Raw genomic sequence first — 72089 nt, forward strand, 5'->3', positions numbered from 1 at the left:
TTCAAGCTAGAGGAGAGATCTAATTGAATAATAGCCAAGGTATAATCTTTATACCTTTATGAAGACAACAATGAATCCTTAGCTCTGGATCTCCAACCTTCCTTCAGCAACTCCAAGCTTTTGCTTCCTTCTTCAAGCTTAAGATCACAAAATGGCAAGAACTAGCTCAATACTTCACCAAAACTAAGTAGGGTTTCGAAAATGGGTTGTGGAGGTGATGGAGGCTGGGGTGGAGACCCATAATGTTGCTTAAATAGGGTGCAAACCCTAAGGATTAGGGTTTTCCTCCTGATGGACCTACTCGTCGAGTCTATTCCCGACTCGTCGAGTAGTCCACTTAAACCCCGCGATCAAGCTGGCATCTACTCGACGAGTTATGGCTACCAACTCTTCGAGTAGCTCTTATAAAATGAGCAATTAATGGACTAAATACATACCAGGAACGGGGCGTTACATATCGTTCACAACACCTACAGGTTGCGAGCCTGCTAGTGTTCCATTGGACTGTCTAGAATAGTCTGTGGTCGTCATCTATACTCTGCTAGATGACTGGACCATCGCTTGGGTCAAGGCTTCTCATCATCTTTCGCCTCTCATCATCTATATCATCTTTTATCTCTCATCATTCCTCTCATCTTTCATCCACCCATCTTTACCCAATATACTTATAGGTATAAAACTACATATACAGTTTAAATCAAGTAAAACATGTATAAATCGTTCATCTAGCATAGATATCAGGAACACAGATAATAAGCACATATAGCACGTATTATTATTAAATATTTCATATCTATGTGTAATATAAAAGTAACTATGCACTCACTTGTTAAAGTGATGACTCCAAACTCGGGCAGCGCTTCGCTTCTAACAATTTTATTTTCCTTCGACGAAACCTAGTATTATCATCACTAGATTTTAGTCTAATATTTATTGTGACTAATTAACTCAAGGTCTACGAGCGATATTGTTTTATAAGTGTTAAACAATACTTTTCAACTACTGTGTACAGATAGGGGCCAGACATGAAACATCGGAGGGCGGGACCATTTTGGCATTTAAGCTGTTCTAAAATCCAATAACCTTATGCGGTCCTTCAAACCAGATTTCCCGTACCGTGAGCGGTTAAAAGGTATTATAATTACTCTTTGTATAGTTTATATTTTATTATTCTTAGCACATATATTGCTTATAGGTTCATAATAACGATAATGAACTTAAACACAAGTTATACTTAAAGTAGGGTAAGCATAACTCACTTATAATGGAGTTTAGCTAGGAGCCAGGCTCTACGGGGGCATAACTTCTAAGCCGAAAGCTCTTCTTCTCGGAGCCTTCTGGCGCTCTGGGACTCGTCTCTAGCACATAGGAAGTACTAGGGAATCGGAGGGGATAAGAGGGGTATTTGAGAGAGAAAGAATGGGAAATGTGTGAATTTTTTGGGTGATCCTCACATCTATTTATAGGCTATGAAGTGCGAGTGCGCTGGGCGTAACTTCGGACTACGCTGAGTGTACTCACTATGTGGGGCGTCCGAACCCTTACAATACGCGTACGAGGGGGCAGGTGTCAAGATCCGATGTGAAGCCATGGAGAGAAAGGAATGGCCCTGATTCGACCACGTGTCACCCTCGCATCCTTCGATAATTTAATGAACTTCTAAATTCCGCAACTTTCACATACGAGCTCCGTTTTTGACGTTATTTATATCCACGCGTAGGTAACGACGTGATGTACAACTTTTGTTTGATCTCCGTCAGCTAATTTTGAATTTATTTTTAAACTTATATTTTAACAGGCTGAGACAGATAAAGTCCCTTAGAAATTCATAATTTTGTCATCCGACGTCCGTTTTCGTCTGTCTTTATATCGTTGAGTTCCTATTAACGAGATACTCAATTCTCATTTAGCTTGTGCCGGCTAACAGTTGATTGATCTAAAATTTGATTTCCCGGGTGTATACTACTATGCCAAATCTTAGAAAAATCATAACTTCCTCATACAAAGTCAGATTTGGACGTTCTCTATATGCACGATTTCGGTTTAATGTATACTACAGCTTTTATTTAAATCACTAAGACTAAAAAGTAGTTTATTAAAAATTCACTTTTTGCGACACACAGCGTCGTGTCGGTTTTGTCGCAAAACTTCGACGGGTCATAACTTCTTCGTTATAAGTCGGATTTCAGCGTTATTTATATGCACAAAATCCTTGTGACATATACTATATCTTGGTTAAGATTATTTACTCTAAATAATCTTCTATCAAAAAGTCGTTTTTTGACGCTTATTGTCTCTAAATTTACTAACCCGAATATGCGGGCGTTACACATAGCATTATCCTATATGCCAGGATGCAGATCTAACAGATCACTACAACATACCAATCATGCGATAAACTAGGATAAAAATACAATGGGCCAGCCTTGGTACCTTCGACCCAAAAGTATAGTGAGGAAAACTCACCTCACAAACTGAACAGAAGTAGATGAGGTCTCTACTCCGAATCTCAGCTCTCTAATCGACACATATTCCCGCCAAATGACCAATTTCCATCATAATCCCAAAATACCCAAAATACCCTTAATGTCAAACTTGGTCAAAGTCAACTATCCTCATGCCGTGGCCAGGCATTGGTCACGTCATGACAGCAAACCCGATCCGATTCCCACTCGACTCAACCCAAACTGGACAACTCAGTCAAAAAAACCACCCGAGATGGAATCACGATGTGAGCACCCATTCTCACGTCGTGAGCTCCAAGGGTTCTAATAGAAACGAGACTGCTTCGATTCTCACGTTGTGGGATCTTACACCTCACGTCGTGGGCGTTGTCTGAGGCTAAAGGTCACCCTTTTATGTCCTTAATCCATTAAGTATTCGATTCCACTTCATCCAGAAGCTAAAGGGGACCCCTAAGGTCCATAAAAATGTTTCTTTTATGGCAATTCATGCACCAAACATGATCATCCATTTTCTAGGTCAACAAGGGAAGAAATGAGCTTCAAACTTGCATGCATGCCTCAAATCTATACCAACTTCCAAGTATGAACACTATACTACTCTTGGGACTCTTAGAATCCATAAATTTGCCAACTTTATGGATCTACTCCACTCAATCATGCAATAACATCAATAAAATGGACAAAACTCAAGATCTATCCATGATAAGTAATAAATTTGTAGCCTTTGGTACTTACAAGGGTCCAAAAGCAGGAAAAGATGATGATGATGTTGATTCTTTTCCCACACCAACACTAAAGCACTTCCTCCTTCTTATTTTCTTCTTTCCATAAGCTAAAAATGCACCCAAATGATAAAGGATCTTAAGGAGGAGAGAGATTAGGGTTTCTGGAGGTCTAGAGGGTGATAAAGGTTGAGTATTAGACTGCTCAAGTCGTGAGCCTTAAATACCAAAAACTTAGGATTTTTGGTCACCAGCCGCCATCACGCTGTGAGCATTAGACTGCTCACATCGTGAGCCTTAAAATGATTCAGGAGTCCGGATCACTCTTCACGACGTGAGAAGGCATTCCTCACATCGTGAGAAGGGCAAATAGGGAAATTTTTAACTTTACAATATGGAAGATAATATGTACGTGATCTGGGTGTTACAGTTCTCCCCCACTTGAATCAGACTTCGTCCTCGAAGTCAACTGATGCAAACAACTCTAGGTAATGCTCCTACATCTCAGCCTCCAGTTCCCAGGGCCACTCGGAGCCTTTCCGATGCTGCCACCGCACCTTTACCAAAGTTATCTCCTTGTTGCGCAGGACCTTCATCTTTCTTTCCAAAATAGCCACCGGCCTCTCAACATAATTTAGACGCTCATCTACTTGAATATCGTCCAAGGAAACCACTGCCTCATCATCTAATATGCACTTTCGCAACTGTGAAACATGGAAAGTGTTGTGAATCTGACTAAGCTCCTCAGGTAGATCCACCCTGTGTGCAACCATGCCAACCCTGGGAATCACTCGAAAAGCCCCAATATACGGGGGGACCCAATTTTCCCCTCTTCCTGAAGTGTATCACACCTTTCCAGGTGAGACCTTTAGTAATACCATATCACCGACCTGAAACTCCAACTCGAATCAACGCCAGTCGGCATAGATTTTCTACCGGTTCTGAGTTGTCTGCAATATCTGCTTGATCTGTTGGATAAGCTCTATTGTCTGAAGGACTACTTCAGTCCTTCCCATAACTCGGTGACCAACCTCCCCCCAACAAACCGGGGTCCGACATCTCCGACCATACAAGAGCTCAAAAGGCAGAGCACCAATGCTAGAGTGATAATTGTTGTTGTAGGAGAACTCCACAAGAGGTAGGTAGGAATCTCAACTCCCACCAAAATCAATAATACATGCCTGCAACATATCCTTAAGGGTTTGTATAGTCTGCACACTCTGCCCATTAGTCTGCGGATGATAAGTAGTGCTGAAATGTAACCTCGTGCCCAGTTCCTCATGGAATTTCTGCCAGAAATGGGAGGTGAACCGAACATCACGGTCTGAAACAATGGAGACTGGAACCCCATGACAAGCAACGATCTCCCTAACATACACATCGGCCAACTTTTCGACCGAAGAGCTCTCTCGGATGGGCAAAACGTGGGCACTCTTGGTCAATCGATACACGCTGACCCATATAGCATCAAAAGCCTTCACCGTCTTTGGTAACTTGGTGATAAAATCAATAGAGATCTGCTCCCATTTCCACATGGGAACTTACAGAGGCTGCAGCTAGCCATGCGGCCTCTGATGCTCGGCCTTGACCAATCTGCAGTTCAAGCACCTCTCGACATACCAGGCGATCTCCCTCTTCATAGACGACCACCAATAACTTAATCTCAAATCCCGATACATCTTGGTGGCCCCCAGTTGAATAGAAAAACGAGACTTATGATCCTCCTCCATCACAATCTACCTGATCCCACCCGAAAATGGAAACCAAACCCGACCATACTGGGTCAATAACCTTCGACTATCCGTGACAAACCAGTCGATCTCACTGCTGATACTTTCCTGTTTCCAGTTCTCCATCCGAACTCCCTCGGCCTGAGCCTCCCTAATCAAAATAGAAAGCGGAGAATCAATATATATCCTCATACACATCTCCCTGACCGAAGATCCAGTAGACTAGCGGCTCAAAGCATCCACCACCACATTCACTTTACCCATATGGTAAAAGATCTCGCAATCATAATCCTTGACCATGTCCAACCACCTGCGCTGCCTCATGCTCAGGTTCGGTTGATCCATAAGATGTCTCAAACTCTTGTAATCCATGTAAACCATACAACGGACCCCATATAGATAGTGTCTCTAAATCTTGAGGGCAAAAACTACTGCCCCCAACTCCAGGTCATAAGTGGGATATCGCGTCTCATGCGACTTCAGCTGCCGCAAAGCATAAGCAATCACTCGTCCTCTCTACACGAGGACCTCCCCTAAACCGGTGATGGATGCATCACAAAATATCACTAAATCCTCAACTCCCTCTAGGAGGGTCAGCACCGGGGCCTCACATAACATCTGCCGAAGAGTCTCAAATGTTGGCTGCTGCTGAGGGCCCCATCAGAAATCCACCTCCTTCCTCCTCAGACGAGTGAGGGATACTACAATCTTTTAGAAATCCTGAACGAATCTTCGATAGTACCCCGCCAAAACCAAGAAACTCCTGATCTCTGAGGGAGATTTGGGAACATCCCACTGCATCACAGCCTCGATCTTGGCCGGATCGACCAAAATCTCATCCTGGTTAACAAGGTGCCCAACGAATTGGACCTCTCGTAACGAAAAATCGCACTTCGAGAACTTGGCATAAAGTCGTTCTCGCCTCAAAAACCCCAAAAGCTCTCGAAGGTGCTCCTTATGCTGCTCTCTGGTCTTGGAATACACCAATATATCATTAATAAACACAATGGCGGATCGGCCAAGCATCCGCCTGCATACCCGATTCATCAAATCCATAAACACAGCAGGCCCATTAGTGAGCCCAAATGGCATCACCACGAACTCGGAATGCCCATACCAAGTCCAGAACACGGTCTTCTCCATGTCCTCCTCTCTCACTCTCACCTGATGATAACCAAACCTTAGTTCTATCTTGGAGAACCAAGATGCACCCTGCAACTGATCAAAGAGGTCATCAATTTGTGGAAGAGGATAACGGTTCTTCACCGTTAACTTGTTCAACTCCCGGTAATCAATGAACATTCGATGTGAACCATCCTTCTTCTTGACAAACAGTATCGGCACTCCCCACGGAGAACTGCTCGGTCTGATGAACTGCTTGCCTAGCAGTTCCTGATGCTGAGATGATAACTCCTGCATCTCAGGCGGAGCCAAGCGGTACGACGCCTTGGAAATCGGGGCCGCACCTGGCATAATGTCAATCCTGAACTCGACCTGCCTCTCGGGAGGCACACCAAGTAACTCCTTCGGGAATACATCAACAAACTCCCTGACCACTGGGATCTCTGAAACTGAAATCTGATCCCTAACTCGAGTGTCAACTACATAATCCAAATAACCTGCACACCCGTTCTGAATGTACTAACAAGCTCTAGCTGCCGAACAAAACACTGAATCAACCCGGGTGCGCTCTCTATGGATAACCAGTTCTCCCCTACTTGGGGTTCGAACTACTACTCGTTGGCCCTCACAATCAATAATGGCACACAATCTGCTCAACCATTCCATACCCACTATCACACACATCTCCCATGGGGATGGAGATCAGATCAATCAGATAAGGCACCCCGGAAATCTCTAGAACACAACCCTGATATACTGCAGATGTAGAAACCCAGTGTTCGTTGGTGATAGAAACTCGCAACGGACACTCTAACTCTCCAATAGGCATATCAAACTCCCTACTGAACGATCGAGATACAAAAGACCGACTAGCACCCGAGTCAAACATCACAAGAGCAGGCAAAGAGATCACTAGGAATGTACCTACTAGGATCATATATATATATATATATATATATATATATATATATATATATATATCATATATATATATATATATATATATATATATATATATATATATATATACGCATAACAAAAAACATATCAACATAACAATAAAATAGAAACATACCAGTGACGACACTGGAGCTGCTCTGGCCTCCTTGGCAGTGAGCTAAAAAGCACGACCCCGAACCCTCGGGGGCTCCGCCCTCCCTTGGTGCCCATCGGTGATCCTCAAGGTAGCTAGCGTTGGGGCCTGCGTCGGCTTGGCATCGAGCAATAGACAATTGACCTTCACATGGCCAACCTGATCACAGTGATGGCAAATCCTGGAACTCAGAACTGGGGCCGGCTGAGGACAATCCATCACATAGTGCCCCTCCTTGCCACACTTGTGGCATACACTGCTTGATCGACAAGGCCCCTCCTGAAAATTACCACACTTCCCACAAGTACGACCCCTCTGTCTTCCAGATCTAGTATCAGCGGCCTTGAATTACTTTGGCGCAGGCTGCGACTGCGCCGGGGCCGGTCTCTGCTCCCTCGTATGGAGCTCTATCTCAATCTCACACCGCATGGCGGCCTCCTGCAACTCCAACAAGGAACCATAACACTGAGTGGATACAAATTGCCTAATATCCGTCTTGAGCATGCCCAAGTAACAGGTCATCTGAGCTTGCCCAGAAGCAGCAAACTCAGGACAAAACATGGCCCTCTCGGTGAACATCTTGGTGATCTCTGTCACCGACTCAGTCCCCTGTCTTAAATCCAAGTACTCGTGGGCTAACCTCTCACGCTCCAACAACGACACATATCTAGAACGGAACATCTCCGAGAACTGTTCCCAAGACACAGCAGCTCTTGGGTCAGAAGAATACGAGCTAGTAACAAGTCTTCACCAATCCTTCTCTCTGGACCGCAAAAGGTTCAGAGCGCACTTGACCCTTTGGTCAGTTAGGCAAGAGCAAGTGAAGAAACATCCCTCAATGTCAGACAGCATCCTCATGGCTATGATCGGATGCTGAACTCCATCAAAATTCGGGGGCTTCGTATTGTCGAAGTCTCGATACTGAAAGGCTCTCCCAGAACCAATCCCTACAGCCGCAACGGCTACTGTGGCAGCATCAACAACCTCTGACAAAGCAACATAACGCTCATCAAAATACTCCACCATGGCAGTCTTAATAGACCCAAACATCTCTGGAAACTGTGCTCAAAAGTGAGCAACAGCCTCCTCTTGAAGGATCTCCCTAATCCCGTCCTCGGACACAGCTGGCCCACTCTGGCCACCTGTCCCTGATCCTGATCCGGATCCTGCCTCGAAATGTTGCGTCATCACCATACTGAAAATAAACCAGGGAGATATTAGATAACGCACATATCATATCATGGGAACCAACTCCCAACAAAGCCCTAGGGTTGTGACTTCCCTGCTACGCGTACAGGTCCTGTGCTTTCAGTAGTATGGGCCCATACTACCTTCCACACCTACCCGTATTTGTCTCAATGATCATCACAACAACCCTAACAATACACACTAGAAAACACATACAGTCAATCCTCACTCCCTATAGGAAGGATAAACATCACGAAACTGGCCGGCTGACCCCATATAACTCATCCATGAAACTTCCACCAACCATTCAACACTCGTATATGCTAATTATACATAACACTGGACCCTATAGACAGTCGAATATCTGATCCTACCCTAAGCCCTTCATCAAACAAGAACAAGAAATAAGTCCAAACCTAAAACTCTCGGGTTATAGAATGTTAGTTATGTATAACTATGATGAATACACTAAGCAACTACAGTAATGATGCCAATTTCATATAAGTAAGAACCCTAGGCTATCAGGCATCATATAATCAGACAATTCTATCATGGAATCCTTGAAGATCCCTAGCCTATCACTAGCATGTTGTTCTAACATAACACAATATCAAATAACAGTGTGGTAATTTGGGGTCTACTTACTGGCCCCGGCTGATCGTACCCATTGCATCCTCTTTGATTATTTTGAAAAGAATTTGAAATTAATTTTTTAAAAATCCTTTTCCATTGTTTGAGATTGGATTCAAACGAGGGTTCCTCCAATTCACTCAAACCAAGGCTCTGATACCAACTTGTAACATCCATAAAAATCATGATAAATTTAAACTTTTTAAAACCAACCAATTTCACAAATTGGTTACAAACATAGTTTTTCAAAACATGTTCAACATTAGAGTCTCCCAAAAATCATAAGTCAAAACATGAGGATGTGTACGGTCATGCCTTCGCCTTACCACGATCATCCAAAGTACCTGAAACATAACCCAAAACTGTAAGCCAACGCCTAGTGAGATCCCCAAAAGTACCAACACATAACATAAGAATAATACAGACAACATGCATACAGGGCCTTCAGCGTGACTGGAATGCTGCACCGGACTACAGATTATCTGGACCGCTCACAGAACCTTCAGCATGACTGGACAGCCTCACCAGGCCTTCATCCTATCTGGACCATTCTCTGGGCCTTCGGTCTAACTGTTCTATGGTCCACCCTAGGTCTCTTGGCCTTCAGTCCACATCGGTCCGCCTAAACCCAACCACATATAACATGTCGACATATACATCACATATAAACATACATATAACCAGTCAACAGACAATCAGACAGGTCTTACAAATCACTAAGCATAACATCATCCTATATACCAGGATGCAGATCTAACAAATCACTACAACATACCAATTATGCGATAAACCAGGATAACAATCCAATGGGTCGGCCTTAGTGCCTTCGACCCAAAAGTACAGTGAGGAAAACTCACCTCGCAAACTGAACAAAACTTGATGAGGTCTCGACTCCGACTCTGTGACAACCCGAAAGATTTTCTGTTAACATAACCCATGCCATTAATAAAAATTTATTTTATTTTGGGTTTTCCGTTAACTTTCAAATTAAATAATTCATTTAGAATTATTATTATAATTTCGTATGTGTCAGAAACGAAATATGTATTTGGGTGAAAAACACTCTAAATAATCTTTTGGGAAATTCTAGACTACGACTACTACGGGTGATGGTCATTTACCCGGGTAAAATATTAAACTCCGTTTAATGTCCGTATTGGGTGTATTCCCACCGGGTCACTAACTCTAGTCATACAAAAGGGTGGAGTGACCACCATTTGAGCTTTTCCCACACTTGAACTTTCTCTCTCTACTCTCTCTCTAAAATCGGATTTCTCTCAAGGATCATCACTTTCAAGCTCCAATTTGGTAAGTGATCCTTCCTAACTAGTTGTTTATCCTAACATGCATGCAAATCCATGTCTTAAACTCCCAAATGCATCAAAAACTCGTGTTTACGGTTTGGGGGAGCCTCCTAAAAACCGTAAACTCCTTCAATGGGAGTTTTGAAGCCCCAAAACCCTTCCAAACCTCTTCTAGTGCTTAGATCCTTACATGCATGGAGTTAGAACCACAAGATCATGAGTTTTTGGCCATGAACATGAGTTTACGGTCCTTGAATATTCAAAACCGTAAACACCCTTTCAAGGGGGTTTTGACGCTCCTTAACCCTCCCAATGCATGTCTAATGGCCTTGAAACTTGTTGGAATGATCTTAGAACCTTAAAACGTGTCCAAAGAAGTGTAAACATGAGTTTACGGTTTGGAAACGTCTCCCAAAACCGTAAACACCTTTCCAAGGGTGTTTTAATGCTCCAAACACCTTGCATGGCTTGTATTTGAGTCTAGAACTTGCATGAATGGCCTACAAATCACCAAAGCACATGGAAAACGGACAAACATGGACAAGGGTGGTTTACGGCCGTAAACCCATGAGTTTACGACCGTAAACTCCCCAAGGGTGGTTTACGGCCGTAAACCCATGAGTTTACGACCGTAAACTCCCCAAGGGTGGTCCAAGGACCGTAAACCCAAATCCCTCGGCCATTTCATGTCCCGGTCACTTCCTAAGCCATGGGATCAACCTTAGATCCTTCCTATGTGCAAGATGAGACCTTGGATCGCTCAAACCACCACACCCATGAGTTTACGGCCGTAAACTCATGGGGAATATGGTCTTTAAACCGTAAACTCCCTAAGGGTTTACACTTGAAGAGTAAACACCTTATCTAGGCCCTACACTCCTTAGATGCAACCCGTACCATCCCTAACACTTGAATTGAAGTGTTTTCGTGCCTCGGAGTGTATTATCCTACTATCTTGGTAAATCAAAATCTAATTAGATACAATTATGTATCTCTTCATGTTACATAGGAACCTCACGTGTGTTCAAGCCCTAAACTGATACATAGCATCTAAATCGGCACATTCTCGTCAGGTGAGTTCATACCCCTACACCATTTTCTGTGTTTTTCATGTTTTCAGGGGGGGGGGGGAATACAAGCAAAAGTACAAGGAAACTTGTACTCAAATCTGTTATTTTGTATAACATAACTACATGTTCAAATATGTTTTAAACATTGAAATTCGTATTAACCAACCGTTTAACTCGTGGAGTTAGTTTTCAAAACCAGTTGTGAAACTCATTATAAAATGTTACATTTTTACATTTCACAAGGATTTCATGTCATTTCATAAACCGGGATTTTCAATACTATTACTTGTAAAATTCATTAATCTTATGATTGGAGACACGTCCTCGGTAACACTCCACAACGGATACGAGAGTGGAGGACTACTCCCGTAACCAGAATCTCTTGGAGGGAGAGCGTGACTTGAGTGTATAGATCTATACGGGACTGACTACCCCGCACCCTGCTGCTAGCTACAGTTGGATCGTCAGGTCCATGGGTGACAAAAGTCATAAAACGACGATGGACTTCTTATTGCCATGTCTAGTCTATTGTATGGTTATGGAACTCGCAACTTAGATAATGGAATTTTACTGATAAAGTAATAACGAACCCAGTGAACTAACCTTCTAGTAATAACTGTCTTTGATTACTACCAGTTCACTACTTACTTATTAGTTTTGTGTACGTGTCAAAACTAATATGCTTACTACGGGATACTAGTCATTCAGTATGTTTCACTCAAACGATACAAGTATGGTAGATGCTTGTACACATCATTTCAGAATCGATAACCAACGAATGTTTTACATAAGAAAACATAGGGTTTTCTTGGGATAACGAAACTTTTCATAAACAAGGTTGTACGGTACATCTAACGAGAAATCAAACCATATTCTCATAAGGAAATTTGCAGGATTTTCTTGATTCAAATTGTGTAACAAAAGGGATAACCAAACTACTTTTATAAGAAAATACGGGATTTTCTTGGATATCAACTTTTCATGAAACTAAAGGAAACTGAACCTTTTTTTTAGAAAACAAACCGCTTATGAACTCACCAGCTTTATGCTGATAATTTAAAACTGCTTGTATTCTCAGGGCATCCATAGACAGGTACTCCTACCAACCTCTTTTTGAGAAGACGGAGCTTATAGAAGACTCGTCTTTACTTTTGTTCTAACCAATGTATCTAAGAAAACTTGTAGTACTTTATTTTCAAACAAATGTAAAACTTTCTTATGTAATGTAATGGTTGTGTTTACTATGCTTGCTATGTACATTGGTTGTGATACTCTACATGACGTCACATCCGCCCCGGAACGTTTCCGCCATCGGTTTCGGGGTGTGACAGATTGGTATCAGAGCCCTTGTTTATAGTGAACTAAGTATACCGAACCTTACATGGTATACAACTATAAACACTAAGGGGCCTAAGTGCTCTAAACTAAAAGTATGCTTTTAAAATATGAGTATTTTTATAAAAGTATACAAGTATTCCCGAGTACCGAAATCCGTATCGCGAAGAGAACAAAGCATAAGTAAATTGGGTGTTGTGCGCTGTGGTTAAACCTGGGCAGTTATGTAGTCATGTCTAGGGTCAATATAGCCTGATCAACTATATTCATTCGAGACACGGCCAACATGTGCTTGGGAGTGACTGTGGTGTACAGCAGGCCTATAACTTACCTAACATCCATTCAACATAAAATACTATGGGAGTATTTTAGCCCGAACCAATTACCTCATGGAAATCCGTTCCGAGTGTTACTACTCATTCCTCCCTTAGCGATAGTTTACTTGCTTTAAGTAATTTTCCTGTCCTATCGCGTAGTAGAACACTCTAAGCATTATTATGAGATATATCCTTGCTTCATATCTCTAAATTCCATCCTCCTCTTTCTTGGTCATTTCAGATCAAGATGCCTCCCCGAAGGAGATCTACCAGGAGAAGCAACGACACTCCTCCACCACCGCCTCCTCCCCAATTTGATCCTGTCATGTTTCAGGCAGCTGTTACTGCTGCAGTGGCTGCTGCCATGTCGCAAATAAATTCCGGTGGATCTGTTGGCCAGGGAAGTGGTGTGCATCCTCAATCACAGGAAAGTGGTCAGGGACACCAAAAGGAGTGCTCCTATAAGGACTTCATGAACGCAAAACCCACATCTTTCGACGGCAAAGGAGGTGTTATTGCTCTGACTCAATGGTTTGAAAAGATTGAGTCCATATTCGAGATTTGCGCAGTCTCCGAATCCAACAAAGTGAAGTACGCCGCTTGCACTTTCCTCAACAAAGCATTAACCTGGTGGAATGGCCGGGTCAAGTCCTTAACCCTGCCAGTGGCAAATGCCATGGGTTGGGACAAACTGAAGGAACTCATGATAGCCCAGTATTGCCCACGGGGCGAGATGCAGAAACTTGAACACGAACTCTGGACCCTAAAGATGAAGGGTTCTGACATTGCCTCCTACACTTCTAGGTTCGAGGACCTAGCACTCCTTTGTCCGGGAATGGTATCCCCGGAAAGCAAAAAGATCGAACGATTCATTTGGGGGCTGACCCAGCCAACCAAGGGAAATGTTTTGTCTGCGAACCCGGAAACCTTCGATAGCGCCAAGTGTTTGGCATAAATTCCGATTGATCATAGCGACGATCCCGAGGAGATAGCCACCGCCTCTGATCCGGCTAAAGGGAGCGGTGAAAACAAGAAGAAATCCTGGAACAAACGAAAGGGTCAGGGTTCGCAAGGATCCTCAAAGAAACAGCAAACTGTAGCGGTCCACGCTGCTACTACCCCTGTTGTTACTCCTGCCACTCAGACTCCTACCAGCAGGTACAATGGCACCCTTCCTCGGTGTGAAAAGTGTAACTACCACCATAATCCCGGCCCGTGCCGGGAGATGTCATGCACAAACTGTGGCAAAAAGGGGCACACGATGCGATTTTGTAAAACCCCAGCCCAACCAACAAATCAAGCCTCTGGAGCGGGTGTTGGTCGAGCCTGCTACAGCTGTGGGGAGGTCGGACATTTCAAGAGGGACTGCCCCAAAGCAGCAACAGCCAACAACACCGGAAGAGTTCTAACCATGGGACAAGAAGAGGCAGTCGCTGACCCCACCGTTGTCACGGGTACGTTCCTCCTCGACAACTCTTATGCATGCATTCTTTTCGATTCTGGTGCTGAAAGGAGCTTTGTTAGTCATGCATTCAAACAATTTCTTAAACAAAAATCCCAACCATTAACCGAAAAGTTTACCGTCGAAATGGCTAACGGTGAGAAAGAGAGCACTAACGAGATATACGTAGGGTGTGCCCTATCCTTAAACGACCGTTCATTTCTCATTGACCTTATGCCAGTCTCCATAAAAAGCTTTGATGCCATCATTGGCATGGATTGGTTGAGCCTCAATCGTGCTGATATCCTTTGTTTCGAAAAAGCTATCCGTCTCAATCTTCCTTCGGATGAAATTCTGGTAATCTACGGGGATAAACTCAGTTCAAATCTTCGCATCATTTCGTGCATCAAAGCCCAGAAACTCCTGCGGAAGGAGTGTCATGCATTCTTAGCCCATGTCGTTAACGAAAAGCAGGAAGTTAAAGGCCTCGAGAGCATCCCCGAAGTCTGCAACTTTCCTGATGTCTTCCCAGAGGATCTCCCAGGAATCCCTCCTGAACGCCAAGTAGAGTTTCGTATCGACTTAATCCCCGGAGCTACCCCCGTAGCCAAATCTCCTTATCGATTAGCTCCGGCAGAAATGCAGGAGTTATCTAGTCAACTCAATGAGCTGCTCAGTAAAGGATTCATCAGACCGAGTTCCTCGCCGTGGGGAGCCCCGATCTTATTCGTGAAAAAGAAAGATGGATCTTTTCGAATGTGTATCGATTACCGAGAGCTGGACAAGCTCACGATCAAAAACCGCTATCCTCTTCCTCGGATAGACGACCTCTTCGATCAACTTCAAGGAGCTAGCTACTTTTCCAAAATCGATTTAAGATCAGGGTACCATCAGCTGCGAGTCCATGAGGGTGACGTTCCCAAAACAGCCTTTCGGACTCGATATGGTCATTACGAATTCGTAGTTATTCCCTTCGGTCTAACCAACGCGCCGGCGGTGTTCATGGATTTGATGAACCGGGTGTGTCGTCCATTTCTGGACAAGTTTGTTATCGTATTCATTGACGACATACTTGTCTATTCCAAAAGCGAAGAGGATCACAAACAACACTTGAGGCTAGTGTTGGAAACTCTTAGATCGGAGCAACTGTACGCGAAATTCTCCAAATGTGAATTCTGGATCCGGAAGATTACCTTCCTTGGTCATGTGGTAAGCAAGGAGGGCATACACGTGGATCCTTCCAAGATCAAAGCGATAGAAAACTGGTCAGCACCGAAGACACCCACAGAAATCCGTCAATTCTTGGGTCTCGCTGGCTACTATCGCAGATTTATCCAAAATTTCTCCAAAATTGCCAAACCCTTAACCACTCTAACTCAGAAAGGGGTACCCTTTTGTTGGAGCGAAAAGCAAGACACTGCGTTCCAAACACTGAAACGAGCCTTGTGCAGCGCACCTATCCTGTCCCTTCCCGATGGGACGGAAGACTTCGTTGTCTACTGCGATGCATCCAATCAAGGTCTCGGTTGTGTTCTAATGCAACGAGGCAAGGTCATCGCCTATGCTTCCAGGCAACTAAAAGTACACGAAGTCAACTACACGACTCACGACCTAGAATTGGGAGCAGTGGTCTTCGCATTAAAAATCTGGAGACATTATCTCTACGGAACTAAGTGCACCATCTTTACTGACCATAAAAGTCTACAGCACATCCTCGACCAAAAGGAGCTGAACATGAGACAACGGCGATGGGTTGAACTACTCAACGACTACGAGTGTGAAATCTGCTACCATCCCGGCAAGGCCAATGTGGTGGCAGATGCCCTCAGCCGGAAAGAATACTCAGGTCGTAAGGTGAAGGCACTGACTATGACTATCCATTCCCACTTATCCGCACAAATCAGAGAGGCTCAGCTGGAAGCCTTAAGACCAGGAAACGTGTCAGGCGAAGCCCTGAGAAGAATGGATAAGAATCTTGAAATCAGAAACGACGGAGTCTATTGTTTCATGGACCGGATCTGGACCCCAAAGTTCGGAGGTTTCAGAGAGGTTGTCATGAACGAAGCTCATAATACTAAATACTCCGTACACCCAGGTTCGGATAAGATGTACCTGGATCTCAAGAAACTGTACTGGTGGCCAAATATGAAGGCCGAAATCGCTACTTTCGTAGGCAAGTGCCTGACTTGCGCCAAAGTGAAGGCCGAATCTCAAAAACCCTCCGGTCTACTTCTTCAACCCGAAATACCTGAATGGAAATGGGAAATGATTACCATGGATTTCATCACCAAGTTACCCAAATCTCCGAGTGGGTACGACACCATTTGGGTAATTGTCGACCGACTGACCAAATCTGCTCACTTCCTTCCTATCAAGGAAAACTTCAAAATGGAAAGACTCACGCGAATCTACATCCAAGAGGTGGTCCGACTGCACGGTGTACCTGTGTCCATCATTTCCGATCGGGACAGCAGATTCACTTCTAGGTTCTGGCAGTCACTACAGAAGGCTCTTGGAACTAAGCTGGATATGAGCACAGCTTACCATCCTCAAACAGACGGACAGCGTGAGAGAACCATCCAAACCTTGGAAGACATGTTGAGAGCCTGCGTCATCGACTTCGGCGCGTCATGGGATACTCATCTTCCTTTGGTTGAATTTTCTTATAACAACAGCTACCATACCAGCATCAAGGCTGCGCCTTTCGAAGCCCTCTATGGCCGCAAGTGCAGATCCCCTCTGTGCTGGGCTGAGGTGGGTGACACGCAGCTGGTCAAGGGACAAGTCCCTGACATCACTCTCACTGGTCCAGAAATCATCCGCGAAACCACTGAAAAGATCGTACAAATCCGAGAACGACTTAAGGCCTCCCGAGATAGACAAAAGAGCTACGCCGATAAACGACGAAAACCCTTGGAATTCCAGGTTGGAGACCGTGTCTTGTTGAAAGTCTCACCCTGGAAGGGCATGATACGCTTCGGAAAGCGTGGAAAACTTAACCCAAGGTACATAGGACCTTTCGAAATCCTAGCAAGGATTGGTCCCGTAGCTTACAAACTTCATTTACCTCATGAACTTAGCAATATTCACCCTGTCTTCCACGTCTCAAACCTTAAAAAGTGTCTTTCTGATGAGACCCTTGTGATTCCTTTGGATGAGATCGAAATCAACGAAAACCTGAACTTTGTGGAAGAGCCCATCGAAATCATGGATAGAGAGATCAAACAAACGAAACAAAGCCGCATCCCGATAGTGAAGGTTCGCTGGAATGCCAAGCGAGGTCCCGAATTCACTTGGGAACGCGAAGACTCGATGAAAACGAAATACCCATATCTCTTTCCAATTCCATGATTTGTATCTAAATTCTAAATTTCGGGACGAAATTTCCTCTAACAGGGGGATAATGTGACAACCCGAAAGATTTTCTGTTAACATAACCCATGCCATTAATAAAAATTTATTTTATTTTGGGTTTTCCGTTAACTTTCAAATTAAATAATTCATTTAGAATTATTATTATAATTTCGTATGTGTCAGAAACGAAATATGTATTTGGGTGAAAAACACTCTAAATAATCTTTTGGGAAATTCTAGACTACGACTACTACGGGTGATGGTCATTTACCCGGGTAAAATATTAAACTCCGTTTAATGTCCGTATTGGGTGTATTCCCACCGGGTCACTAACTCTAGTCATACAAAAGGGTGGAGTGACCACCATTTGAGCTTTTCCCACACTTGAACTTTCTCTCTCTACTCTCTCTCTAAAATCGGATTTCTCTCAAGGATCATCACTTTCAAGCTCCAATTTGGTAAGTGATCCTTCCTAACTAGTTTTTTATCCTAACATGCATGCAAATCCATGTCTTAAACTCCCAAATGCATCAAAAACTCGTGTTTACGGTTTGGGGGAGCCTCCTAAAAACCGTAAACTCCTTCAATGGGAGTTTTGAAGCCCCAAAACCCTTCCAAACCTCTTCTAGTGCTTAGATCCTTACATGCATGGAGTTAGAACCACAAGATCATGAGTTTTTGGCCATGAACATGAGTTTACGGTCCTTGAATATTCAAAACCGTAAACACCCTTTCAAGGGGGTTTTGACGCTCCTTAACCCTCCCAATGCATGTCTAATGGCCTTGAAACTTGTTGGAATGATCTTAGAACCTTAAAACGTGTCCAAAGAAGTGTAAACATGAGTTTACGGTTTGGGAACGTCTCCCAGAAGTGTAAAACCTTTCCAAGGGTGTTTTAATGCTCCAAACACCTTGCATGGCTTGTATTTGAGTCTAGAACTTGCATGAATGGCCTACAAACCACCAAAGCACATGGAAAACGGACAAACATGGACAAGGGTGGTTTACGGCCGTAAACCCATGAGTTTACGACCGTAAACTCCCCAAGGGTGGTTTACGGCCGTAAACCCATGAGTTTACGACCGTAAACTCCCCAAGGGTGGTCCAAGGACCGTAAACCCAAATCCCTCGGCCATTTCATGTCCCGATCACTTCCTAAGCCATGGGATCAACCTTAGATCCTTCCTATGTGCAAGATGAGACCTTGGATCGCTCAAACCACCACACCCATGAGTTTACGGCCGTAAACTCATGGGGAATATGGTCTTTAAACCGTAAACTCCCTAAGGGTTTACACTTGAAGAGTAAACACCTTATCTAGGCCCTACACTCCTTAGATGCAACCCGTACCATCCCTAACACTTGAATTGAAGTGTTTTCGTGCCTCGGAGTGTATTATCCTACTATCTTGGTAAATCAAAATCTAATTAGATACAATTATGTATCTCTTCATGTTACATAGGAACCTCACGTGTGTTCAAGCCCTAAACTGATACATAGCATCTAAATCGGCACATTCTCGTCAGGTGAGTTCATACCCCTACACCCTTTTCTGTGTTTTTCATGTTTTCAGGGGGGGAATACAAGCAAAAGTACAAGGAAACTTGTACTCAAATCTGTTATTTTGTATAACATAACTACATGTTCAAATATGTTTTAAACATTGAAATCCGTATTAACCAACCGTTTAACTCGTGGAGTTAGTTTTCAAAACCAGTTGTGAAACTCATTATAAAATGTTACATTTTTACATTTCACAAGGATTTCATGTCATTTCATAAACCGGGATTTTCAATACTATTACTTGTAAAATTCATTAATCTTATGATTGGAGACACGTCCTCGGTAACACTCCACAACGGATACGAGAGTGGAGGACTACTCCCGTAACCAGAATCTCTTGGAGGGAGAGCGTGACTTGAGTGTATAGATCTATACGGGACTGACTACCCCGCACCCTGCTGCTAGCTACAGTTGGATCGTCAGGTCCATGGGTGACAAAAGTCATAAAACGACGATGGACTTCTTATTGCCATGTCTAGTCTATTGTATGGTTATGGAACTCGCAACTTAGATAATGGAATTTTACTGATAAAGTAATAACGAACCCAGTGAACTAACCTTCTAGTAATAACTGTCTTTGATTACTACTAGTTCACTACTTACTTATTAGTTTTGTGTACGTGTCAAAACTAATATGCTTACTACGGGATACTAGTCATTCAGTATGTTTCACTCAAACGATACAAGTATGGTAGATGCTTGTACACATCATTTCAGAATCGATAACCAACGAATGTTTTACATAAGAAAACATAGGGTTTTCTTGGGATAACGAAACTTTTCATAAACAAGGTTGTACGGTACATCTAACGAGAAATCAAACCATATTCTCATAAGGAAATTTGCAGGATTTTCTTGATTCAAATTGTGTAACAAAAGGGATAACCAAACTACTTTTATAAGAAAATACGGGATTTTCTTGGATATCAACTTTTCATGAAACTAAAGGAAACTGAACCTTTTTTTTTAGAAAACAAACCGCTTATGAACTCACCAGCTTTATGCTGATAATTTAAAACTGCTTGTATTCTCAGGGCATCCATAGACAGGTACTCCTACCAACCTCTTTTTGAGAAGACGGAGCTTATAGAAGACTCGTCTTTACTTTTGTTCTAACCAATGTATCTAAGAAAACTTGTAGTACTTTATTTTCAAACAAATGTAAAACTTTCTTATGTAATGTAATGGTTGTGTTTACTATGCTTGCTATGTACATTGGTTGTGATACTCTACATGACGTCACATCCGCCCCGGAACGTTTCCGCCATCGGTTTCGGGGTGTGACAGAATCTCAGCTCTCTAACCGACACTTATTCCCACCAAATGACCAATTTCCATCAAATCCCCCAAATACCCAAAATATGCTTAAGGTCAAACTTGGTCAATGTCAAAGTCAACTATCCTTACGTCGTGGCCAGGCATTGGTCACGTCGTGACATCGAACCCGATCCGATTCCCACTCGACTTGACCCAAACTGGACAACTCAGTCAAAGAAACCACCCGAGTTGGCATCACGACGTGAGCACCTATTCTTGTGACATCCCCAAAATCACGGCCAAAAAAGACCGGTTTCATTTATGCTTTTAAATAAAATCAGACTAATCCTTTGATTAAAAGAGTTGCGGAATTTGTTCCCAAAACAAAATATGATAAGAATTTATCAAAGCATTTCATAAAGAAATGTATTTTCATTATATAACAAAACCTCGGGATGTCATGTTCCGATACAGACCAAAAGCATAAACAATACAAAATAGACCTTACAACAGTTACATATAACTACTGGTCTATAATCCAAAAATATATTGACAATGTCATCACATTTATGCTCTCGTGCCACTACCTGTAATACAAAGAAAAACTGAATGGGTCAGGCTTGGGAGCCTGGTGAGCATATAGGGTTTTCAACCCACAATAAATAATTATATTTAGTTCATCAACCAACAAAAACCCGATTACCCATTCCCGTTATCCTCACTTTATGTGACAACCCGAAATTTTTTTAAATTTTTGTCTTGTAAAGCTCAGCCAGTCAACTCCGCTGAGTGTCAGACTCATTTCTGTTATCATTTAGCCTCGTTTAGAGTCCGTTTAAAGGTCCAAAGGTCAGTACATTCAAGCATTGAGCATAGGAATGGATCGCGTACACTTCTAGCATCAAAACCGGGCCTTACACTCCAACACAAGGAGTGTAAGGCCGCACACATGGGTATGCGGCCGCACACCCCTCTCCTGGCAGCACACTCACGTGTACAAAGGAGGAGTTTAGCCTTCATTCATCCTTTTTCACTCTCCAAGGCTTAGAACTCGATTTCTCTCTCAACTATCATCCGATTTTCAGCCTAGATCTTCAAGAATGTAAGTGTTCTTCACTTGATTTGTTGTTAATCCTTCCAAACTAGTAACACTCTTTGATTTCATCCATTGGAAATCATGTTTTGACTAGATCTTCAAATCTTCATACATTTCACCAAGAACACACACTTTTTCTTGGCAATTTTGAGCCTTCTCGAGCTTCTGGATAGTAAGTACTTCTTCCCTACACTTGAATCTTGTTTAGAACACTAGTTTAAGCCCTTGAAACTGCCCAGAAGTCAAGAACATATGGTGTGTGCGGCCGCACACACTCATGTGGTCGTACACCCCTCAAACACCCCTCAAAACACCCTTCAAACACCCCTAAAGGCTTCCATATTGTAAGTACCATCCCCTAAGCTTGTTACTTACTAGATATGAGCCTTAGAAAACGTCCAAACCATGTTCATCAAGGAGTGTGCGGCCGCACACACTCCATGTAGCCGTACACCCCTTTGTTTAGTGTTTAAGGGCCTCCAAAGTGCCTTTCTAGCTTCAACACTTGATGAGCATCAGTCCTACAAGCCTCCCTACCATTTGGAAAACGTTTTGTGCACTCTTTACCATGAGTGTGCAGCTGCACACTCCCTTGGCCGCACACCCATGGCCGCACACTCCTCAAAGTGGCCGTACACTCCCTTTTAGTGAATCACATGTGATTCCAACACTTGGGCAAAGTGTTTCCTAGTCCCGTGAGGTGTTTCTTTGCATTTGGTTGCTTCTAAACACTATATTTATGTCAATATATGCCATTATATGTCATTTAGGACTCGTTAAGTCTCGGGACTTCATTCGTGGAACTTCTCATCCTTACGCGCGTATTCGTTTGAATCACCCACATCAGGTGAGTTCATACCCCCTAATGAATCTTTTAACTGTTTTAAATGTTTTAAGGGGGGAATACAAGTTGAACACAATGTTAATTGTGTAATTGTTTGTTATAAACATTTTCAAAAGGATTACTTATGTCTTTTATGAGTGATCAAAACATTTCAAAAACTCTTTTAAAGTTATGTTACTTTATGGTTTTACCAAAACTCTGTTTTTAGAGTACAAGCATAACTTAGTAGATAAAAGAGTCTTCACAATAACAGTTCAAGGAAAACATTAGTAAACTATAATAGGTATAGTTTAGGAAGACACTACTCTTTACTTCTAGTACAATGAAGCATACAAAGAGTCAGTTCATACATGAGTCAGAAACACCCTATTTTGAGAAACATTTCACACTATACACTATACAAGAGAGTATAATATACACTAGTACAGAGTGAACATTACTACATTATGACTTACTATACAAACACTGTTATACGATAAATTAATGTGACACACCATTTAAGGATACAACGACACTGTGTTGTATCAAATTGTAACCAGAGTCTCCTAGAGGGAGAGCGGACATCTTCTGTATAGATCTATACGTGACAGACACTCCCACACCCTGACTGCTAGCTACAGTCCCATCCGATAAGGCCAAGGGGTGAAAAAATGTCACCTCACTACATATGACACCAGAGGGTCATCTTTTATTTAGTCGTCGATCAGCATGGTTACATACGGGTTCACATTTAAACTTTTAATTAACCAGTTTGGGATTAAAGGCTACTTTAGACTCCCCGGGGTGTATTGTACATTTAATACTACCTGGAGTCTGTATTTTATTACTTTATAGCCAGCAGTGTCACTGCTGAGGTAAAACATTATTTTCCCTATTACATCTACTTTGTGAATCTTCGCACATATTCATTAATGTATAAACTATATTTAGTTAATGAGAGTCTCATTCGGGAAAATACACACTCATACAAGAAACAAACATACATAACATTTGATGCCTTGGTAGAAGGCTACGATTAGTAGAAAGGACCATAATGCTAACCTTATGATTCCCTAATGTATACATCAAAGGATACATATATATCAATAGCATCCGACAGGTAATAGGATGTGTGTTCTCTGCTTCATTTCCTGTTCCTTGTTTGGTTATGGGCTTGGAGCAGATTCACCCAGTCTATTATCGATTCGATTCTAGATATATATGTCCAGTATACATTGAGTCATCATAAGGGTACCAGGTATGGGTCAAGTCATAGGACATAGAGTTAATGCACAGTTTTCTAGTACAGAACATACTTTCCAATTCAGAACTTTTGGTATACAACACTAGAAACTTACCAGTTAAGGGTTTAATCCATTTTATTAAACCAGGATAAACTTAAAGGACCTTAGGTGATTAACTCTATAATACTCTAGTTTATACTGCATGGTTATATATCATTGATACCCAATAGGTAGTTGGATGTGTGCTTTCCGCCTTACTTCCTGTTCCTTGTTTGGTTGTGGGCTTAGGGCAGATTCACCCAATTAACTCTCTATCCGATATTAGATCATATATAGCCAGTATAAACTAAGTGATTATAGGAGTAATCACTGTGTTCACCTTTTTATTATAAGAAATAAGGGTTTTTCTTAAAGAATCTTTTCATTAAATATAAAGAAACCATTACAATTAACTCCATGAGTAACAAGTGAACACGCCATAGTTATATACAATAATGATCTAACAAACAATGGGATGTGTGCTATCCGCCTTACTCCCTGTTCCTTATTTGGTTGTGAGCTTAGGGCAGATGCGCACAGTCGATTGCTTGTTTACTTTGAGTTTTATATCACTTGTATCCATTTAGTACTCATAGAAAGGATTGTAGGATCATTTTTACGTATCTTTCATCAAAGTAGGAAATATAGGATTTCCTAAGAGGAACAGGCGAACTTTTCTAAACAGAACTTACAACTCACTACATTTTTCAACTACATTTTACAACAACAACTTACTTACATCACTAAAATCTTATGAACTCACCAGCTTAATTGCTGATCAACTCTTTCAAATAACTTGTATTCTCAGGAGCCTAGTAGACAGGTACTCGCGCTGGGAATTCAGAAGATGGAGCAATATAGCTTCAAGTCTTGATTGTTATTTGCTTATGTATTCTATGTTTTGTGAACACACACTTTGTAAACACTTTCTTTCTAATGAAATGGTTGTTCATTACTTTGCTTACTATGATGCATGTCTTGTGATACTAAACATGACGTCCTCCACCCCAGAACGTTTTCCGTCGTTCCGGTTTTGGGGTGTGACACTTTATGTCCCTAAAACAACTATCACAGGGGACCTAGTCTAAGGATTTTCATCGGGGTGGACATTACTGCGAAGGGGTTTCCTCCACAATAAACATCCTAAAGGCAACCATGAGGGGGATAGAGTACACCGGTGAACACATCGTTCACAAACACCTACAGGTTATGAGTCTGCTAGCGTTCCACTTGACTGTCTAGAAAGAGTCTGTGGTTGTCATCCATACTCCGCTAGATGACTAGATCAACAACAACATCGAGGCCTCTCATCATTTTATTTCATCACACAACAACTGTCTACCCATGTTCTACCCAACATATTAGTAGATAAAAATATATACATTTATATACAGCTTAAAACCTGTACAAAACATCCATTCAACAACTAGTTCAAATAAACAAATAATATATAAATACATAGCACATATTTTATAAAGAATACTTCATATCTATGTGTTAGAAGAAAACGAATATACACTCACTTGATAAGACAATGATCGGACAGCACCTCGTCTCTTAAAACAATCGTTTCCGATAAAACCGGGATGCTTTTCTTGAAAACCGGGCTTCTCGCGGGCAGAGTTTCGGCTCGGAAACTTTACTTCTCGGGATCCTCGGGGCTTCGGGATTTGCTTCGGGTCTCGAGAATGATACCGGGGCTTCGGGGTATAAGTTGCACGCAAAACGAGGCAATAAGAAGTGAGAGAGAAGAAATGAGCAACAAAATTCGGCAGCCCTTGAGTTCTATTTATAGGGGCTGATCCCTGCGATTATGCTGGGCGTAACTTCAGAGTACGTTGGGCGTACTCCCTCTACAAGCAGTACGCTGGGCGTACATCGAGTACGCTGGGCGTACTCTTCGGATAAGCTTTGGTATGCGTGCCTCGAACTTCAAAAATTCTTAACTTTCGCATACGAGCTCCGTTTCCGACGTTCTTTATATCCACGCGTAGGTGAGACTATGCTCTACAACTTTCATTTAGACTCTATCGGCTAATTTTGACTTTATTTTTATTATATTATTTTTAGTAGGCCGGGACGGGAAAACTACGTTATAAAATCATAACTTCTTAATCCGACGTCCGTTTTCGTCTGTCTTTTTACTGTTGGACTACTAACGACGAGATCTTCGATTCTCGTTTAGATTGTTTCGGCTAAATATCACTCTATCTTAATTTCGAGATTTGGGTTGTATACCGCTAAGTCGAAACTTAGAAAAATCATAACTTCCTCATACGAAGTCAGATTTAGACGTTCTTTTTATGCACGCTCTCGGTTTAACGAACTCTAAGACTTCCGTTTAGATCACTAAGGCTAAATATCACTCTATCTTAAATTCGTATTTTACGTCATATAGTGTCGTGTCGGTTCTGTCGCGAAACTTCAACAGGTCATAACTTCTTCGTTATAACTCGGATTTCGGCATTCTTTAAATATTCGGAAGCCTTGCCACGACCACTACAACTTCATGTATCGATATCAGGCTTATCTAATATTTTATTTTATCGCTTATTTTTATCCTTAATTCATTTAAGTCACATAATTAAGCACAAAACACATAATACTCAAATAATACATCTTTATTATTTCAAGACGGGTTACAAAGGCTAACCTAGACTATTACATCAACATTAATGCCTAGCCCAGAAACACGGGCGTTACAATTCTCACGTCGTGAGCTCCAAGGGTTTTAACAGAAACGGGACTGCTTCGATTCTCACATCGTGGGATCTTACACCCCACGTTGTGGGCACTGTCTGAGGTTAAGGGTCACCATTTTAAGTCCTTAACCCATTAAGTCTTCGATTCCACTTCATCTAGAAGATAAAGGAGACCCCTAACGTCCATAAAAATGTTTCATTTATGGCCATGTGTGCACCAAACATGATCATCCATTTTCTAGGTCAAAAAGGGAAGAAATGAGCTTCAAATTTGCATGCATGCCTCAAATCTATACCAACTTCCATATCTGAACACTATAATGCTCTTGGGACTCTTAAAATCCATAAAGTTGCCAACTTTATGGATCTACTCCACTCAATCATGCAATAACATCAATAAATTGGACAAAAATTAAGATCTATCCATGACAAGAAATAAAGTTGGAGCCTTTAATACTTTCAAGGGTCCAAAAGCAGGAAAAGATGATGATGATGCTGATTGTTTACCCACACCAACACTAGAGCACTTCCTTCTTCTTCTTTTCTTCTTTCCACAATCTAGAAATGCACCCAAATGACAAAGGATCTTAAGGAGGAGGGAGATTAGGGTTTCTGGAGGTCTAGAAGGTGATAGAGGCTGAGGGTGAGAAACCCTAGCCCTTTCATTCCTTTAAATACCGAAAACTTAGGGGTTTTGGTCATCATTTGTCGTCACGTCTAGCGATGTCAAAAAGTCCGGTGGGACCCCGAACCCGTGGGGCCCCCGATCGTATATGGTGGATATTTGTTAAAAAAAATGGGGATGGGGGCGGGGGCGGGGGCAAGGTTAACCCCCGTTTTAATTTCGGGGGTGGGGACGGGGGTAGGTAGTCCCGTCCCGAACCCCTATGGGGGCCCCGTTAATATATTCTAGGCATTTATATATATATATATATATATATATATATATATATATATATATATATAATAATAACATTGGTTTTGAGCTTTCAAAAGTCAACAGAAAATTTTGTTTTTAAATCGTTAGTATAATGTTTTTGAGATTTGATAACATTTTTGTATTTAACATGTAAAATTATGTTATAGATAAGTACTTTTAACCTAAAAAAATAGCTTCTTTAAGACCAAAAAACAACTTCTTTTAGCCCAATAAAAAGTATCCCAAAATCAATCGGGGGCAGGGGTGAGAAGGCTGGAAATTTGGAGGGCGTGGGCGGGGTGGGGGAATGGGGAAATTTCGGGGGTGGGGGCGGGGGATGCAATCCCCGTCCCGTTTGCCCCCATTGACATCCCTAGCCACGTCGTGAGAATTAGACTGCTCACGTCGTGAGCCTTAAAATGATTCACGGGTCCAGATCACTCTTCACGACGTGAGAAGGCATTCCTCATATTGTGAGAAGGGCAAAAAGGGAAATTTTTAACTTTACAATATGGAATATAATATGTACATGATCCGGGTGTTACAGACACTCTCTCTCTCTCTATATATATATATATATATATATATATATATATATATATATATATATATATATATATATATATATATCACACACAACCAAACACTACGATGGGTTTTTCTTATGGCCCTTCGATTACACTGATTACTCTATGAAATCGAGTCTATTGATGGGTGGTAATGACGATGTAGTCGGTGAATTAGCTAAAGCTGCTCAAGAAGATGAAATTTAATTAGGTCTTTATCTTTCTTCATGGGATAGGCACAAATCTACATACGTAAAAACCCTAGAGTATAATGAATATTACATGGCTCAAATCAAATGACTAAATTGCTCACCAGCTAATCGAACTTCCCCCATTTCTTAATTTTTCGTTCATATTCTTGAAAGTAAACTTTGATTCCGTTAACAGATATGGAAACGAAATAGAAGTATGGGTAGATGGTGTGAAAGGGGAAGAAAAGAAAGACATATTCGAGAATTAGTTCAACATGATCTACCAGCTGTAACCTAGCTCTATCATCTTCTCCGATGTTGGTCTAGACATCAGATGGTGGCACAAATACCAAGCTAGTCTCGTTTTCCAAAAACCACATTCGAGCAAAGAGGACTGCTTTCATCATCTGCTCAAACCACAATCGAAGATGATTCTCTATATGAAGGAATTGGTTTGTACAGAAAGTGTATGGATCTAGTTGAGAAGTGTTTGAGAGATGCGAAGATGGATAAGAGCAACATACACGTCGTGGTTCTCATGGGTGGGTCAACCCGGATCCCTAAAGTTCAACAACTGTTGCAGGATTTCTTCAACGAGAAAAATCTTTGTAAGAGCATCAACCCAAATGAAGCGGTGGCTTATGAAGCTGCAGTTCAAACCGCCATTTTAAGAGAGAGAAAGAGATGTATTTTTTTAATCATAAAAGTATTTAAATAAATAAATAAAACTAAAAATACATATAACAAAATAAAAAAAAGTTAGCCCTTTAATGCGAATGTAAATTTGTTTGGATGAAAATGATAATTTTTGACCACCCGTTTTATCTAAAACTTTTTTAGGAAAATCTAATGTGGGCCACTCCGCCAGCCGATTCAGACGAAGTCTACCAGAATAAATAAACGACAAAGATTCATAAAAACCGATAGGATTGTTTGTCGTGTAGTGACCAAACTAAGACCAAACGCCGTCGTATTCTACGTATAACTCCCACCACACGATGTCGTTTCCTCTTGTCTCTCTTTCACCCTGTCGCCATCACTCCTCCAACCTCTGTTCTTCTGCAAATAAAGATTCATTATTAACGAATCCAATCACACAACTCCCTCCACCTCCACCTTCACCGCCGCCCTCACATTCTCTCTCTCCACCATTCTCCCTCAAAAGCAACCACTTTTCGGGTGTTTTTGTGTCATGTACTTCACGTTTGTATGTGCATGCTGATCGCCGGCCACCGGAGAAACGGTTGATATATAGATCTTTTGGCAAGTGGGTAAAGCCTAAACTGTAATGTGATTTCGTTTTGTCGCCGGAAAAATGAATATTGGTCGGCCGACGGTGGTGGTGGACTTGCCGATCATGCACGACAGTGACCGGTATGATTTTGTTCGAGATATCGGGTCGGGTAATTTCGGGATTGCAAGGCTTATGAGAGATAAACAAACCAAAGAGCTTGTTGCAGTGAAGTATATTGAAAGAGGGGAAAAGGTGAGTTCTTTGATTTCTTATTTATTTATACTAATTTATTCTTTTATTGTTGATTTTGATTGATGAAACACCCGTGATTCATGTGTGTTGGTTTAAATATAGAATTTGGTTTGATTTATTGATTAATCCGTTCTTTTTGTTTAAAGTCTTTTCTGTCTCTTTCCTTTTCGGGTGTTCATGGAGTCATGAAGTTCCATTGAACTAATCTTCAAAAAAAAAAAAAAATCATTTTGAATGACATTTTATAAATTAGGAGATGAAATTTCGAATTTTGTGTGTTTTTGGATCATTAGATTGTTGATTTTGGATACCCTTTTGATCTTTTTGTTTAGTTTTGGAGGTATTTATGCTAAATTTTGTTTTATAATTGTTGGTTATTATGTTAATGTTTTTTTTTCTTCAGATAGATGAGAATGTTCAAAGAGAGATTATTAATCATAGACCTTTGAGGCATCCTAATATCGTTCGTTTTAAAGAGGTTTGATATATAATATTTATTTCTTTTTTTTTCGGTTTAAAAAAAAATGCTAATAATAACAATAATAATAATAATAATTGTTATTTTTTTCATTTGTTAATTTGAAGGTTATGTTGACCCCGACTCATTTGGCGATTGTGATGGAATATGTTTCTGGAGGGGAGCTTTTTGATAGGATTTGTAACGCAGGGCGCTTCAGTGAAGATGAGGTATTTCTCTTGTTATATATTATATTTTGTTAAAAAAATAAAATATTCGAGCTAAATAATTAACAAATAACATGAAAAAACGTTAAAAATTAGAAACTTTGTGCAGGCTCGATTCTTTTTTCAACAATTGATATCCGGGGTCAGCTACTGTCATGCAATGGTATATATCACTTATCCTTTTTCTAAATTTGCATTTTTTTTATATAACGGAATTTAACAAACTTTTCAAAGATTTTTTATTTGTTATATTTGACAAAAGTAGCTGGAAGCTTTTGAAATATATAAAATTACATAAAATGACAATTGATTAAAAATAAATAAATATATAAATATATTTTTAAGGGTAATTATGGAAATTGATTTCAAAAGCTCGGTAGCGTTTTGTTAAATGCTACATGAAGTAGCTTTTAGAATTGGAGCGGTTTGTTTAAACTAAAAGTTAAACGCTCGTACTGCCAAACGAAGCTTTTTGTTTAAATTAGATCGTTTTGTCAAAAGCTAAAAACTAGAAGCTCCCAAACGCTTCTAAAAGCTCCGTGCCAAACACGCCCTTAGATACAAAGAATATCTACGAAGTAATTCTATATGCATCCTGTTATTACTAAGGCCGGTTGGTGTTATACTACACATATCATACTTTTATACTGCTACGTAGGGTTGTTCAGTATTTGGATAAAACCGAATTGTCCAATTGGACAATTCCGATCGGACTATTTGGTTCGGATATTCGGATTTTTGATTGGTTTTCGACAAAACGGAATTATTATTTTGGATTTCGGATTGGTTATGGTTTATAAAATAAGAACCGAATAACAACTTATTATTTATTTATTTTTAATATATATATATATATATATATATATATATATATATATATAATTATTTATTAATTTTGTAATTTATTTTTTGATATAGGTTCAAAAAGTTTCGCCTAATAAAAAATATTAATATGCATTTTCTCTCAAAAGTTTTTTATTTATAAAATATTAAAATATAATATACATTCTTAATAGTTGTTTATAAATTTCAAATCGTAACTAAATAATTTGTTTTTTCTTCTTGTGTAAAATTCGGTAATATTAGAATTATATGTCGTTTTAAAATGTTTTAGTTTTTAAAAACCGAATTATAAAACCTATCCAACCGAATTGTAATTTGATCGGATCGGATCGGATTTGAATTTAGTTTGGACTATTCGGATCCATGTTTTGAAAACAGAAATCAATTTGGATTCACTTAATTGGATTGGATCAAACCGATCCATCTAAACGAACACCCCTCCTGCTACGTCATTATCACTTCATTTTTTTTCTTCCACCCCACAAAATTGACAGAATTTACCACTTTTTTTAATTGAATAAAATGTAATTTATTAAATGTAATTGCACCCTCTTTTTAATTTTATTTTTAGTTTTTGTTTTCTATGTTAATTTTGTCGTTCAGACTATTCCTGTGTTATTGTTCGTTCGAATTATCTTCGAGTTATTTTTCCATTCGGACTATTCTTGTGTTAGTTTTTTCGTTCGGACTATCCACGTGTTACATTTTCGTTTAGACTATCTTTGTGTTATTTTTCGTTCCGACAACCCTGTGTTATTTTTTCGTTCCGGTTATCTTTGTGTTATTTTTTTCGTTCGAACTATCCTTGTGTTATATTTTCTGTTCAGACTATCATTATGTTATTTTTTTTATTCGAATTATCCCGTGTTATTTGTTTGTTGTGATTTTCGTAAAAAAAAACTATTGAACAATACATCAATATTTCAAACAAAAAATAACATAATGATAATCTTAACGAAAAAAATAACACATGGATAGTACGAACAAAAAACTAACAAATGCATAGTCGGGACAAGAAAATAACACAGAGATAGTTCGAACAAAAAAAATAATATAGAGATAGTCAGAACGAAAAAAAAAAATAAAACATGGATAGTTTGAACGAAAAAAAAATAATATTAACGATAGTCAGAATAATATAGAGTGGTCTATAATAATAATAATTATTATTATAAAGGAATAAAATAAAATATAAAAAAAAAAGACAAAAAAAAAAAAAATAGTCACAACGGTATGTAATTGCTGTTTAAAGTAATTAAGATGGTAATTAAGGATTTGAGGGATACAATTGAAGGCACGTATAGACACCTTATAACACTACCTACAATCACACTTATGTCTTTTCGCCCAAGTGACATAAATCTAAATCCAATATGATGTTACAAATGTGATTAGACTACAACTCAATACGCGTCCTTTCTTTTCATCCTTTTTGGATGTATCAAAGTATCCACAATTTTTTTTTTCTATCGATGACATTAATCCGAATCATGTTTGCCATACACATTATAATGTTGTTTGTCGTCTTCTATCCAACATAACAAATGGGCTATATAGACTTTTGTAAATTGATAAAAGGGTTAATGTCATGAATATAAATGGGTGATATAACTATTTTTATCCCCACAAAATACAATTGGTTAAATAAAGGCAGTGGGTAAGCAATTCGATTCACAAAATATCATTATTTAATTGGTGTATATGAACAAAAACAACCTGTTCGTTACCATTTATGATACTTTTTTTTTTACTTCAAATTGTTTATGACATTAATTCTTTAAATATCATAACAAAACTAGTGTATTTGCTTAATATTATGTGTGTGAGAGATTATCAATCTTTAACACATAAAAAACACTAAACCTGTAGCAAGTTTGCCATCGTGACTTGAAGCTAGAAAACACATTGATAGATGGAAGCCCGGCTCCGCGATTGAAAATATGTGATTTTGGGTATTCGAAGGTAATATTTTTTTATCAACTTAATTAATAATAATAATAATAATTTTTTAATCTTTAACTCGATTAAAATCCGTTTATGTTTTAATATGTTTAAAGTCTTCTGTGTTGCATTCGCAACCAAAATCAACGGTTGGTACACCGGCATACATTGCTCCCGAAGTGTTGGCGAGGCAAGAATATGACGGGAAGGTAAAAGTTTTTAGAAGACATCAAAACAAGTCATCAACTAGACACATTTTATATGAAATTATTAATATTTGTGAAGATATGTAGATATTCGCAAAATATATTTGTTCATATTTTGCAAAATACTACATATTATAGTCTTATATGAAATTAGATTTTGAAATAAATAGCAAAATGTGACGTTTATGTAGTACGAACCATTAAAATAACTTTAAAAATTCTATTTTACGAAGATATGTTGTGATAGTTGCCTAAAAGTTGGTCATTGCATAACCACATTTTGATCATTTTAATGAATTAAACCTTAACAAAGTCAAGTCTATTCTTTTTTTAGATTGCAGACGTCTGGTCATGTGGGGTGACATTATACGTTATGCTCGTTGGTGGCTATCCTTTTGAGGACCCAAATGAACCAAGAGACTTCCGAAAGACAATACATGTACAAAAAAAACTTAACTAAAACTTGTCGTATATATTAATGCTCCAAATATCTAATATAATATATTTGATGACTTGAGCATCTACATTTCAATCATCCGATATTAAATGACTGGACCATTTTTTAATCGTCCAAATATTTATATCGAATGAGTCGATATCAGATGTCTGATATCGACTAATTTCAAACGTATGTATCGTTTTGTTTATAACAAAACAAAACGTACACTTTTTTGGGTCTACAGAGAATTCTTGAAGTCCAGTATTCAATACCGGAAAACATCGAGATATCACCGGAATGTCGGGACCTCCTTTCAAAAATCTTTGTTGGTGACCCTTCACAGGTTAACTAATCAATAATCATGTTAGTTATTAATTAATGCACTGAATTTGTTAAGCAAATTGGTGTTTCTAATAACTTGTGTGCATGCATGCAAACAGAGAATAACAATGGCGGAGATAAAAACACATGAATGGTATTCAAAGAACCTGACTGCAGATCTGATGGATGAAGAGAAGATGATGATTAAACATTTTGAAGAGTTTAATGAACCGATGCAGAGTGTTGATTCTATCATGCAAATAATATCTGAGGCCACGATTCCTCCTGTTGGATTTTACGATCTTGATATGATGGATGATGATTTTGACATGGATGACTTTGACTCTGATCGTGAAGATATTGATGTGGACAGCAGTGGTGAAGTCGTATACGCTATATGATCTTATATTGATATATCTACGTACGCTGATAAAAGCATATGAAAATCATACCAACATTATATAAAAATTTATAATCGGTTTGTTTAATTGACCATTTTCAGTATTATCTATTCATAGATATAAGTTGGAGTGAAGAGAGGGTATAAAGTTACATCTTGATGATAAGTTAAAAAAGTAAACATCAAGAATAATTGTGGTTTGTTGCCTTTTAAAGCTTCAATATATATACAAATGTTTTTTTTATTCTTTCAAAACGGTACTGATTTACTTTATGTTTGATTTATGTCGATTTAACATCAACAATCGTGTGTGTTGTCCCTTTTAACATCTTTAGTTTAACTTGGTCAATTCAATTTTAGATTACCATTTTTTTTTTACCGTTTGGTCTTTTTGTCATGAATAATGAATCAAAAATAAAATTGTAAGTGGGTCATCAACCTCAATTTTTTACCGTGAATATTTTGATAAATTAATTTTTGATTTAATCAACCTCAATTAAATATGTAGATTTGCATAATAAAATTCTTTCCACTTTTTGGAAGATTAAACCAAATATTTTTTTTTCTTAAATTAAGTGTTGTTGAAAATTATATCATTGAATAATAACATACACAAATTCAACAAATTGTGTTATAATACAGCATCAATTATACTATTAGTCAAGATTATAAATTTTCAAAATTGTGAAAATATGTCAAGATTTCTATCTATTAAACGGAAAAATACAAATTCACAAAGTAACTTTACTGCTCTAGTCACTTGATCATGTACTAGATGTTGCTTTCATTATCACAAATTCACAAGCAAGAATAACATATACAATTAATTTAGTTCTTCAAAATAACTATTAATTAGTTAATTACCATCTAATTAAAGATCCAAGTTCTGGAATTAATGGTTAAATATATAATTTGGCAATTGGCAAGTTAAATTGAAACAGAAAGGATCAAAGCAAACCAAGGTGAGGTTAGATTCTAAAATGAAATTCAAAATTCATCTCAGCAGGAGAGTACAATCAGAAAATGCATCAAAAGACTAAAATAACAAACAGTACAACTAGAATATGCATCAAAAAACTAAAAATACGTATCACTTTTATTACTAATTCTGTTAATATGATTGATAGTTGACTTACCATTGACCAGAATCAATCAACAAGCAAGTGTACGATACGCCGGCCGGAGATACTATAGGCCTTGGTGCTCCACCCTCACCACCAACGGCTTGACCTCAGATCTGGAAGTAATGGCGGGACCAACAGCACAGCTTCCACTAGCTTGATCCATCATCGTACACGATCCCGGCGCTGTCGTAAGGTTGTTGATCCTATCCTTCTCTTCCAGATGTGGCGAGGTGGTGTCTACACTACCATCAGATCCATCGTACGAAACAGCAGAAGGATGAAGATGAGGGAATGGCAAGTAGATGCTATGAACAACGATCTTCAGGTTGCGCATCACGTCAGGGACCTTAATCCGGACGTAATTTATCCTCATCGGCGTAAATCCGCCGGCAGTTGTAGTCACCATTAGCGATTGTCCTGCTTCGAGCGTTGGCAGTAGCGTTCCAGATGAGATCTTCTCAAGGTCCGCTATCGCGAGTAGCCTGTTAGGAATTATATGAAATCTGACGTTGTTGACGTAGGAATGCGAACCAGAGAAGATAGAAACGTCGTCGAGTGCAAACACTGTCATGTTCTGGATATTCATCAGCTCCGGTGCTTTCATCTTCATCGCCAGAGCGAGGATGCTAAATCCGCTGTTGCGTAGCCTCAGCATAGCGTCTCTCAGCATCAGCCGCATCATGTAAGTTGGATAGTAAACGGCTTGGTGTGCAACGCTCTGTCGATTGTGATCTGCACTCTGGACAGGGAATGATAGAGACGTCATTCGTTCGACGTTACACGAGAATGGAGAAAGAGGAGCAACGTAGCCTTGAAGACCATGAACAACAACGAGGCCATTGTTAAACAGATCTGGACGAGTAATCTCCACACCTCCGATGTAGATCTTCGTGTAATTGTTCACACCAGTCGACGATGTCACAGTGATGCAACGACCAGGATCCATTGTCTCGATTTTCGTACCGAAAGCGAGTTTGCGGAGGTAATCGTGAGAGAACAAGCCTGGTACAATGTGTTCACGAAGAAGACGAACCACTGAACACGAAGAACAGCTTCGAATGGAGGAATCGGTCGGTGCGAAGAGAGTTGACGGACCGTTCCAGGTAGTGAACGCCGAGTCATCAGAAAGCGAAGGAACCGCCATGGAGAGTTCCTGGAACCCTAGGTTCGCCAGAATCGGCTCGAAGATCGACGTCGGTGAGAACGAGTCATGAATGTCGTGCGGCGAAGGAGGTGAAGAAGCGAAATCCAGAACAGACGGATTGTTCAGGCCACCGGTTGTGGCGGTTGCTCCGGGAAAGCAGAAACTCGAGAGCAAAATCGCTACGATAACGAGTGTGAGTTGGAGAGAAGGCGCCATTGGAGAGAATGTAGTTGCAGAGAGGAATGAAGGTGAAAGCGTAGTGAGGTGAGGCAGTTACAACGAAATCCAGCTATTTATAGGTAGTTGGGAGAGGAAAAGAAATCTAATGCGATTCATTCACCATGCCTTCATGTATGCCCGCTTCAGATTGTTCCACGTGTAATAAAAAGAGTATGAGAGTTTTCCATTTATGTATATGTGGAATTACGTAACTACCCTTGTATCCGTCGTTCATTCTAATAAGATGCATTTTATAGTTTATAAGATTTATATGAATAACTATAGTAATGATTATTTTCGTGGAGCCTATTTGACACATGCTTATAACTAACAGTGTTTAGTAATAGTAAATTATATTTACATTTCACAAATGAATAGTCCTTGAAAGACATGGTTTTATACACAGCGTTTTCCATTCTAACAAGCATAATAGCAATATACTTTTCAATTATATACACATGACAAGAATGTTACAACTTGGTTCATTCAATGTATATATTCCTAAAACAAAAATACATATGCCTCACTAGAATAACAAGATACTTACATTTCACATATGGGCAATAATAATTCTCAAATGAAAGACAATAGGAAGTAAAGTTGTGCCACTAACCAAATTGTTGATGCATCGAGCTAGCATTTATTGCATATAGAGGTAGAAGCCTCATGTGGTAACAATGGTATATATACGGGCAAATACCAAATTAACCTTGTCTCGAGCAATTTATAATAAGCTTGGAATAAGAAAATATGAATTAAGTCGCTCAAAAGTCTTTCTCGGATGCTTGCATTTGAGTATGAAATTGTAACATATTCAAGGTGGTCATAAAGCACACACATAGACCAAAAGCAAGGGTAATATTTGTAGATAATTAACACATATTGATACTTTGATCATTAAATATTTCCTCATCAAAATCTTCATAGCATATTAAATAACATTGGGAGAGTTTGTTCTTTGTTTAATGGATCATGAACTTACATCATTATCACATATTCACATAAAAAAGCCTGACATTTCTTACCAAAGATTTTAGTTTATTTGTGTCTAGTGCAACTACTTCAAAGCGAAAACACTATCATTTGGTGGTAGAATCGTGCTTATAAATTCTGTTCTTGGTATTCTTTTGATCTATTACTTCTCACTTTTCAAACCACCATTAAAACTAATTTGTGATCTTGAATGAATTGGGAGAAAGTTTCTCTAGGGTGGAAATGATTTGAACTCCAAAATTTGTTGGATTGCAAGAGACAATGTTCTTTAAGTCTTACTCCAATAGATTTGGGAGCTTTGGGTGTAGTACATAGGCGGATCCACATTGGAGCCTGGGGTATCCCAAGATACCCCTAAAAAAAATTTCAGCAGTATATTTCGTTTATGTTGAGCTTGAAGTGTCTTCTTCCCCACTAAAACCCTAGCCGGCCTCATTCATTTTTTAGTCTTTTTCTCTCGGGTTTGGTAGCTAAGAGGGAGGGAGAAGCGATTCAAATGGTCCAATGGAAGGTTACTAAGGGTAAGGGTTAAAAGGCTTTCAAAGATTCGAGCACTTGTATGTTTAAATCAAGCAAAAAAACCATGGATACGCAGCTGCGTTGGCTGTTATCAAACAGATGAAGATATTACATTTTTGACATAATTGACCACTCGGGTTTAAGCATATAAACATAATCTACCCTTAAGCCAATTTATCTAATTAAAACAGTTTCTGGAAATTGCTATTTACCCCCTTGATATATATATATATATATATATATATATATATATATATATATATATATATATATAGAGAGAGAGAGAGAGAGAGAGAGTTAGGTTCAAATGTGGATTGACATCTATTGTGCAGATGTGTGGACAGTGTTATTCTGTGAGAATGACAAAGAAATATGTTGTTTGATAATATGAATACATTCAATCTTACATAACTATTGTCACCATCACACATTCTCACTAATTAAATCGTCTATAAGGTTATTATACACTTTTTATTATTATTCTCATTCTGTCAGAATGTTTATTGAGTCGTATTATGTAAGAATGAGAAAGAGTGAAAAATTATGTGTGCGGACAAAAATGAATAAGAATTAGTGAGAATGCATGAAAATGACGATAGTTGTGTGAGGTTGAACGTATTCACATTACTAAACAACTTATTTCCTTAGTAATTCTCATAGAATAGCATTGTCCACACGTCCACATAATAGTTGTCCATCCACTGATAGCACTATTGCTAGATCAGGACCATTATACCCTTGATACAAACTAATAAACATGTGGAAATCTAACCTTGGTTTTCGATACAGATTCACCACGAAACTAAGAGTTAGTTGTCCAAGTTCACCTTCTAATTTACCTGTTAAGAAATTAGAATAGCAGGGACACGAAATTATTCTGAAGTATCACAGAATAATACAAACTTTTGAGAATCCAAGAACTGACTTTTCATTCTCAATTCCCAGTACATAACGTGAAACAAAATAACCGCTCCTCTACTAGTTCCCATGATCCTATTTTAAGTGGAGAACCAACTAACTGTTCTGATAAGTTCAAATTAAATAACAAAGACATAAAATTAAAACATGCTTTTTTTGGAATTAAAAAGTCGTAGCTTGTAACTGAATCAAATTGATCCACTTCTATTTGATCCTGGTGGTGTTGGGTCAATGGTTGGAGCCTTCCTATCATCCTCCCCCTCTTCAGAAAAGTTTGTCCCCAAACTTGGAATTGGCTCATCGGGGTCAAAGTAAGGTTGTAGGTCAGCTACATTAAAAGTAGCAGCAACGCCATAAGTACCTGGGAGGTCAATCTGATATGCATTGTCATTGACTTTGGCAAGGACCTTGAAGGGTCCGTCAGATCGAGGACTCAGTTTAGAGCGGCGTTTCGATGGAAACCTTTCCTTGCTTAAATGTATCCATACAAGATCACCCGGTTGAAACAAGATGTGTTTGCGGCCTTTGTCACGACGATACTTGAGAAGCTCGTTATTTCTAGTGATTCGATTGTGCACCTGTTGATGGATGGCTTTAATATCAGTTGCTAAATCACTGGCTTGCTGACTGAATTTGGAAGTCGTATCAAGGACTGTCAGATCCAGTGGGGTGGAAGGATTCAAACCATACACGGCCATAAAAGGACTGATTCCAGTTGTTTTATTCGGGGCCCGATTGTAAGCAAATTCAGCCCGAGGTAGTAACTCGTCCCACTGTTTCAGGTTGGTTGTAATAAGGGTACGTAATAAAGAGCCAAGAGTGCGATTTGTAACCTCGGTCTGTCCATCAGTTTGCGGATGGCTTGAAGTGCTAAACTTGAGTTTGGTCCCCATTTTTCGCCACAATGTCAACCAGAAGTGGCTAAGAAATTTGACATCTCGGTCACTAACCATCGTTCGGGGTATTCCATAGAGACGAACAATTTCTTTAAAATAGAGATTGGCGACCTGAACAGCGTCATATGTGGTATGACAAGCAATAAAATGGGCCATCTTTGAAAATCTGTCTACTACAACCATCACAGAATCTTTCTGACGCTGTGTCCGTGGCAAACCGGTAACGAAATCCAAGCTAACATCTTCCCATGGAGCAGTGGACACCGGTAATGGCATGTATAATCCATGTGGTGCAGAATGACTTTTGGCTCGATGACATTGTAAACAACGCCTGATAAAATGCTCGACATCACGAGATAGTTTTGACCAGAAAAAATGACTTTTCAGAATGTGAACTGTTTTATCAAGACCCAGATGGCCAGCTAATCCTCCCCCATGAGCTTCTTGTATCAGAACAATTCGAATACTATGGCGAGGAATGCAAAGTTGCTGTCTTCTGAACAAATACCCATTAACAATGTGGTATTCACCCGCAGAATGAGTCTGGCAGTTAAAATACGACTCCCCAAAGTCGGGATCTGTTGGGTATTCATTTTTAAGCATATCGAGCCCAAGGACTTGTGGTTGAAGGGAAGTGGGTAGAGAATATTTGCGAGAAAGGGCGTCTGCACCCTTATTGAGTTTCCCGGATTTGTGTTTAATTGTGAAATTGAAGATTTGAAGAAATTCCACCCATTTTGCATGACGAGGTTGTAACTTGTGCTGGCCTTGAATATACTTCAGAGCTTCATGATCTGAGTGTAATATAAATTCTTTAGTGATCAGGTAGTGTTGCCAGTGGGTTAAAGCTCGGATTAGGGCATAGAACTCTTTGTCGTAGGTGGAGTATCTCCGCTTAGCATCATTGAGTTTCTCGCTAAAATAAGCAATTGGACGACCTAATTGGGACAACACAGCTCCGATCCCGACTCCCGAAGCATCACATTCAACTTCAAAGACTTCCAAGCAACATGGTAATGCTAACACAGGAGTGGAGGATAGTTGTTTCTTGAGTTCTTCAAAAGCAACTTGGGCAGACGAATTCCAATGAAACTGCTTGAGCTTGGTAATTTCAGTCATTGGGGCTACAATGGTACTAAATTTTTTGATAAATCGTCTATAAAAAGATGCAAGACCATGGAAACTTCGCACTTGTTGTATAGATTGTGGAACCGACCAGTCTTTTATAGCTTGAATCTTCTTATCATCTACTCGTATTCCCTGTGCAGAAACCAAATACCCGAGAAAAGTCACCTGACTTGTGAAAAATTCACATTTCTCTAAATTCCCATAGAGTTTTTCTTGATCGAGTACTTGAAACAGTTGAAGGAGATGAGAATGATGATCCTCGGGTGATCGGCTGTATACTAGGATGTCGTCAAAATTGACGACAATAAATTTTCCCAAAAACGACTTGAGTACTTGATTCATCAAACGCATAAAGGTGCTTGGTGCATTTGATAAACCAAAAGGCATAACGAGCCACTCATACAGTCCTTCTTTAGTCTTGAAAGCCGTTTTCCATTCATCTCCTTCAAAGATCCGAATTTGATGATACCCACTTCGTAAATCGATCTTTGAAAACACAGTTGCCCCATGGAGTTCGTCTAGTAAATCATTCAATCTTGGTATCGGAAAACGGTATTTGATAGTGATTTTATTAATAGACCGACTATCCATGCACATTCTCCATTCACCATTTTTTTTGGTACAAGTAATGTGGGTACTGCACACGGGTTGAGGGATTCACGAATGAGTCCCTTCTCTAGCAATTGATCTACTTGTCTTCTCATCTCAGCCGTTTCTTGAGGGTTGGAACGATAGGCGGTCTTGTTAGGTAAAGGTGAGCCAGGGATTAAATCAATTTTATGTTGAATGGAACGTCTGGGAGGTAAACCACGTGGGATTTCAGATGGAAAAACTTGTTTATAGGACTGTAATAACGACTGCACAGATGGGTGTTGTTGTAGTGGTGTTTTGTCTTCATCATCCTCAAGCCCCAGTAACATGATATCCTTGGAGTGGAAATATTCATGTTGCTCGGATTGAAGTAGAATGCTCAAGGGTGGTGACGGTTTAGGCGGTGGTGATGTAGGTGAAATTGGAGTGAGTACTATTTTCTTGTGGTTGTGAATAAAGGAATAAGTGTTGAGATACCCGTCGTGGATCACTTTTCTATCAAATTGCCATGGTCGCCCGAGCAGAACATGACACGCGTCCATCGGAATAACATCGCACCAGATTTCGTCACAATAAAATTTTCCAATGGTAAACTGCAACAGTATTCGATGCGTTACTCGAATTCCTTTTCCTTGATTCAACCACTGGATCATGTAGGGCGAGGGATGAGGCTCTGTAGAGAGATTCAACTTAGTGACCATGGTTTGAGAGGCGACATTAGTGCAGCTTCCTCCATCAATTATTAAAGAGCAGACCTTTTGAAAAATTGTGCAACGCGTGTGGAAAATAGACTCTCGTTGGAGATCTTCTTCCGGAATAGAAGTGGTGCTCAACGCTCGTCGCACTACCATGCATTCTCCTTCATCGGGACCAATCAGTTCTTCTTCCTCTTCAATGGTTGGAGTGGGAGTCGGCACTGAATCAATCGCAAAATCAGAACCATTAGCGATCTCAAAGTCAGCTAGTGTAATAATACGTTTGTTTGGACACTCTGACGCTATGTGACCTAACCCTTGACAACGAAAACACCGTCTAGGAGCCTTTGGGGTTTCGGCGTTTGTGTTAGTATTAGTTAAAGGTTTAAAAGTGGTGGTATGATTGGGCTTGGGACTGCTGTTGTTTTTTTGATAACTAGTGGGCTTGATGAAAGTTCGGTTGGGCTCAGACTTCCCTTTAATTCGCTGCTGGACATCTACTTTATGGGCCATCAATGTTAGGTCGGTTAGGGTTTGGTAGGAATATAATTCCACCACATTAGCCACTCGCGACTCCAGTCCTCCAAGATAACGAACGAGAGTTTGAGGATCGTCCTCCGGCACATCACACTTCATGAGCAAATATTCGAATTCGCGAGAGTATTCTTCAACTGTACCCGTTCCCTGTGTTAATGAGTGCAGTTTGGAAAAACTATTCTGAACATAGTATGAAGGCAGAAACTTTTGTTTCATTTTTGCCTTCATCTTTGACCAATCTCGAATTTTATCTTTTCTGGCTCGTTCACGTTTCAAACAGGTGTTAGACCACCATGTTGATGCATATTTTCGGAGTTTCAAGGCAACAATTTTTACCTTATGGTCGTCGGTTGTCTGTTTATAGTCAAAAACTCGTTCCACCGTTCGTAACCATTCCACAAATTCATCTGGATCTAATTTACCATCATACTCTGGAATATCAACTTTGATATCGTGGGTTTGTCGGTTAAATTTCTCCTTGTCTCCGCGAACATACGAACCACCAGTACCTCCCGAGTTAACCTCGTCTTCGGTTCGTTGTTTTTGAGAATTAACCAACTCGTTAACTTGATCTTGTAGAGCTTCCATTTGTTGACCCCTTTCTCTTCTGTCAATTTCGAGGGCTTCAGAAATCTATTTCTTCAATTCACTAATACTTCGGGTATCCATGAGCTCTGATACCAAATGATAGCACTATTGCTAGATCAGGACCATTATACCCTTGATACAAACTAATAAACAGGTGGAAATCTAACCTTGGTTTTCGATACAGATTCACCACGAAACTAAGAGTTAGTTGTCCAAGTTCACATTCTAATTTACCTGTTAAGAAATTAGAATAGCAGGGACACGAAATTATTCTGAAGTATCACAGAATAATACAAACTTTTGAGAATCCAAGAACTGACTTTTCATTCTCAATTTCCAGTACATAACGTGAAACAAAATAACCGCTCCTCTACTAGTTCCCACGATCCTATTTTAAGTGGAGAACCAACTAACTGTTCTGATAAGTTCAAATTAAATAACAAAGACATAAAATTAAAACATGTTTTTTTTGGAATTAAAAAGTTGTAGCTTGTAACTGAATCAAATTGATCCACTTCTGATTTGAGCCTGGTGGTGTTGGGTCAATGGTTGGAGCCTTCCTATCATCCACATTATAACCTAGCCCTATATATATATATATATATATATATATATATATATATATATATATATATAATGTTTATTCAAAGAATAATGATTTAATTCTATTATTACTATGAGTATTACTTTTATTTTTATTATTATTATTATTATTATTATTATTATTATTATTATTATCTTTTATAACAATTAAAATAATTAATTACCGGAATCGAAACGGATCTTACAGATATCGATTATCACTCTTTGCAATTAATCGCTTTCGTAAAATGAAAGATCGAAGATGTGAACTTTAAAACGTAACTTTGTTATGGAAGTTGAATTTTAAAATGTAAAATTAATCGCTTACATGACTTTTATTATTATTATTATTATTATTATTATATTTTATGCGGGGATACCCCTTTACTATAACCCTGGCTCCGCCACTGATGTAGTAAGCTTAAGAGTATCCAATATTACTTTGTTAGTTAAATGGCTTGGGAGATCGAAAGAGGATCCGGATGATCTGTGGGCACAACCTCTTCTGATTTTGGAAGTTTTTTCCTGTCATGGAAATAAATCGTTATAAAAGAGAACCCATTTGGCTCGTTCTCTGTGAGTTCCTTATGCATGCTTTGCAATAATTTTAATAAATGCTCATATTAAAATTGGGTTTTTTTTTCTCTTCAGTTGGAGGGTTGTCCTAAATTGTTTACCTTCGAAGATTGAACCGAAAAAAAGAGGGGTAGTGTTACGTTCAAATCTTCGTGATGCTTGAGTCTACATATCACTTGATGGTTCATTATACTCAAGCTAAAGAAGTTTTGAATCTCATATTATATATATATATATATATATATATATATATATATATATATATATATATATATATATATCCCCTATTATAATAAAACAGTACAGTTGTCGCCACGTGGCTTCTTCTAAGCTCATCCCCGCATTTGTTTCCCGCTCATTTTTTTCTAAGTGAAATGCCTAATATACCCCTTCGTCCTTCGAACACGATTTACAAGGATAACCTGGAAATGATACGGAATAATACTTTCCAACTTCAACCCGAGATCTCAGCTGCAAAATTACCGAGATTTCCTTTTAATCGGCAAGATCTGCATAACTAATAAAGGTAATCTTGCGAAATCCCGCATGAAATTCGGCGTATTTGTTCTATCAATTAAACTCAATCCCATGAAATCAGGAATTCCAACCTGATATCCAAAAATAACGACTGACATCTTATTCAAATTTACATGGTATGCTGGTATACACAACGCGTATTAAGGATTTTAAATAGATATGTGTAATCACATAGTATATTGGATTACAATTCCATCTACAAAGAACTTGCACCCCTAGAAATTCTTCATCGTACTCCTCTACAATCCGCCATTTTGTCACACCAATCAGAAGAAGCAGGTAACCCTTTATTTCTTTGATTTCATTATGAACTATAAGAGGTAAATCTGATTCAGGTGGCATGGTCGCTTTTTGTATGCGATGGTAATCTAGGGTTTGCAATATGGCAATTTATTTTTGATTTTTAGGTGATTGTCCGACAAAATTTGCAATCAGATGATTCATTTCGATTTTTTCTTCTACCACATTAAAAATTTAAGGTGCTATCTTTCTCCCCTCATATTGTAGTTATATGGTCTCCATTGTTATCTTTGTTGACTTTTATTTGTTGTGAAATGCTTTTTCCAGGAGATGTTTTAATTTTTTGGCGCCGAATCTCTGTCCCACCAAGATCATGTTTTTTTCATATATCATACATAGATATACAAAAAGCAACCTGTAAGTTCATCTCATGGCCGATAGGCATTTGTTCAAGGTGACAAAGCTCGGATGACAGCTCATGAAGCAGAGGGTATTATACTTCTTGCAAATGACCTTTAATTTTGTTCTTCCGAATCTATTTTCAAATGGTGGTCTGGGTTTAACTTTGAACTTTGTGGTTGTTAATGATCTTTACAGATGCAGAGTGAAACAGTGGAAAAAGGCTTCCCATCTTCAGTCTGTGAATCGGTAGCTGGAAGTTATAAACAAGCCTTTAATGGAGGAAAACGGCAGGTTGTAGAAGCAAGTGTCTCACGTGGTATATGAGAACGAATGCTTTCGTCAACATACAAAAAATGTGAGACTTTTTTCTTTATGAATTTAACCAAATCTCTTGAAATAGACATAATCAAAGTTACTTGAATTGCAGGAGACTACTTTTCAAATTTAGGGAAAATGTTAATGATATGCATGGTCTCAGATTGAGAAACTTGAGAACATCAGATCAGTTCTAAAAAGACTGTGATTGTGAAACAAGGGAGTAGAAATTGTGTACATGATTTTTGGTCACACATGGGTATAAAATTGAACATTATACAGAATGTTTGATAGTTTTATTGATTGTATCTTTGGCTGAAACTTACAGATCTTTGTTTTGGCTGGTACCCTTGCTTATCTGGACAGGGATGCTCGAAATTATAAAAAGTATGCTACTTCTCAATTTTTTATTTGTTTATCTTTATTTATCACTCGTGAAAGTATATTGCCATTTCTGAAGTTAAAAGTTATAGAAAGTCCATTTTGATGAAGTACAATCAACATGTTTCTAGCTTTTTTATCTATCACCATTTATGATTTGTTAAACATAAGTATTATATATTTGTTGACTTTTTGACACTTTTCTTTTCTAAATATGAATACAGATTTTAAGATACAACCAACAACAAATATGATTACCTCTTAAAGAATAAAACTGATTCTTTATTTGCACTCTTGAATCATTTGGAAGCTATTAGTCATGGGTTTGAACTAAGAATTTATCATAACCATTTAAATTGTGTTATTTATAGGTTTGTAAGGATTATGTATGCCCATATTTTAAAAAAGATATATGTTCAGATGTGGGGTTTTTTATGCCAAAGATGTATGGCCAAAACTTACACTTGGGATATATATGCCAAATTCTAATATCAGTTTGAACCGTTTAAGTTATGAATTCTCTTTTGATCCTTTAATTTGTCAAAGTATATCATTTAGTGAATCATGTGTTTCACTTCAAGTATTCACATATAGTTATAGTGAACTATCTATTTAACTTTCTCAAAATAGCAGATTAAGTCATATGTTTAATAATTTGTTTTACAAGCAGAAAATAAATATTTTTTATTGACCAAGTAAAACACTATAATAAGAAAAATGTATTCACGTGTCCTTTTCCTTTTTGTAATTTCTGTTTGTAGGGACTACATGGAGGCAGAAGGGTTTCATGTTAAGCTATTCAACTTTAATTGTACAACCAAGCAACAGGAAAAGCTTACAAAGTAAGAAAAATGTAATTACCTTTCCCTTTCATATTTTTAGTGTTTAGCAAAGCATGAGGGAAGACTTTAACAGAGTAACTCTAGAAGTTTTATGAGAGTGAATAATTTAAAATAGAAAGTGGTTTTAAACATTTTTAAAGATATTCGACTTAAGCTTAATGGGTTTAAACTTTTATTTTGGGATCTTGAAAAAGGTTTAACTTTGTGATTGATTGTCACAAGTTCCATATTTTGGTTGATTTTAGGATTTATTGGTGCTTCTGGCTATTTTATTGAAGATGAAAGAGGAAATGGATGTCGAAAATCAATTGTTGCAAGGCCTGGTGTGATAAAAATCATAAAGGGCAAAATAGTCTTTTTTGATTAAAAGTAAAATTGGACGCTCGATCGTTATTGTATATGGTTGGGTTTTTAAAATTACAATGTTGTTTTACTTAAATAATTTAACTACATGTACTAAATGATATTTTCACTTTGAAAATTCGTTTCATAAGTCATGGATCCTTAAATGGTTCAATAACGAAGATTATTTTTTCCATTATGTTATTTTAATGGACAAACAAGTATTTTACAAACCAGTTTTTTTATATTTTTGTTTTTATATTTATAAAGTCCATAAATATATTATATTTTACTTTTGAAATTGATGTTCAGTTAATTTATTATCGTTGGCATGATAAAGAGCAATCTACATAATGCAGCTTGGTATAATGAAGCTTTACCAATTGCATTACCAAAGCTTATGAAAAAATTATCACTTCCAATCAATTTGATGTTTCCAGATCAATTTAAAAGACTTAGATTTATGAATGTCACAATGACAAATACACAAAAACCATGACTTCATTTGTTCCTAGGTTATTACTTTTTAGTTGAATCATTTAATTATCCTTTTTATTGATCAAAACCCTCTAAAAGAAATCTGTTCATCAGTAGATAATGAAATCTGTGTATCTGTATATGTGTGTCTGCAATCACCATGAACGATTAAGGAGTAAAAAGTAATGGTTTTAAAAATCTTCATTTGTAGTTAAATACTTACCATTTATTGTGTAATTAAATACTTACAAATCAAAAACTTATTAAAAAATACAATATAAGTTTTCTAACTTAATGATATATTATTTATTACATAATTAAATTTTAAATTATATTTAACATTAACACCTGTGGGTTCCACGGGTTTTCACCTAGTATGTATGTATATATATATATATATATATATATATATATATATATATATATATATATATATATATATATATATATCCTCTATTCTAATAAAACAGTACCTTTTTGCCACGTGGCAATTCCTGAGCCCCTCCCAGCGAATTTTTCCCGCTCAAATTTTCTATGTGAAGTTCCAAAATATCCTTTCTGCCTCTTAATATCCATCCGTCTTCATTATCGCTCTGCTTTCCAACTTCTATGCTATAAATCAACCCTAAATTCCAGAAATCTAGGATTTAATCCCATATAGAGATTCGATTTTCAAATTTCAACCCTAAAGGATCGCCTCTCTCTCTCTCTCTCTCATTTGACGATTTCTTTAGCCACCAAGTCTCAACCATCTATGTTGTGTAATTCCACCGCTTATGTGCGGAAAGGAAGTTCAAACGGGCGGGATCGATTCTGATGGTTTCCCATCCACACTTTGTTGATCGTAGTTGTTTCTGATAGCACGTTATCCGTTTGGTTTAAGAATCCATGGAGGTTACATCTGAATCGTTTCAATTCCTTTTTTTTTTAGTTTTAATTATTTGGCTGGCGAATCAAGTTCCAATTTGGGAATAATCAGTATCCAATATCTCTTTTCCTGATGTGAAGTAAGGATCATGGTTTCTCCATTATGTGTGTTGTGTGTTGTAGACGGATGTCCGGGGCAACTAAGTTGACGGTTACCCCTTCCAAGCTGCTTGCCACCTTCTCCTAATCAAAGGTAATTTCTTCGTACCCTTCTTTTTTCATAGTATTGAGAACGTCAAGACTTTTGTGATAATAGAATTTTAATTTTTGAAAATCGGCATCAGCTTCTCAGGAAATTTAAGTTTGATTTGATCTGTTCTCATGTTACCGCCATGTTTATGCTCTAATTCAAGCAAGCCTACTTCGGTTTTCCTGTTTACATGGTAACACTTGCTAATATTTCCATATGATTATATATGGTGAGGTTTTTTAATTGCAGACATTGAGTTCTCTTTTCATTTGGAAAGAAAAGAATTTGTGTCTAGCTTCCATCTGTTTCTGTTATTTTCAGAAAAAATAAGACGCCAATAAAGGAGTGTCAAAAATTTAGATATTATCTTTTATAGAAGAAATTTAGATGTATTTTAGCTCTAGTCAGCCTTCTTTGAGGTATATCTTATAAAATGTTGGTAACATTAGTACAACACTACATCCCCTAATTCAACTGCTTTAAGGAGAAAGTCAAAATGACTTAATGTATTTTACTCTTTTATCCTTTGATAATTTTACTTTTCTTTTGCTAGATATTCAAAAAACTTTCAGTCCATTACTTTTTATCTATTTGATTTATTCGTATGCTAAGACCAACAAAATAGCATCTTCATCCAACTAAGGTATAAGAGTGGGCAAAAGGAATTAATTTAGGCTGGGTAAAAGCAACATGATGCTTATGTTTCACTTTAAGAATTTTCAAAGGTGGCTGGTCTTATAGGCAGACCTTTCCTGGTGCCCAATTCCAATGAAAGACATTTTTACCCTTATTTGGGAAATAGGTTTTAGTGGTCACCTAGGTATTACTATTGTATCTTTTAGCAACTACAATAGCTACTACTACTATAATGACTAAGGGCTTATTTTGATAAGGTCCTTTTAGTCATTTTTTTATGGTGGCCATCTAGAACCTTTTGGTCATCAATCCGGTTGGGTTTATCATCACAAACCATGTGTTTCCTGTTAAACTGTTTTATTCTATTCACAAACTGTGAGTTTATCATCTAACCTTTATTTCTTTCTACCCAAATATAACATTGTACTCCCTTTGTTTTTATTATTTGAGTCAAAGAAAAACTAAACCAAATCCTTGGAACCCGACTATCGAAGAAAGATCCAGAATATAAGGCATGGGAAGAAGATGATTCATAATTTTATGACCATGTATATGGCAGGCAAAGCTATTCGGAAATGGTAAATTTTACTTGGGTTTTTTTCATTATAATAATACATTTGATTCAATGATTTAACCCTCTTATATTTAATGTCATTTAACAGCAATCGCAAGGAAAAGATATTGCATAAGCCCCACTGGCAGAAGAATAGTTAATGTGCTACTGCTGTGTTGAGGCTAATTTACTCTTTATTTCTTAAATCTAACAATTTTATTAAATTTTCCAATTTTAAAAATCTAACTATAGATAAATAACAAAATTGAATGTGACAATAATATATAAGAAATATAAGGTTATAGACTTTTAATTAGAAGTGCAAATGATATTTTATTCGTATAGATTGAATTTCCCAATATTATTATTTTTAATATTATTTATTAAAAAAATACAATATTACAATTCATAAGTTTTTCTAAATTAATGATATATTATTTTATTACATAATTAATTTTTTTAATTCTATTTAAAATTAACACCCGTGGTTCCACAGGTTTTAACCTAGTATATATATATATATATATATATATATATATATATATATATATATATAAAAGGTATGTTCAAAATGAGAACAATCCTTCATTTGAGAACAATTGAGAATAATTTAAGCCACATGTTACAAATTTTAAAATCTATTAAAAAAGTTTGTTATTTATTTATTCTATTAAACTCTATCGTCTCCTATATCTTTCACCAAGACCACCGGAACTTCACCGGTGTACCACGAGAGCGCCGCCGGAAAACTACGGGAACACCGCCGGAAAACGACGGGAACATCGCCGGAACCACTCCTTCTTGCCTCATCTCCGATCTAGTACGAAACTACCTTGTCTCTTCTCCGATCTCATTTTCACCGGCCACTAGTTTCACCAGATCTAGATCTGCACTTGAATCTCAGGTTAGTTCACACAATTGCATACGTCCCTGTGATTAGCTTTATCATTTTCTCTGTGCTTGTCTCGACCCCTGTGACTACCCCTATCATCTTCTTCTTCTCACCACCGTCTTGTTGTCTCCCCTCTCTCACTTCCATCTCAATCTCCCATTCCAATCCCTAAACATGTCCTTAGTATCCCAATATTCAAAGCAGGAACTCGACTTCAGTCCATTATCATCCATCTTATTAGTCTCGGTATCAGATTTAGATTTCATTTTGGGAGGTAAAATCGCATGAATGATCTTCAACAAAGAGTGATCAAAGTAATCAGGCATATCAACCCCGTTTTCTTTCAATTTGCCATCGGGTTCATCCACCATCTCACACTTCCTGTATATCTCGGTAATAGATTCCGCCAAAACTATATCCCCAAACCCTAAGTGAGATTCAAGCTCAGTACAAACCTCCGATACCAGCGAAAGATATTTGAGATTTTTCAAACTAGGTTGCTTCGTCGATTGAGACATCATCTTCATATCACACAGATACAATTAAATGGGAAATCAAATACATATGTATGTGTAAAGATAGATTAATAGATTAAAGTGATGAAACTATAGATTTAGGGTTCGTGATTCGTGAAGCTATCCACAGGGCTATGCACAACAGTGACAATTGTTAACAAAGATATACGATCAAAAGAAAAGGAAAAGTCAAAAGTAGGAAAATTCAAAAGTCATCATACAAGCTACAAAAGCAATCCTCCTCTATAACCCCATTTGTGAGTTTTGATTCCTCCTAATTATGTTCTCTCTTTTGCCTTTGTTTTTAATAAATAAAATAAAATTAAATATATCAAATATTATTATAACTTTATTTGACCATTATCGATGTAAATATTTTTCTGGTAATCGTAATTAAAAATTAAGAATAACTATAGAAAACAATTTTGTTCATTGTTTATATTAAAAATGTTAATATTTTTTATAATTTTCAAATACTAAACACTAATTATATAGATAAATATTTTATAATAGAAAATTGTTTTAGATTGGATTGTTAATATGTGTAAAAATTATGTTTAGTTGAATCGAATGGGTGTAAGATAGAAAAAAAATTAGTTTTTTTAGTATATATTAGATTGAATCTACTTCTTGATAAATAATTTCAAAATACATGAGAAAAATTATTCGATCGTCAAAAAGAATTTTGTTCTAATTAATCATATGTGATTATATATATGTAATCACATATGATTTATATGGTCACAATTCGTTTTCGCGTTCTCGTGTATTTAATCAAATATGATTCGTATGGACAAAAAAGAATTTTGTCCATATAAATCATATGTGATTAGATACATATAATCACATGTGATTATATACACGAAAACAACTATAGAATAAAAAACGTGAAAAAAAACTTTTCCACACAAATCATATGTGACTAACTACATATAATCACATGTGATTAAATATACAAGACCAACTACAGAATCATATGTGATTAGATACATATAATCACATGTGATTATATATATCTAATCACATATGATTTATGTGGACAAAATTCATTTTCGTGCTAATGATTCAATAGTTGTTCTTTAGCAACTTTAATCATATGTGATTAAATACATTTAACCACATTTGATAAAATACACGAGAACAACTATTGAATCAATAGCACGAAAATGAATAATGTACACAAAAGTCAAATGTGATTAATATAAAATAGCATTTGTTTTAGTAATTCAAGTTCTTTACACGTAAAGTTTATATGTTAAAATATGTTTTTTTATAAATAAATTCTCATGAGAAAGTAAATTTAATTAATCACATATATATTTAACCACACGGGATTATATATATCTATATAATCACATGTGATTAAATTAATGAGAAAATTTATTGAATTGAAAACGTGAAAACAAATTTATCCATATAAATCATATATGATTACCTACCACCACCTACAACCACTATAAACCAACTATCACCCACAACCCTCATCACTTACGACCCACCACCACCACCACCACCACCACCACTACCCACCACCACCCGCCACAACTATACCCGCCCACCACCACCACACCCCCACTACCACCAAACATCGCCACCATACGACCACCACCCACTACCTACAACCACTAACATTATATGTGATTAAATACATATAATTACATAAATCATGTGTGATTATATGTATTTAATCACATAAATCATATGTGATTAATTACATATAATCACGAGTGATTATATGTATCTAATCATATATGATTTATATAAACAAGATTCGTTAAAACAAATATTTTCCAAATAAATCATATATGATTAAATACATATAATCACATGTGACTAAACTCAATACCTACCACCACCACCTTCCACCGTCACCCACCACCACCACCTGCCACAACTATACCCACCCACCACCACCACAACCCCACCACCACCAAGCATCGCCACGATACGACCACCACCCACTACCTACAACCACTAACATTATATGTGATTAAATACATATAATTACATAAATCATGTGTGATTATATGTATATTTATATGTATTTAATTACATAAATCATATGTGATTAAATACATATAATCACGTGTGATTATATGTATCTAACCATATATGATTTATATAAAAAAGATTTGTTAAAACAAATCTTTTCCAAATAAATCATATATGATTAAATACATATAATCACATGTGATTAAACTCAATACCTACCACCACCACCCTCCATCGTCACCCACCACCACCACCGCCACCTACCACTCATCACCCACCACCTATCACCACCTATCACTACTTACCACTACCCACCACCCATTTTATTCATATTTGATTCAATATTTGTTCTCGTGTATATAATTAGATGTGATTATATATGTATTTCATCACATATGATTTATATTGTGAAAATTCATTTTTGTCCATATAAATCACATGTGATTAGATACATATAATCACATGCGATTAACTACAAAAGAAAATTTATTGAATTGAAAGAGAAAAAATAAATCTTGCCCAAATAATGATACGTGATTGGATACATATAATCACATGTAATCACATATGATTGATGTGGATAATATTCATTTATTAGTTCGTCTCATGTATTTAATCACAAGTGATTATACGTATTTAATCACATGTGATTATGTGTATCTAATCACATATGATTTGTGTGGCTAAGATTATTTTTCGCGTTCTCGATTCAATAATTGTTTTTTTCCACTTTAATCATATGTGATTAAATACATTTAATCAGATGTGGTTATATGTTTCTAATCTCATATGATTTTATTTGGAAAAAAACCAATCTTGTCTATTTAAATCATATATGATTAGATACATAGAATCACATGTAATTATATACACGATAGCAAATATTGAACCAAGAACGCGAAAACAAATCTTTATCCAAATTAATCATATGTGATTAAATACATATAATCACATGTGATTATATGAATCTAATCACATATAATTTATGTGGACATAATTCATTTTTGCTTTGTCAATTTAATAGTTGTTCTCATATATTTTATCACATGTGATTATATGTATAATCGTATGTGATTAAGTACATGAGCATAACTATTGAATCGAGAAGGAAAAAATGAATCTTGTCCACCTCAAATCATATGTGATTATATACATATAATCACATGTGATTAATTACACAAAAACAATTATTCAGTCGAAACCGCAAAAATAAATATTGTCTACATAAATCATATCTGATTAAATACATATAATCACATGTGATTATATGTATCCAATCATATATGATTTATGTGGATGAGATTCATTGTCACATTCTCGATTCAATAGTTGTTCTTTGTCCACTGTAATCATATGTGATTAAATACATATAATCATATGTGATTATATGTATCTAATCACATATGATTTAATTGGAAAAAAATAATGATGTCTATATAAATCATACGTGATTAGATACATATAATCACATATGATTATATACACAAGAGCAACTATTGAATCGAGAACACAAAGATAAATATTGTCCACATATATCATATGTGTTTAAATGCATATAATCACATGTGATTATATGTATCTAATCACATACAATTTATGTGGAAAATATTTATTTTCGCGTTCTCGATTAAGTTGTTGTTCTTGTGTGCTTAATTACATGAGATTATATGTATCTATTTAGATATGATTTATATGGACATTATCAATTTTCACATTCTTGTTCAATAGTTGTTCTTGTACATTTAGTCACATATGATTTATGTACACAAGATTCATTTTCGCGTTTTTTGATTAAATAGTTTTTTTTCCACATTAATCATATGTGATTAACACATACAATCACATATGATTAAATACATACGAAAAGATATTGACTCATGAATATTATCAATATAAATTATATGCGATTTGATACATATAATCACATATGATTAAGTACATGAGTACAACTATTTAATTGAGAAAGAAATAATGAATCTTGTCCACATAAATCATATGTGATTAAATACATATTATCACATGTGATTAAATATATTAGAACAATTATTGAATCGACGTGGTGGTGGTTAGTGATGAGTGGCGGTGGTGGTTAGTGATAGGTAGTGGTGGTGGGTAGTGATGGGTGGTGGTGGTGGCGAGTGGTGGTGATGGGTGGTAGGTAGTGGTTGTGGGTGGTGGTGGCAGGCGGTGGTGATGGGTGGTAGTGGTTGGGTGGTGAGTGGTGATGATGGTGGCGGGTGGTGGTTCGTGGTGGTGGGTGGTGGGTAGTGATGGGTTGTGGGTGGTGGTTGGTGGTGATGGTGGTGGTGGATGGTGGTTGGTGGTGGTGGTGAGTAGTGATGGGTGGTGTTGGTGGTGGTGGCGGGTGGTGGTGGGTAGTGATGGGTGGTGGGTGGTGGTTGGTGGTGGTGGGTAGTGATGGGTGGTGGTGGCGGGTGGTGGTGGTGGTTGTGGTGGTGGGTGGTGGTTATGGTGGGTGGGTGGTGGCGAGTGGTGGTGGGTGGTGGGTTGTGATGGGTGGTTGGTGGTGGTGGTGGTGGGTGGTGGGTGGTGGTGGGTAGTGATGGGTGCTGGTGGCGTCTGGTGGTGATGGGTGGTAGGTAGTGGTTGTGGGTGGTGGTGGCAGGCGGTGGAAGTAGGTGGTGGTGGCAGGTGGTTTTGGTTGGGTGGTGATGGTGGTGGGTGGTGATGGTGGTGGCGGGTGGTGGTTGGTCGTGGTGGTGGTGGTGGGTAGTGATGGGTGGTGGTTGGTGGTTGGTGATGGTGGTTAATGATGGGTGGTGGTGGCGGGTGGTGTTGGTGGGTGGTGTTGGTTGGGTGGTGAGTGGTGTTAGTGGGTTTTTTTAATTGTTTATAACTATTTTTTGATTTATATGAATATTATTTTATAATTTTAATTAAAAAAATTGTGTTGTCCAAATTTGTTCTCAAATGTTCTCGTGATAAGAAAATGTTCTCGCTTGAACGCTCCTATATATATATATATATATATATATATATATATATATATATATATATATATAGAAATTAATAAAGAAGAAGAAAATAAAATTGAAAATGTAACTATTGGAAAAATTATAAATAATCAAGTTTCTCAAAAATGGAACACTCAAATTACTTTAGTCAAGGATAATTTTAAAAATCAACCTAACTGCTTTAATTGATAGTGGTGCTGATATGAATTGTATTCAAGAAGGAATTTTTCCTACACAATTCTATGAAAAAACTGCATCTAGACTTACTGGTGCCGGAGGTACAAAATTAATTGTAAATTATAAAGTTTCCGATGTTCATATTTGTAATAACCAAGATTACTGTTATAAAACTCATCTAATTTTAGTAAAAGATCTATCTTCCCCTTTAATTCTAGGAACACCTTTTATTACAAAACTATATCCTTTTATGGTTCATGATGATGGTATAAGAACCAATGTTTTTGGAAAAGAAATTATATTTAAATTTGTGAACCTCCTCTATATTCAACCATTAATGTCCTTAATTATAAAACACAACAAGCTAAATATCTTATTAACGAAATAAATAATGTTCGAATAACTAATCAATTAAATGACAATAATATTCAAAATAAAATAATAGGTTTAAAATTAAAATTTGAAAAAAATGTATGTTCTAATATTCCTAATGCCTTTTGGAATAGAAAACAATATATTGTAAAATTACCGTATATAAATTTTTTTGATGAAAATGATATTCCTTCAAAATCTAGAGCCATTCACATGAATAGTGAACTAGAAAGTCATTGTAAAAATGAAATTCAAGATTTAATAAATAAAAAACTTATAAGACATTCTAAATCACCATGGTCTTGTTCAGCATTTTATGTTATGAATGCCGCAGAATTAGAAAGAGGATCACCAAGACTAGTTATCAATTATAAACCTTTAAATAAAGTTTTAGAATGGATTCGTTATCCTATTCCTAATAAACGAGACTTGCTAAAAAAACTTTATGATTCAAATATATTTTCAAAGTTTGATATGAAATCAGGATTTTGGCAAATACAACTTCATGAGGAAGATAAATACAAAACTGGTTTTAATGTTCCCTTCGGGCATTTTGAATGGAATGTAATGCCTTTTGGATTAAAAAATGCCCCTTCTGAATTTCAAAATATTATGAATGATATCATAATTCCTATAAGTAGTTTTGCTATTGCTTATATTGACGATGTCCTAATTTTTTCAAAATCAATTGATCAACATTTCAAACATTTGAATCAATTTTATGATTTAATTTATCAAAATGGTTTAGCTGTCTCTGCAGCAAAAATGCATTTATTTAAAGATGAAATTCGTTTTTTAGGGCATGATATTGTCAAAAACACTATTAGACCTATTACAAGAAGTTTGCAATTTTCTACTAAATTTCCTGATGAAATTAAGGATAAAAAGCAACTTCAAAGATTTTTAGAATGCTTAAATTATATCCATGATTTTTTCAAAGATTTAGGGATTATATGTAAACCACTTTATAACAGATTAAAAGATAATCCTGAACCATGGACTCAAAAACATACAGATATAATTAAATATATAAAACAAAAGGTTCCTACTTTGCCATGTTTAAATTTACCTCATCCCAATGCCAATATCATAGTTGAAACCGATGCTAGTGATATTGGATTCGGAGGAATTCTAAAACAAAAATTTGTTAATTCAAAAGAAGAACAATTGGTTCGATATTACTCTGGTGCATGGAATGATACACAAAAAAATTATTCAACTGTCAAAAAGGAAATTTTAAGCATTGTTTTATGTATTAAAAAATTTGAAGATGATTTATTTATGAAAAGTTTTTTATTAAGAATAGATTGTCAATCTGCAAAAAACTATTTTAGAAAAGGATGTGAAAAATATTATTTCCAAACAAATTTTTGCTCGATGGCAAGCCCTTTTAGGTAACTTTGATTTCGAAATAGAATTCATAAAAGGCGAAAATAATTCGCTTCCTGACTTTCTTTCTCGAGAATTTTTGCAGGGAAAATGAGTTCATCGTCCTCTTCCAAACATGATGACAAGAAACCCGTCTATCAAAAGCTTGTTCCATTTCAAAATCAAAATCGTTTTTCTCCTTTAACCCCTACTTCTAAGAATTCACAACTTTATTCTAATATCCTTCAATCAAAACTTGTTACTCCAAAAGTTACTTCAACAAACACGATAAGCCCTTTTGTAAGACCTTTTACTCCTCAAACTCAAAATTCTGTGACTCCTAGCCCTCCTACAAAAACTCCTTATGTTCTTAATCCAAATTTCTTAAGAGTTCAAATTCTTGAAGATTTTCAAATCCATAAGTTACATCAAGGTTTTCATATTCTCACAAATCATCTTTTTGGTCAAGGGAAAACCTTTTATGTTGATTCATATAAAACTCGAGAATATTATCAAGCTATTTTGCAAGAGTCTGGTTCGGTCAATTTTGTCCATCGTTCTAATTCAAAAGAAGGAAACATTAATTTTAGCAAAGCTCACATCATCAAAATCATTTCTCCAGAAAGTTGGGTTCCAAACCTTCATTCTGAAAAACCTCTTATAAGTTATCCTGCTTATCCCAGATTTTCTTACTATGATTATCAAGATGCCTGGACTAAGGCGTTCTTTATTCGAAATTATTCACACTCATGGTTTATCTTCTTTGATTTAAACTTCAATTGTGAATACCCAAGATGGTTTATCAATTGGTATAAATATATGGGAATTCTTCCAAATTGTTTACCAAAAGAAATTTACGATGGATATCTCAAATTTAAGGAATTGTTTATTCAACAAATTCCAGAATTTGAATATATGCTACAATTCACTATGATATTCAGAGTTCCATGGATAATGTCTTGCACTTTTCATTATCAAGAAGCAAAGGATACCTCTCCTCCCTGGCTTAATCGACAATTTCGCTCAAAATGGTGGGATAAAATGAAGATTTCTCAAGCCAGTGAACAAGCAGTAATTAAATATTATCAAGAATTCAAAAACCGGAGGTTGAAGCCACTTTTATCAAAAGTCTTCCTCAAAGTGATGTGGATTTAATTTCAAGAATTAAAGATGCTGCTACCTCTTCTCCTGAAGAACTTCAAAACTTACTTCAAGAAATTCGCCAAACTCCATCAGTTTCTGATGATTCTCCAAAATCTATAAAGAATGGTTTATTTCAAGACGCTCAAGACCCTTTTGATGATCCTTATGAAGAATAAGAAATTCTTATCATTAAATTTGGTGTAATACCTTCAATGTAGGGTATTTCGTTTCTTCTATTTATCAAATTCATTATTTTCAAATACGAGTGTGTATATACTGTGTGATTATACACTATATGTATTTATAGTGTATAAAACAAAACAAATATTATCAAATTTATTATCAAAATTATTTGTTCTCATCATCAATAATTATATGAAGACAAAAAACTTTACAAGATGCTCTATGATGGATAATATGAAGACAAAAAACTTTAGAAGATGCTCTATGAAGACATGCTTTATCAAAAGGTGATATTTATTGATTACAAACGACAATTTCTTCAAAAGATGAAAGTGACAACCACTTAAAAATAATTGATTGGCCATTGAATCTTACGGCAAGATTTCACTACAAGATTTCAAGGTTTTGAAGACTTCAAAAGGAATATAAATAGACATCATGTGTTAGTAGAAAAAAGCAGGCAAAAATATTCATTCTCTAAAAAATGTTCATTCTATGTCTAAAAAATCTCCAAGAGTCTCTCTTTCTACTAGCAGATGTTCAAAGTCTCTAGATTTTCAGATAATTCTTTCTCCAGATGTATGTACTGATTGTAATTCAAGCTTAATTCAAGAAGGTATTATCTAAAATATTTTATTCAATTTTTGTATTGCTTCTATTTCTCCATGATAATTTCATTTCGAGTTGTTCTAACCATTAATTCTACAAGATTTGAAATATTTGTTAAAATAGTAGTCGTTTTTAATAATCAAATTAATCAAATTCATGCTTGAATTATTTAAATATGTCTAACAAAATCTTGATGAATTGTATTCCTAATAAATATATTCTTGTAAGAATACAACAAATCCAAGAATCTATAAATAATTCTGAGCAAAATCTCAAGGATTCTTACAAACCTAATAATCTAGGTACGATTTTAAACAATAATCATATTCATGATGTTAGACAGTTCATAAGAGCTAGTATTAAAATTCGTTACAAGCAAATACGTTATCTAAAAGCAAAACTATTTGTATTTTAATATGAAATTAAAGCAAAACTATTTGTATTTTAATATGAAATTTATTTGTATTTTAATATGAAATTCTATGTCTTTTAATTGTAAGAAAAATGGTATCAGAGCCAAGAAAAGTTTTTGGGGTGGTTATGCATGATATATTTATTTCATATTTATTTAATTTGGGTTTAATATTCTCTAAGAAATTTACAAGTTTTAATAAGTATGATTCAGAGACAAGACCAGTGATTGGTTGGATTAGCGTAAAACGCGCAGATAAGGACGTAAGTCGCGGTGCCGGACCACAATCATCGTCGAGACGATTCGCCTCTGTTCATCGTTATTAAAACAAGTAAGTTTTCTTAAAGAATTTTAAAGCAAAATTATTTAAATATGAGTAAATTTTCACGCATACTATCTAAAAAATATATTCCTGGTAAAAATATTGATAATGAACAAGATTATGATAATCAAATAAATTCTATTGAAGAAACCGTTAATGGCATAGAACAAAGTTTGAATGATTGGACAATACCTAAAACTAATGTTAATACAATATATAGAATAGGAACTTTTGACTATTTTCAAGGTTATTCTATTAAAATGACAGAACAAACTTTGTCTATTGGTCAAAACCAACAAAATTTACATTTATTATCATCACGATCTATTCTAGAACATAGAATGAAATATAAATTTTTACATGTCGGTTTAGTCCAAATTGCAATCAAGCCTCTATTCAGACTTGGAATAGATGCCCCTGTTCTCCTTATTTTAAGAGACAAGAGACATAAAGATTTTCAAAATTCTATTTTAGCTATGGCTGAAACAAATATTGCTAACGGACCTATTTATTTCAATTGTTATCCAAATTTTTCTGTAGGGTTATTTGATAAAAATATTTTAGATACTTTAGTGTTAACTGTAGAAACAAAAAATTTAGAATTTAAAGATGATACAAAGCCTTTAGCAATAATTTATCGTGTCTGTTACAAAACTATGACAACTACACTTGAACCGAAAACACGTTTATCAAGTCCTAAAAATGAAACAATTATTTTTGAAGCAAATACTAACCATACCAAAGTCCACACACCAAAAAGGTTAAAATGGTCTGATATAACTCAATCATGTAATTGGAATTTACAAAATGTTATCGATCCAAAACCACTAGACTCTTCAAAACAAATCTCAAATATTATAGAATATAATGATGGTTCAGTAGATATAAATTTTTCGTCCTTAAAAATTTCATCATCCAGATTATCAACTTCTTTTATCCCAGAAACAAGCTCTTCAAAATCTTCGTTATCAAAGTCAAGATCTTTAAAACTAAAAACTGTTGACTATACTAATTCTATTCCCAAACCATTATATCAAGATGATCAAAATAGTGAAAATAGTTTTCCTAGTCCTACTAAATCAGATTTTATTGATGAACTTCAAAATTTTAAACAACAAATATGAGTTCTAAAGTACAAATTAATTGTTCAAAAAAATAATAAGTTTTGGGCTAATATGTTAAAAAGACATTGGAAGATAAATTCTAATATATGCAAAACCATTCAACATTTAGAAGAAACTAGAACTCATGAAGATTATAATTTATACAAAATACTTCCATATGCTAATAAATATAATAAACAAATAGAAAAAATTTCTAGGCTAACGATAGGAATAAAAAAATACGAAAAATCACGAAGTCATAATTTAGAATCAATAAAACATATTTCTTCAATCCTAACAAAAACAACCTGTTAAAATGAATTTCTCGAATTTAGCATATCAAGTTGACTTTGATTACTTAAAAAATATTGAGTATTACAAAGATTACAATAATAATAAAAGAGCTTGGCATGAAGAAAATTTCTCATACTACTTAAGATTTCTCCATTTAGGCCTTTGGAAAGATTATGTTTTATCAAATAAAATTCATTCTCCTTTTTTTCAATGGTTTGAGTTAATTTATGCCCCTAAACATAAAATAAATTACCCATTTAAAAATGATTCTATTACTCCCATTTTAGAAAAAAAATATAAAGATATTATTTCTAATAAAGAAATTATTGCTAATTTTCCACCAAAAGGAGAAATTATTATTAACGATATGTTTATTGCGACTCCTTTAGTTCAAGCCCCAAATCAATTAACTACAGAAAAGGGTCTTCAAAAAATCATTTACCAAAATAATTATGCAAACGAAACCTTATCTAGTATTACCGAGCATTTAGTAAAAATTGAAGAAAAAATTTTCAAAGACAAGAATGATAATAAGCAAGATATGGCAAGCACTAGCAATATAAATTTTGTTCCTTGTCAAATCGATGGTAATTTTAATCTAGGAAATACGGATTTAATTAACGAATTAGAAAAAAGACTTTCAAAACTCCATATCTCAAACACTAACAGTATTAATACCCTTACAAATGATGAAGCTGAAAATAGTGATATTAATAGTGAAACAAATTTTGAAACCCTTGCTCGACAATTTGATAATTCAAATGATGATATTAGTCAACTCACTAATGATTTTTCAAATCTTAATAAAATTCATCAATCAAAGCGAAGCTCTTTCGGAAAGAATCCAAAGCCAACCATAAGAAATTATTGGAATAGGCCCTCTCTTCCAGATGTTCAACTAGAAGAACGAACTTTTCAATTTGATCGTTCTCAATATGATGGTAATTCTGTTTATGAATGGAATGTTGATGGCCATTCTGAACATCAAATTATGAATATTGTACAAGAAATGACTATGGCTGCTAATGCTTATAAAGCTCATAATAATACTCAACTTCAAATTGTTAATATTATTACTTCTGGTTTTACTGGTAGTCTCAAAGGATGGTGAGATTTCTATATTTCACAAGAAGAAAAAGATTATATTTTATCTGCTAAGAAAACTATTATAAAACAAGAAAATAATCAACAAATACAAACGTTTGAAGATGATATGGTTAACACTTTAATTTTTGCTATTATCAAAAACTTTGTAGGAGATCCTACTACTTTTCAAGAAAAAACTTCAGAAATTTTAATGAATTTACATTGCAGAAAACTTACTGATTTTAGATATATATATATATATATATATATATATATATATATATATATATATATATATATATATATATATATATATATATATATATATATATGTTCAGGTTCATTTGAGACCTGCTAATTTTGTGAGACCGTGAGATCAAATCTAAAAGTAATTTTAAAATGCAAAATAAAAGGAAAAATCCGAATTTTTTTTTAATTATTATTTTCGTCACTTTAATTACCTAAAAAAAATAAAAAAAAATTACCATTTTTTTAAAAAATACGTGAAATATTCTAATAGAATATTACACTGTAAATATTCTAATGTGATTTTCAGAATATTAGAATATTCTACTAGATTTTTCAGATATGTAAAATAGTCTAATATTCTACTAGAATATGTAAAAAAATGTATTTTTTTCATTTTTTTGGTATTTTTTTAAATTTTTTTTGGAAAGTATAAATGACGAAAATAATATTTTAAAAATTCTTTTCGAAAATTTTCAATTATTTTGCATTTTAAAAAAATATTTTTTTTATCTACAAATTGAGTGGCTAGGATTGCGTCTCATGGTCTCACAAAATTAGGCCGTCTCACATGAACCTAACCATATATATATATATATATATATATATATATATATATATATATATATATATATATATATATATATATATATATATATATATATATAGGGAAAAGTGAATATACTTTATAGCCTCGCCTAAGCTTAGGTATTAAACCTCATGAAACTATGTGGTTTTATTAGATAAAGATTGCAATTAGGTGATTCATGATTAACACTTTACGTTGCAGATTCAATATTGAAGCAATAATTTTGATAGGGAAGCAAAAATGTTAATTATCTTTGACCTTAATGATGGTGGAAAACAGTAATGTTTACTGACATGAAGTAATAAACGATAATGGAGGAAAGAAAACATGGATGGTTAAACGATAATATAGGAAAGAAATGCAATGGGGAATTGTATATTTACCAATTGAAAACTGAATCGGTTATATTTACTAAGATAAAAGTGCATAATTTAGATGTTTAGTACCTAAACTTAGGTGGGGTTGTAATGTATATTCTCTATCCCTATATATATATATATATATATATATATATATATATATATATATATATATATATATAAGTGCAACTTCGAGCTTGATAATATTATAGATTTGGAGCATTTCCTCACTATCATGCATAGGAGTTATAGGTCGTTGAAGTAACGTAAGCTGACCCATACGATTCATGTCTCAATCTGGTCCATTTGGAGAGTAAGGAAAAATAAGGATTTCAACGTCACTACAAACAAAATTACATTTAGTGGCACAAGTTTTTAGTGACATAAATTTTTAGTGCCACTATATTATTGTTTTTAGTGTCATAATTTTTTATGTCAATGTAAGTGTCTTAAAATTCTAATTTTCAAGCCCCCTCGTTATTACTAAAATTAAAGCCTTCCGCCCACTTTATAATTTTCATTTCTGGGTGCTCTTTCCCTCTTCACTCAAATATGGGCGCCTTTTCTAATTTTCATAAGAGGAAATGGATCAGGAGGGTAACGATGTTTCAAAATCGTTCAAAAAACATCATTGAAGTTTGTTATGTTTAAAAAACACCATCCAAGTAAGGTCTTTGTATAAAAAATATCAGCAAACTATACGTTTTTTTAAAGGTTACCCACTGGTAACCAACTCTTGTAGGTTAAATGAATGACTTGACCGAATTATTGGTGACATGACATAATAATTAGTGACATGACATTAGTTGATACATTCCTCCTTTAAAAATCGATTTAGGGCTTCTTCAGGACGGATGGAATTTATGGACAATGGGATAAATATCCATAAGTTGCTCAAGGAATAAGATTTGTGAAAATCATAAGAAGCGTAGTAGTTTGCATTCCATTCCAGTTTAGTCATGACCTGTACCTAGACGATATGCAAACAACAAGTAGATTTCACCACACTACAAATTGACATAAATATTCATCAAGACACTATTGTAGTCACATTACAAATTGGGATACATATACAAAAAAGTGTATTGCTCAAGATTGTTATACTACCCATAGAAAAATCTTACACATATATATTCAAAAAATGAATCGCATAACCAAGCAAATATATAGGAGAAAGACATGATACAGATTTTGGTTAAAGTTACTATTCAGTTGGGACAAACCCTAAAGTTTTTTTACAGGATTAGTCTTTGTGGTTGATGTCTGAATCCGAGAAGGATTCCCACAGCCACAAGGGTTTGTATCATCAAATATATTATGTGTCTTTAAAATGTGTGAGCTTGAGTTGGAGATCGTCAATTTAGAAGAAGAAGAGCAATCAGAGGAGAAGAAGAAGTCGTTGTTCATGAAGAAGCCATAAATCGGTTTATAAAGAAGGAATATATCAATTAATTTCTTCCCACTAATTATTATACCATGTTATAATAGTTAAGCCAAGTCATCCTTTAACTTGTAAGAGCCGGTTACCGGTGTGTAATATCAAACCTTACTTGGATGGTGTTTTTTGAACAAACCAAACTTGGATGGTGAACGATTTTGAAGCGTAGTCACCCTTTTGAGTCATTTCCTTTTGTGTTTTTTCCTTTAATTATTTTTTACCGGTAATTGCCCGTTACTATAAGGTGAAATTTGAACAAATTATGTAGTTCGTTGGTGTTTTTTTGTACAAAGGTTTTACTTGGATGATATTTTTTGAACAGACCAAACTTAAATGATATTTTTTGAACGATTTTGAAACATAGTTGCCCTATAAGTCATTTTTCTTATCATAAACTCCCAATTTCTAGATCTCTCTCCATCTCTACGACCAATGAGTCGATGTTCATCACTGAGGGTAGAACCCTAAACTCATTCTCTTTTTATCCTGAATACATTACTTTAAGAGGTCATAGTCGCTGACTCACCATCCTTTTCACGTCACACCTCACCTTCTTCATGAAGCCCTAACACTAACCTATTTCTTTTCCTTGAATCTTTGAATCATGTTGTCTAATTCCCTTCCAACTCTTCAAGTCTTGCAAGCTCACGATTGAGAAGAAATCTGCATGGAAATAGGAACAGAGTTCCACCTCATGATTTAGTGTTGTCTTTTGTGTTCATCCCAGTCTATCGTAATCATGGGCTCGTATTTATCAGTTGCCCCCTCTCTCTAAGATATGTCATGGCAATCTCAAGAGCCTCTATGGGGTTATTGTTGGCTTATTCGCCTGATAGGTTCTTTGAATTGAACTATTAAAGGTACCATTCAATGAGTCAATTAGGCAATTAGAAACTTCATAATCCTTAATGCATTTGTTAATTTAATGTTTATACAAAATTTTAAAAATTTATATGCTTATATAAGTCTAATTTATCAAGCTAAGCCATATAATTACTGTGTGATTTGTGACAGGAGGTATTGTCATACTCATGTCTTAGATTAGTCTCAAGACTTCTTCCCTTTGAAGATCATGGTTGAGAAGGTAAAAGGTTCCATTGCCAATACTATATGCAAATTTCAATTTACCATAGTACTAAACTTTATTAGTCGTCAGTGATTTACTATCAAACAATGCAACTATTTGTTAAAACTTAAATACATGATGAGTAAATTTGATAAGTCTTAATACTTCATCCCATTTAAGAAGTTTTTGGAATGATTATTCATGTTTTCTCCATAGAGATAAGTTGTTTTTAGAAGAGTTGGAATAATATTATACAAAAGTATGTAAACTTGTTTAATTCTGAAAACAAGTTGATGCCATTTACTTGGATTGTCATAAGAAAGTGAGTAATATTAAATTTACGTGGATTTTCATAAAACTGTAAGTAGTTTTGTCCTCATTTTTTGTTTTATCTTTTTTAAATTTTACGTTGGTATTTGATTATTAAATACCATAAGTACATAATATGCTTGAAATTACATGATTTATTATTCCTTTTGTATAAAAACATAAATCAATAGAAAGTTCAATAAATACATGTTGTTACAACAAAACGAAGCTATATGTCCAAACATGCCAAATACTATAATAATACATACATCTAAAGAATTAAGCGTACAATTTAAATTCAAAACATGTATTTTGGGGAAAGAATGTACAAAATAAATTGAACGTCATTTAGCATACCGTATTATATTTTTGTAACTTTTTATATTGGTTTTAATTTTTGTAGGTCACATAAACAACATTACAACACTTGCTTTTGGTATTGGTTGCTCGATCACCAGTATTTCAGATTGTATTCTTCAAAGAAGATGGAGATGAACATGAGATTGGCGTCACTGACATGGAACCAAAAGTTTTTAAGGTAACTTCACTTTAATCGTGATTTATGAAGACTAATAGTTTGGTAAGCTTTTATTTATTAAATGTTGGTCTACAACTGTTACCCTTTATTTACAGAGATGCACTTATGGAGATATTTTGGTGATTGTCTTGGACAACATGCTATTTATTAAGTTTTTTAAGGTAAAATTGTTTAATCATATAGGTTTTTTTGTTGTGTTGGTGATTGTCTTGGAGATATTTTGGCATTCTTGGGACCTTTCTACCCTTTTGTTGGTAGCTATCTAAGTTGTTCTCTATGTTTTTGATTGCTATTTGGATATGTATCCATGTTGATTAAGGAATTAGAGAGGATTGGTTGTTTTAATTTTTGGGTTAGCTATGAGATGGTCAATTTTTCCATTTGGTTCTGCTTTTGGTTTGTTTGCTGCTGCTTTTAAATTGAGTTGCCTTCGATGGTTCATATTTGATTGTCATTCTAATAGTTGAAAGAGATTTAAACTTTGGGTTGGGATTTGGTGTGTTCTGGATCATTTTACCCCTGTTTTGGTGGTTCATATTTAACTGTCCACATTTTAACCATCTGAAGATAAAAAAAACTCTCTAAAGATAGTGTAAAGGATCTATCGGTTGATTTGTAGGTGTTTAAACTAGGCCTGACAATTGGGTTGGGTTCGGGTTGGCGGGTCAGAAAACATAAACTCAACCCAACCTATATAATATATTGGTTGACGGGTCACGGGTTGGTGGGTTGGAAACCTCAACCCAACCCAACCCATATAACCCGTTTAAGTATATGGGTTCGCGGGTACACAAGTTAATGGGTCAAACCCAACCCATATAATCCGTTTAATAAATAAATAACACATTTTAAAAAATGAGGTTTTTTCAACATAAATTCATAAAATGATTAAAGTAATTAGCATAAAAAAAAGATTTTCAACATAAATTCATAAAGTCAATAACATCCAAATAAAAATGAAAAATGAAAACATTCATAGAAAGTGGATGTGTTCTTCGTTCGTGACTCGTGAAATAACGACATGTATTTTTTCTTTTTCTGATTAACGAACTGCAAATGCAAATTAGTCACATACGAATACGGAAGGAATACAATGATATGGAAAATTACGACTACGGATGGAAATCAAATTTAATTAATAATTAAATATTTTATCTGTTTGGGTTCCCAGGTCAACCCGCCAAACCGTATATATATATATATATATATATATATATATATATATATATATATATATATATATATATATATATATATATACATACGTGTTGGCGGGTTGACCCGCGAAGCCAAACATATAATCCAACCCAACCCATTAAATAAACGGGTTGGTGGGTTGGCGGGTCAAAAATCTCAACCCAAACCCGTCAATTTTCAGGTTGGGTCAGTGTCGGGTTACGGGTTGGGTCGAGAGTTGCCACCCCTAGTTTACACTCATTGACCCATTTTCTTTTTAGCTAAATATTATAATTAATGTTTTTACTAGTTAACAATAAAATATAACTTAGAATATTATTTCATGTAAAGGATATATGCTTCTTTTTATGTCATATTTATTGGTGATATTTCTACATGTTTACCAATATTTCTACATGTTTTTGTATGATGTTTTATGGTTTATGATAGGAAACTGTTCATTGGTTGGATAAACAAGAAGAGTAATTATACAATCTTCCTGGAAAATCAAGTTTTGTGTTTCTTTTCCAACAAGTATTTAGTTTGATGGTGTTATGTTTTGAGTACTAGCATAGCTTTTAGACTTATTAATTTTTTTTTTAAAACGTTTATATTTTAAATATATTGAGAATATTGTTGTTAGACAAGATTGAATTTATATAATGATATTATGTTTCCATTTATTATTTTAATTGTCTTGTAGTTATTTGATATTCCCTTTAAAAAAATCAGAACTAATTTATTAATATAATTTCGTGTTAAAAAGTGCCATTAAAAGCAAGAAAATAATATTTATTTAACAGTTATATAGTGGTATAAAAATAGTGTCACTAAAACCTACAAATGCTCTAGTGGCATAATAGAAAAGTGCCACTGAAACACAATAAGACTGCAGCGACACAACCAAAATGTGCTACTAAAGGCTTTTAGTGACATTTTTTTTGTGCCGGTGATTTTCTAGTGGGTCTTTAGTGGCATTTTTTCGGTTTTTAATGACATTTTTTTATGCCACTAAATGTCATTTTATTTGTAGTGCATCTTTATATACTTGTCTCGATTGGTGAAAGACATTAAGATGAATTCTTTTCTTTGGATAAAAAATAAAAGAAAAGATTTATCCGTGAACTGATCCATTTGGCGTGCTTTTCCTTTTGTATCTATTTAACTTTTCCATATTTATATTGTTTTGCCCTCTAGCATCTTGTTAAGGGCCTTCTTTTTATAAAGTTGTTTTATCGTGAAAAAAATCCATGCTTTATAATCAACACTTTGAAAAGAACAATAACTTTTCGAGGCATGAGAATAAATATGAGCCAATTACTTATTTGGATTTTATTTTGAAACGACAGATTTAGATTAAACCGGTAAGTAGCTAGAAATGAAACACTACAAAAACGTGCTAGCTAAAGTTGGATTTTGGAGACAAGAAACCTAATTCACCTTTGCTTTCCTACACATTAAAAATCCAAAAAATGCCCTGCTAACATGATAAAAATATCATAATCATTCCAAAAAGAGTAGAATTCTAAAACCTCCAAAGTATCTAAAACGAAGGTAAGGCCATTGCATGAAAGGCGTTTCGTTGACCACCTATCAATCGGAATGTATACACCCAAGTAATAAGGGAATTGTAACATACACGTTTTGAGATCGTGTTTTATATAAATAATATTATGAAATATTATGTGATATTGAGTATTGAGTTCTAACAGATAGTTTTTACTAGAAATAAGGTAAAACTATGTTTAGAATCACTCATAAATTATTGGAAGTCTTATGAGATTCCAATTAAAAGCTAAATAGTGAAATTTAGCGAAAATATAAAACTTGAAATAAGTAAAATTTTATTGTTGAAAGTTGTAGATAATCTCGTTAGAAACACGTAGGCGAAAACCTCGTCGAAATCCGAGTTATAACGAAGAAGTTATGACCAATCGAAGATCCGCGATAAAACCGGCACGGTGCCGAATGACGTAAAAAGTGAGTTTTTGATTAAATACTTTTTAGCCTTAGTGATCTAAATGAAAGTCGTAGTATTCGTTGAACCGAGAAGTTCGATAAAAAGAACACCAAAATCTGACT

General features: G+C 36.1%; 2 protein-coding genes and 2 long non-coding RNA genes across 6 annotated transcripts; 3 read left to right on the top strand and 1 right to left on the bottom strand.

Moving 5' to 3' along the window:
* The first annotated feature begins 29199 nt into the window (after positions 1-29199).
* LOC145166976 (serine/threonine-protein kinase SRK2I-like) lies at positions 29200-34735 on the top strand. 3 transcript variants are annotated; one of them, XM_079086045.1, is made up of 9 exons: positions 29202-29657; positions 30061-30135; positions 30243-30344; positions 30451-30504; positions 33054-33146; positions 33242-33334; positions 33666-33770; positions 34015-34113; positions 34211-34735. In XM_079086045.1, the coding sequence occupies exons 1-9, from the start codon at positions 29487-29489 to the stop codon at positions 34490-34492; spliced, it is 1074 nt and encodes a 357-aa protein (XP_078942171.1). In that variant the 5' UTR covers positions 29202-29486; the 3' UTR covers positions 34493-34735. The 3 variants fall into 3 exon arrangements, with proteins under 3 accessions (XP_078942173.1, XP_078942172.1, XP_078942171.1); XM_079086047.1 differs by lacking the exon at positions 33666-33770 and having other exon boundaries at positions 29200-29657; XM_079086046.1 differs by lacking the exon at positions 33242-33334 and having other exon boundaries at positions 29201-29657.
* Positions 34736-35679: 944 nt separating this feature from the next.
* LOC145164398 (uncharacterized) lies at positions 35680-37002 on the bottom strand. Its single transcript, XM_079083121.1, has one exon. It carries the CDS (start codon positions 36973-36975, stop codon positions 35680-35682), a length of 1296 nt encoding a protein of 431 aa, XP_078939247.1. The 5' UTR covers positions 36976-37002.
* Positions 37003-46168: 9166 nt separating this feature from the next.
* LOC145163246 (uncharacterized) lies at positions 46169-46673 on the top strand. Its single transcript, XR_013739673.1, has 3 exons — positions 46169-46268; positions 46376-46535; positions 46608-46673. It is a non-coding gene; the product is annotated as an uncharacterized LOC145163246 (long non-coding RNA).
* Positions 46674-67930: 21257 nt separating this feature from the next.
* On the top strand, positions 67931-69193 carry LOC145162828 (uncharacterized). The gene is made up of 3 exons (XR_013739359.1): positions 67931-68002; positions 68697-68831; positions 68927-69193. It is a non-coding gene; the product is annotated as an uncharacterized LOC145162828 (long non-coding RNA).
* Positions 69194-72089: the final 2896 nt, after the last annotated feature.

This window comes from Lactuca virosa, chromosome 3, assembly GCF_052849685.1.
Source record: "Lactuca virosa cultivar CGN04683 chromosome 3, Lactuca_virosa_CGN04683_v6, whole genome shotgun sequence".
Lineage (NCBI taxonomy): Eukaryota > Viridiplantae > Streptophyta > Magnoliopsida > Asterales > Asteraceae > Lactuca > Lactuca virosa.

Bases quoted from the DNA above. Each gene is read 5' to 3' on its own strand.
- LOC145166976 (XM_079086045.1), top strand. From the start codon at position 29,487: ATGAATATTGGTCGGCCGACGGTGGTGGTGGACTTGCCGATCATGCAC. The intron at 33,335-33,665 runs GTAAAAGTTTTT...TTCTTTTTTTAG, and splicing joins GGCAAGAATATGACGGGAAG to ATTGCAGACGTCTGGTCATG. The intron at 34,114-34,210 runs GTTAACTAATCA...GCATGCAAACAG, and splicing joins TTGTTGGTGACCCTTCACAG to AGAATAACAATGGCGGAGAT.
- LOC145164398 (XM_079083121.1), bottom strand. From the start codon at position 36,975: ATGGCGCCTTCTCTCCAACTCACACTCGTTATCGTAGCGATTTTGCTC.